Below are 71,542 nucleotides of genomic sequence, written 5' to 3' on the forward strand. Positions count from 1 at the left end.
TAAAAACTCTACTATAAAGCACCTCTTACAGCCAAAGACATAGCTACTATCTCTAGCCTCTAAAGTTTAGCAGCTAATTCAAAACTAGAAAATAGAGAGAATCTTTCTAGATTGGCAAAAACCGTGGTCTCCTCCTCTTTCCGCATCCTTTTCTATCTTAAAAGGTAGTAAGGAAGAAGCTATATAAGAATATCTAAGACTAGTAGAAAATCTATAAGAATCCCTAGAGTGGGACTTAGTAGATATATACTATACAGATGGCTCTAAAGACAATTAATTAAATATAGCTGCTATATGTAAAATAGGGGAGAGAAATAGGATTAAATATGCAATAAACTGGAATCTAGGACCCTATATGGAAATTATAAACGTAGAGCTTTATATAGTCTATAGGGCCCTAAAATACCTAAAATAATAAAGACTAAAAGAGAAACAAGTCTATATCTTTATAGATAGCCAAGCAGCTATTAAGAGATTACAGCTTAAATCTCTTATAGGGGGATAAGAACTAGTCTTTGAAATTACGCAAAGCTATTCCTATCTAGCTAGTAAGGGGATCTCTATTAACTTTTACTGGGTTCCTAGCTATCTAGGAATCTATAGGAACGAAATAGTAGATAAGCTAGCTAAAAAGGGCCTTTCTAAAAGAAAACTACAATCTTTTTATACCTCCCTAGCCTATATAGGGAGAGCAGCAAGAGAAAAGATACTAGAATAGTGGAAAAACAACTAGCAGCAGAATAAGAATAAGGGAAAACACTATACTAGAATCTGTAAAGGAAGCTATTCCTTTTCTCTTAAAACCCCTAAGGATAAATATCCTAAAAGGCTATTTTAAATCCTTCCCTAAAGTAATAGGGGGGGGATAAAGACGGTAGATGCTTTAGGGAATGTAAAGCACTATAAACCCCTAGGCACCTACTACTAGACTGCAACCTATATAAAGAAGAAAGAAGAGAAATGCAAAAGAAACTAGGCTCTTCTCTCTCTCTTTAAAGAAGCTATTTTGTATACAAAAAGGAAGAAAGGCGCTTTTCCTATTTCTAAGTAGGACAGGGATAGCCACTAGAAAGTAGCTAATAACAGCAGGATTTATAAAAGGAAGTAACTCCTAATAGGCTTCTAGTAAAGAGATATTAGTAAGTAAAAGGATAGGGATAGGCGTTAGGATTTCTTATTTCTTATAGTTTTCTACCGTTTTCTCATTACCTAGTAGTTGCTTATAACTTAGTATTTTACTAAGGAACTATAAACCCCTAGTTTAGGGGCTTATAAACTACTAGGATATAGTTACTAATATATATTAAGCTGCCCTAAGGGGTTTATATATATAGGACTATAGCGCCATAGCCTAGAGGCTGCATGCGTAGTATTATACGTAGTATAATATAACGGATATTAATAAAAATAAAAACTTCTTAGGGTGTTACTTATAGAAGCGCTATATAGCTTATTTATAACCCTTTAAGTCTTTTTCTAGCTGCTAGGTTATATCCTTATAATATTTCTATTTAATTTTATAAGTTAGACCTTAGGGGTCTTTATTATATATATTAAGGATTTTCTTAAACTCCTACCCACCTCCTATATTACCATTATTATCTCTCTCTACTACTCATCCTTGTATATTATAGCGCTCTATAGTATTAATATTTGCTTAGCTAGGGATCTTTTTAGCAGCTTAAAGGCGGACCTTAGATATATAGAAGGATTTATTTACTTAGATATGGTTTGGGAGGTCTACTATAACTGCCCCTTAGTATACTATAAGTATAGGGTACGGGCCGTCCTATTTGTTATCCTATTTCTTCCTAGGTCTATTTATCTTTATATTTTCTAAGCTAACTATAACTATATCGCCTTTATAGAATAACGCGCTCTTATCCCTATAGGTATTAGTATTATCTTTATAGTATTACTATAAAATCCGGGCTAGGGCCTTAAGCTATATTAATATCCGCTTAAAGCGGTTGGCTATAGAGTTTGCGTAAAAGAACTCCTTCTTTACTTATGCTAATAGTGTTAGTAGGCAGGGGCTAGTAGGCTTAATTCTAAGGCGAGGGTTAAAGCTATAGTTTATAAAAAATGGGGAGATACCTATACTCTTATTAATTTAGTTATTTATAGCAAACTTAGTAAGCGGTAGGTAGTTAACCTAGTTATTTTATATAAAGCTAAAAAAAGCACAGAGGTACTTATTTACGGTAGTGTTAATAATTTTAGTTTAGCTGTCTATTTCTAGGTACTAGGCTAAGCTTAGTCTTAGAGTTGTCTTAAGGCGTTTACTTAGTTGTTACTAGAAGTCGCTAATAAATTATATACCGTAATTGGAGATAATTATACTTAGTGCACTATAGAGCTTATATATATTATTAATAAAGCTATTAACTAGCTCCTTTATTAAGAGTCCTATTACTAAAATAAGGTATTATATTTTAGTTAGGCGGTCTATAATAATAAGGATATATTTATATGCCTTGCCGTAGTGTTAGTATACTAGCAGCGTTGTAATATAGTTAATTAAAAATATTGGTTTATGGGCGAGTGGGTAGTTCTAGTGGCTTTAAGAAACTAGGTGGGGCTAAATAGGTGGTCTTAGTGCGAAAGTATAGGGTATAGTCTTTAATAAAGGTAGCTATAAATTAGGAGATTCCTAGCTACTAGTATATTTAGTTTAAGGGGTTAAGGGTTTTAACCCGGCTAGGGTAACTAGCGGGGCCACTACTATAAGAGTAATAGATAACTTTTAGGTAGAGGTTTAGGGTATTAAGGATAAAGAGATATTAGTAGAAGTAGATCTGTTTATTAACGATACTATATTCTAACTTATCGCAATAAAGTAATTTCCTAATCTTCTTTAGCTACTAGTAAGCTTTCTAATTATATAGGGCCGCTACTATATCTCTTACGAGTTTGTTCTCCTAGTATCCTAACTAAATTAACTTATTTAGTGACTTTTCGGCTATTTTAGGGTCTAGGGCGGCTATAAACTCCGCGTTATTAAAGTTATGGAATTTATATAGTAATTCTTCTAAGATTATAGGGTTAACTTTTTAGGGCGGTATAATGACTTGGGCTCAGTAGTAGAGGTATTTATTATTAGCGTCCTTAGGCCTTATTTCTAGTAGCTAGCTTAGGGCGTTAGGGAGCGTGGCTTTGCTATTAGGTCTGTATATAATTATAAAGTTAAACTATAAAAGGAACTCTACCTACTAGACTTAGCGCTAATTTAGCTGCTTAGTAGTTATAAACGTCTATAGGTTCTTATAGTTAGTGATAATTTTAAACGGCTGCTTAGTCCCTTATAGCTTAGAATGCTATTTCTTTAGAGCCTTAATAATAGCTAAGAGTTCTTTATTATAGATCTTATAGTTATACTTTAGTATAGAGTGCTTTGCGGAGAAGAATGCGACCGGTTTTAATTTACCATTATTATTATTATATTAGAAAAGGACTCCGCCAAAAGCCTAATTTAATACGTCTATTTCTACTACTGTTTTCTTTATATAGTTATAGTATACTAGTACTAGTGCTGAGGTAAAGGCTCCCTTAAGGTCCTTAAACAATTTGGCTTATTTTAGTCCCTATAGCTATCCAATATCCTTCTTTAGAAGTTTTATTATAGGTATAGCAATAGTAGAGTAGCCTTAGATAAATCGTTAATAGAAGTTCGCGAAGCTAGGAAATTGTTATAGTTCTTTAATTAATATTGGGTCCTTCTATTTCTATAAGGCCTGTACCTTCTTAGGGTCCATAATTATGCTATTAGTTAAGATAATTAAGCTAAGGTATTTTATTTTAGTAGAGTAGAACTTAAACTTATTAATATTAATTTAAAGTCTAGTATTACTAAGTCTTTAGATGACTTAATTTATATACTTAATATACTTAGCGCGTGTTTTAGAAAAGACAAAGATATTATTAAGGTAGGCAGTGCAGTAGTTATTAAGGGCGTTATATAAAATATAATTAATATAGTTCTAGAACGTAGTAGGTGCGTTATTAAGGCTAAATAGTATAACTAGTATCTTATAGAGTCCAAACTGGGTAATAAATGCTATAAGCCACTTATAGCCTTTTATAATCCAGATCTGGTTAAATATAGCAATTATATTAAGTTTAGTAAAGTACTTAGCACTATAAAGTGCGTTAAGTGTCTCGCAGATTAGTAGTAGTGGGTAGCGATTCTTAATAGTAACTATATTTAGGCCTTAGTAGTTATAGCAGATTTATATACCGCCGCTAAGCTTAGTAGTAAGGAAAAGTAGTGCGGCAGCTAGTAAGGTTAATTCGCGTATAAAACCCTTATCTAGCATCTTATTAATCTATTTCTTTACATACCTAAGTTTAGTAGGTAAGAGTGGTCTATTTTTATAGTACGGGGCCTAGTTTCTAGGAATAATCTTAATTTTATAGTCCTATAGTTAGTAAGGGGGCAGCTTATCTATATTCTTAGGGAGGAAGTATTTAATATATTTATAAAACTCCTTTAGTAGGCGTTATAGAATATCTTTACGGGTTAATCCTGGTTTACCTTTTAGGAATTTTTTAATATTGGTATTAACTATCTTCCGGCGTAGAAGCTCGGGCTTAATTTTTAAATTTATTTTAAGAAAGTTATAGAAATAGGGGGGCAGTACTTTATAGGCTTCCTCTATTATATAGTCGCCTTCTACTAACTAGCGGAAAGACCTTTTTAATAGGTTTAGTACTTCTATTAGGCCTATAGGCAGCTCCTTAAATAGCTATTAGTGCTTTTCTTATTTAACTAGTTCTACTAGCTCCACTATATAGATTCTTATTACTATTATATCTTTTTATTTATAAAACTAGGTAAAATTAACAGTATAAGCGTATTTAATATTGTCCAGGTTAGGGCGTATCTAGTTCTTTAGTGCTACGGCTAGGCTAATATAGCTTAGTTAGCCTAAGGGGGCGGAAATAAGGCGGCGGCCCTATATAGTACGCGTAGGAGATAGGTGTAAGGTTGGGCGTTATAGTGGCGCGGTTTCTATTATTTAAGTCTTAGTAGTTTTATAACCAATCTTTACTATAACGCAAGCTATAGTATACGTATATAGTATATAGCTTAGTTCTAGGTATTAGGCTAGGCGGCTAGGGTTAAATAGTATCTAGGTTAGGGTTAGATTCTTAATAATAGCGGTGCGAAGCGGATCTTTTTCCTTAGTCTTAGTAGGGCTAGCTAGCCCGTTATTTTAGCCTTAAGTACTAGGGTAGTCTAGTCTTCTACTATCTTATTACTTTACAGCTATATAGGCTCCCCTTTATTAGGAACGTCTTTTACTATTAGGGCTTTATATATAGTCTTAGGCACTAGGCTTAATAGTGCCGAGTATTTGTGTGGGGCGTCCCTGCTACTATTAGTTATCCCCTACGAAAGGCAGTGCCTGAAGTAGTAGTCTGAGTTAAAGCGGATCTTAAGCTTCCTAAAGCTAGGGTGGGGCTTATACTTCTAAAGCTAAGGCATACCTAGGATAATTGGGGTAGTGGGTAAGAGTTTAGTAATAAAAAAGAGCATAGCTTTAGTATAGAGGCCAATTAATATTTAGGTAGTAAAGTAGTCTATAATAAGCGAAGTTAGGATACTATCTACGAGGCGTAGTGGCCTAGGTGCTAGTAGCTTCTTAGTTATAACATTATACTTTCTTATAATAGACTCTGCGTTAATAATTACTATTATAGTACTAGAGTCCACTAAGCTTACTATATTAATATAAACTTAAGGGTATAAGTTACGTAATAAGGAGAGTTAGGTTTAAATAAGAATTAATTTCTTATTACTATTTATTAATCTAAGATTAAGTAGCAGCTTACTAATAAAAAGGACTAATTAATCTAGTAATAGGGATCTAATCTTCTTGTCTTCCTCCTTATATAGTTTAGACCCTTAAACGCGACTTAGTTTAAGGGTTTACCTTTTAACGACTAGGGTACGGAGCTATTTTAGCGGGGTGGTCTAGTGTCCGTCTAGCTAGCGGTGTTAATTTTAGTCTTAGTTGGGGTATAGAAAGATAATACCTTACTAATAACGTGGCCGTATTTGTATTCGCTATCGCGAAGTTACTAATACTAGGCGTTATTAACGGGCTAGGCTCCTATATAGGGTATTATTTAGAGTAACTAAGCCGTAGGGTTAAAGGGGGGGGGTTATTCGCCGTGGCTACAATAGGCTCTACGGTTACCGCGTTTATAATAGACTCTATAGTCGCCACATCCATAGTTATTAGTTCGCGTTATTTAATAGGGTGGCATTAGAACTAGGTTTACTATCTTAGCGGGGTTATAGGCGTCCTTTTAGTGGCCAGGCAGGCTATAGGNAAGGTATAGTTTATTATTAACGCGGCGCTTATACTCCGTGTTTAAGATTTTATTAAGGTCTATAGGTTTTCTAATTACCGCCAGGGTTAGGATTCACATAAGGGCAGGGGCTTAAGTAGGTAGGCGGTGGTTAGCGTTCTTTTTAAGGTTGGCTTAGTATATATAGTTCGCGAGGTTCTTAGCAAATATATCTATTTACTTACTCTAACCTATATAGTTGCTATTATTAATTTTATAGGCAAGTCTAAGTACCAACTTTTCTATCTTTAGAAAGATAAACTTCCAGAGTAGATCTACCTTCTATTTATCTATCTTTTTAGCGCGGGCTATTAGCTTATTAAGCTCTCCCTTCTAAAATTAGTAATTACGCTCGCCCTAGGGGAAATAGTTAAGCTTATTCTTTGTGACCTAGGTTATATTAAAAACCTTATAATAGGCAATAAGGTCTTTAAGCATATTTTCCTTAGTAGGCCATTTCCACATAGATATATTATTTGGGTTCTCGTATATAAGCTTTAGGCCCTACTTAATAAACTTATAGGCCTTATCCTCTAGTATATCTAAAATATAAAGGATCTGGGACTAAACTATATTAAAGTAGCCCTAGTCGCGGTTAAAAACTCCCTTAATCTTAATATACCAGGTCTTAAAATTAGCTTATTATTCTAGTAGGGTGCCTTTTCCGCTAAATATTAGCAGGTCTTTAGACCTCCATTTTTTCTACTAGGTTACTACTATTATTATAAGGGTTAATTATTTTAGAACGGTAATAGTCTTTGCTTAGGAGTTAATAGTTCCTATCTAGAAACCAATAAGGACATTAAGGTTTTTATTAGCTTTCTTATTAGCGGTGTTTATGTTATATATATACTATAATCCTACTTTAATATTGTTAAGGAACTCGTTAGTATAGTTAATAAGGGTAAGGTAAGCTTTACTAGGCTTAAAGGTCTTTGGGTATAGTAGGGAGCAGTAGATTATCTACGCGATATTAGGGTATATCTATGTAAAGAGGTCTATAAAAACATCGCAGGGGTTTTAGGTTTTGGCTATTTCGGCGTCATTGGTATTGCCTATTTAGGCACTAGGTAGAAACTAAGGATTGTTCTAGGACTATACTAGGGACGTATTAGTTTTAGTAGAGGCGCGTATAAGTCGCGATTACTCTAGGGTATAGGGAATTAGTAATCGCTATAGGGCGTAATTAAAGATACTATAAACTATTACAGTGCTATAATAAAGTAGATTAAATAACTACGCTATAGTATAAAGAGGAGAAGAAGGTAGAAAGGGTGTATTGTATATAAGTAGTAGTGCCGGCCGCTAAGGCACTAGTAGTAGGCTAGCTAATAGTAAGAAATAGTACAAGACAGTATAAAATAGTATATGTTAAGTTAGTGCTGTAACACTTTAAATCTTCCCTAAAGTCTCTTTACGCCCTTATATATAATTCTAGTAATAGTTCTTTACTAGCCTAGGTAGGGAGAATATAAGGAAAAAAGGGTAAGAAATAAGGTAGCTATATAGGGGTATACTTAGTAAGGTATATATAGGCTATTAGGAATATAGCGGGGACCTAATAGCACTGTGTATTACGTATATAAGGAAGTATCGCTTAGGGAGGGTATCGCTTAGGGGGTATTACTTAAGGGGGAGTTTCTATAGAGTAGGTTCCTATTAGGAGCGTATTAAAATAGTAGGTCCTATTAAGAGTATATTAGGATAGTATAATATGGTCCTATTAGGATTATATTAAAATAGTAAGGTTTCTATTAAGAGCCTATTAGGATAGAAGGTTCCTATTAAAAGTCTATTAGGATTATATTAGGACAATTAGGATAATTAGGAAAATTAAAATCCTATTAAGAGGCCTCTAAGATCTTAATACCCCAATAAAATGCTAATAAGGGGTTTATTATAAGCCTTATATAAATAAGTATACTAAAGTATATATATAGTTTTATCTTTAATATTAACTACTATATATTAATTTAATAAGTAAAGGCTTAAGGACGATAAGGTAAACAAGATAGTAATATAAGTAAAGTAGGTGAACTGTTACGGAGTGAGTATAAGCGACGATAATATATAGCAAGGTAGATATTATTAAGCTATAACGTATTCCACCATCGAGCTGCCCAACCCATCGAACTGCCCATCTCAAAACTCACCAAAAATTAGAAAAATCGCACCTTAATATCTTGACAACCACTTAATAATAAATCCTAAAAATTTAGATTTAGGCTTTTATATATACTCTATAGCTTTTATTAAGTTTATATAGTAAATAGTTCGGTAGTTTTTGAGATATAGTAATTTGGCCTTAATTTGGCCCCCAAATTTTAATATCTTAAAAACTACCAACCCATTTACTATATAAACTTAATAAAAGCTATAGAGTATATATAAAAGCCCAAATCTAAATTTTTAGGATTTATTATTAAGTGGTTGTCAAGATATTAAGGTGCGATTTTTCTAATTTTTGGTGAGTTTTGAGATGGGCAGTTCGATGGGTTGGGCAGCTCGATGGTGGAATACGTTATACATAAACTGTGTAAGGAGGTTAAGACGTTGCGTAAGGAAGAAGGTAGGAAAACGGGAAGAAAGGGCATATATTGTTGACTTGGTTGCTTGGTTAATATATATATAGGGCAGAATAGGGTTTAGGTCGTGGTCCTAGTAGCACTTAGTAGAATTTAGTAGAACTTGGCAGAATATAGCAGAATGCCGTAGATTGCCGTTAAATTGCTATTAGATTGCCGTTAGATTGCCATTTTATAGTTAGTCTCTAATTGCTAAGTCGGTAGAAATAGGTAGATGTGTACAAGATATTATAAGGGTGTCCCGTAACAGTACCCCCCCTTTAAACTTAAGCTTCTGCGAGATAGGGCTATAGTAGTTCTAGGTAGAGTTTTTAAAAGTCTTCTACAGCTTATATAAGTCCTATAGAGTTAACGGGTTCCCATAAGGACTTAGTAAAGCCTCTCCATTTCGTAAGATACATATATTAGCGTTTCCGTTTATTATACTTAATATTATTAATTCTTTTAACAAAGTACTCGTTCTCACCATCTACTTTAACTAGTAGGGGAGGGTCTTATATTTGTCTAGGCAGGGCGTCTAATACGGGGGCAGCGGAATAAAGGACTGACGTGTGGAATATAGGGTAGATTTTAACCGTATTAGGGAGCTTTAATCGGTAGGAGGAAGAGGAGACGACCTTCTTAACCTTATATGGGCCAGCGTTCTTCTAATCAAGTTTCTTAGCAGGTCGTTTCGTATTTAGATTTCTTATATCTAGCTAGACAAAGTTACTAATTTAATAGGCCGGTGCTAGGGTTTATTTCTTATTCGCTGCGGCTTTATAGACAGATTAGGCCTATATTATTTCGTTAGTAAGGAACTATTATAGTTCCTCCATCTTTTCTATAAATTTGTTTGCTTTTATAACTTATAAGGCTTAATAAGCGGGGTAAGGAACGTTGCTAAAGGGTGCAAAACCCATTTATGGATGCTGGCCATAGTTAGCTAGGAATGGGGAGACCTTTATAGTTTCTAAAACGGAATTATTCGCCGTAAACTCGGCGAATACAAGCCAGTTAATCTAGTCATCTTATAAGTATAACGTGTATATCCGAATATACTACTCTATTATAGCATTTACACGTTCCGTTTAACCATCCATTTCTAGGTAATATACCGTAGACAACAGTGCTTTAATGCGGAGTTAGGTAGTTAGTTTTTCCCAAAATATAGAGATAAACTAGCTGCCTTTATTAAAGATAATTATTTTAGGGAGTCCGTGAAGTTTCTATACGTAATCTAGGAATAGCTAGGCAATGGTAGGTGTTAACATATTAGGGCAGGCGATTAAGTGTCTTATTTTAGACAGTTGGTTTATAACTATTATAATATTCGTATAGCCTTTACTTACGGGGAGATTAATAATAAAGTCGATTAAGATGTCCTTCCATCTTCGGTCTAGAGCAGGTAGTAGCTTTAGAAGGCCGTTATACGTCTTATGCAAAGCTTTAGCTCGTTAGCAAATATGGCAGCTAGAGACGTACCTTCGTGTTATATTATGTATATTCGGCTAATAGTATTCTCATTAAAGCAGTTCTAGGGTTTTTCCTCAGCCTAGGTGGCCGGCTACTAGTAAATTATATACGTGTTTAAGGAGCTTAAGCTTAAGCTTGTCGTAATTAGGGAGAACTAGACGGTTCTAGTAATATAGGCGGTTTCCGCGGGCTTCGCATTTACTTAGAGAAATCTTTCTAGAGCGTCTAATGCTATTTTATATTAGTTTAAGCGTCTCTTAGATAAACTCGTCATTTAGGTATTCGTCAACTATAATCTATTTAATTAATTAATCGGTTATTTTAAGGATATATACCGTAAGATCTTTAGTAGGAGGGTTAAATAGTTTAGGGTGAAGTAGGGTCTAATTTCGGTAAGAGCGCGCTTCTCCTAAGGCTAGCGCGTTGTCACGGGACGGGGCAGTGGCTACAAGACGTATGTATTCGAGGAGTCTACAAGACGTTGCGCGATCGATCGTAAGGGTCGAGGGCGTAAGGAGGTGATATACCTACGCGTAGCTGACATAAGCTGTACGCGAGGTGTACGCGAGAGCACGGGGCTCTCCTATGGAGGCCCCTGCGGTGGGGTTCCGTAACACGCGTCTTGCAAGCGTCGGGTTAGGGTATTAGGCTTCTAACCTTAGACGCCTAGGCGGTACGTAATTGAGAATTAAAAGCGAGACAGATATTCTAACTAGCGGGCCTAATAATGACTTAGCTATTTTGTAGTCGTGAAGTACTATAGGTTCTTATGGTCGCTAAGGACCTTAATTGGAAATTTAGCACCTTCTAGTTTGGGTTGCTATTGTTTAAAACATCTAATAATAGCTAATAATTCCTTATCGTAGATCTTATAGTTATATTCGGCTAGGCTTAGTTATTTTAAGAAGTATACTATAGGGTGCAATACTCTATCCTCGTTATATTAAGACAGGATACCTCTAGTAATGTAGTTAGATAAGTCAGCTTCTATAACACTTATTTAGTTTAGGTTAAAGTGTTAAAGCACGGGCGCAGTAGTAAATATAACCTTTAGATAGGCAAAGGCCTTCTTACATTCCTTATTAAAGATAAAAACTTTATCCTTTTAGGTTAGAGCTACGAGGGGTAAAACTAGGGCAAAGAAGTTATTAATAAACCGTTAGTAGAAATTAGCAAATCCTATAAAGGCTCTTACGTCCTTAACATTCTCGGGTTCTTACCAGTTTATAATTACTTTAACTTTCTTTAGGTCTATTTATATACCGTTTATAGAAATAAGGAGTCTAAGGTATAGGACTTCCGTTTTATAGAACTTGCATTTATCTACATTTAATTATAGACTAGCTCCATGCAGGGCTTATAGGATAAAGTTAACGTACTTCCAATATTCGGTTAAGTTATTACTATATATCAGGATATCGTTAATATAAGCAGTATAGAAGATATCTAGGTAGGGGCGCAGGGTGTTATTTATATAATATTAAAACGAGCTTAGAGCGTTTATAAGGCTAAAGGGTGTTACTAAATACTTAAATAGTCTATATCGGGTATGAAATGCAGTAAGCTATTTATCCCCTTTTATAATACGGAGACGGTTAAATGCAGAGATAATATTAAGCTTCGTATAGTAACAAGCCTTACTTAGTTAGTTTAGCGTCTCTTATATTAACGGGATCGGATATTAGTTCTTAACAGTAACAGCGTTAAAGGCTTAGTAGTCTATATAGAAGCGTAGACCGCCGCTAGGTTTCTTAATAAAGATTACTAGTATAGCTATAGGCGACAAGCTTGCTCTAATAAATCCTTTACTTAGGTTCTCGTCTAAATACTTTTATAGCACTTAGAGTTTATTTTAGGATATTCTGTATAAGGGTCTAAATCTAGGCTAAGTTCCTTCTTTAAGTATAATCTTATAGTTATATAGTTGGTGTTTTAGTAGCTTATTAGCTTCCTTTTATAAGAATACATCTAGGCAATAATAATACTCTATTGGTACCTTCGTAGTAGGGTTAGTATACTTCTTTAATGCTAAGGCCTTCTTAATATCGGCTATTATAACAGCGAAGATTATATACTCGGGTTTCCTAGCAAGTTGCGCTAGCGGGGTAGCTCTAATTATACGGATATCTAGGGTGCCAAGCTTACTTAGATTGTCCATAATTTCTTATTTGGGTTTAGGTTTAGTATTAGGTACGGAGTTAGTATTAGATTTGGGTTTAGGTTCTTTAAGAATCCTTTTTATAGTAGAATACTAGTCCTTCTAGTATTTTTGTGTATAGAGCTTAAGCTTTTGCTTGGCTTGGGGCGGTGTAGTACTTAGTAATAACTTATGGAATTTAGTGGAGTTTTCGGATCCTTAGTGGATGTTAGTGGAATTCTTACATTAGTGGAATTTAGTAGAATTCCTAGGTTGGTGGAATCTGGTAAATTCCTTGGGTATAGGGTAGATAGTTATAGAAATTTTAGACTAGTGGATTATAGTAGATTTTTTAGATTTTAGTTTTAGGTCTAAGTAGCGAGTTATAAGGCACTTCTGCTTATAACGGGAGGCGGTAAATAAAAGCTTAAGATTATCCTAATTAATAGTTACCTTATATAGCTTTATTTAGGGTTATCTAAGGATCGCTAAGTGACCTAGGGTGGTAACGAAAAGTTTAATTAATTCTTTGTAGTTTAGGTATCGGAGTCTTAGGAATACTACGTAGGTAATACGGCCTAAGACGGTGCGTTTGCTATTAAATCCAAATATATTAATATGCCGGTTAAGGGGGGTTAGGGTAAAACCATTATCTTATATAAAGATCTTGTTAATAAATCCTATGCTACTAACTCCTATATTAATTAGGATTTAAGCGTTAGCCTATTAACCATTCTACCAAAGACGGCAGTTGATGGTTATGCTATGGTCCTAAAAGTTAGAGTTTATAACGTTAAATGCGTTTAACGAAATCCTATAGTAGAGCTGTTTTAGAGAGCGACTTAGCTCTAGGACCTTCCTTTTAGAGGTAATTAGGGTAGGGTTCTTATAGGACGTCGGCTGTAGCTTCGTCCTTATAAATGGTGCTTACTAGATATAGGGCTGGAACTAAGTAGAAATTGGGGACGGTAACTAGAAGATCAATGCGGTAAACGGCTGCTAGTATTAGCCGTTTGTAATTTGTATTTAGGTATAGGGACAAAGTAGTAGTTAGAGAGGTAAGAGCTACTTCTATATTTAAAGTAGAGGCCTAGCTTAATATATCGTTCTTATTTAAAGGACCCTAGTAGGGCGTACCCTAAGGTCCTAGTGTTAATATCTATAGCGTCGGGGTGCTTAGGCTAAGACAATAACTTAGTAGACGTTTATAGGGTTGCCATATTGTATTATAGAGCGGGCTTCGGTGTTAGGCGTAGTATATTATTATATCGTTTATTAATAACGTTTGCGTAGGCATTAAGGGCTCCTAGTAGGTCTACGCCTATTAAGGAGGTTTTTAGTTTGGGGCTTAGGGATTTAATAAGGCTGTTAATTAGTACGGAGTTGTTCTAGCCTGTTTCTTTTACGTAACGGTTAAATTCGGAGAAGTATACTAGGAAACTTTTCGTTCCTTAAGTTATATAGTTTATCTTTCTTTAAGCAGTAGCTTAGCGGTTTAGGTTACTATATATAGCTTTAAGGAGTATAACTAGGCTTTACACTAAGTTTAGCTAAAGCGGTTTAATAAGGTTAGCTATATCTCCTCCTAGTTAACTTAGGGCGTAACAGAGTCGGTTGGCTTTAGTTAAGTAATAGTTAGCGTTACCAGTTAGCTTATTTTTAAGCTAGCTTAGAAATAATCGGAGCTCTTATCGTTTATTAGTAAATACTAGGGGGTCTAGTAGTTGTTCGGATTATTTTAGTATAGTAGTTGGCTTAGGGTAAGTGGCTACTATAGGTTCGGGGCTCGCATTCCGCGTATTTATCTCTAAAGATAGTGTTTAGTCTTAAGGTCCTAGTATAGGCATCTTAAGGGCGCGGACTTCTTCTTAGAGGTCCTTAATTAATTGCTAGTATTATACTTCTTATTCGGCTTATCGTTAATTTAAAGTGGCTTAGTTCTGTTTAAGGGCGTCTATAAAAGACTTCTATATCCCTACTAACTATTCTTAAAGTGCGGATATAATACCGGCGGCCGTTATAGGGGCTTCGGGTTCGTTCTGCATGTTAACGGTAGTATAGGTGGTTAACGTAACGTAGTGTCACGGAGTAAGTATAAGCGACGATAATATATAGCAAGGTAGATATTATTAAGCTATATATATAAACTATATAAGGAGGTTAAGACGTTACGTAAGAAAGAAGGTAGGAAAACGGGAAGAAAGGGCATATATTGTTAACTTAGTTGCTTAGTTAATATATATATAGGGCAGAATAGGGTTTAGGTTATAGTCCTAGCAAAACTTAGTAGAATTTGGTAGAACTTGGCAGAATATAGCAGAATGCCGTAGATTGCCGTTAGATTGCCATCAGATTGCCATTAGATTGCTATTTCGCGGTTAGTCTCTAATTGCTAAGTTGGTGGAAACAGGTGGACGTGTGCAAGGTATTACGAGGGTGTCCCGTAACATGAACTTAATATAATTAATAATCTCTATTTATAGGGGATTAAGTCTCTATATACCTATTATAGTATATATTAACTATTAAGGTACGTAGTATAAGGTGACTATATATTATTAATAAACGATATTATATAAAGATCTATATAGGAGGTAAGGCGGTATATATACACGTCACTTAGGGGTTAGGTCTATACTCGTGTTATAATAACACTAAGTTATAATAATATATTAGGTCAGTGCCGTAACAATATATCCCCCTTTAGAAGGCGAGCTCCTATAAGCTAAGTAACGGCAGTAAAAACACAGAAGTAAAAAAAATAGACTATATATATCCTTATCCTTCTAGTCCTTAAAGGTTCTTATTCTTCCAGTCCTTAAAGGTCCTCGTCCTTATAGTCCTCAGACCCTCCTACCTATATCCCTACTATATCGCTCTCTACTAGTGCTTGTCTTAAGTACTAAATAAAGCTGAAGGTAAAGGGGTAAAATAAAGGAGACGAGGAAAATATAACCGCAGGGCGTAATTTTGCGGATATTAACACTTAAAAGGCTTAGTTACGGAGATTAAGGTTAAGGTATAGACTTAAAAGGCTCGGAGTATAGAGATTGAGGTTAAAGTATAGACTTAAAAGGCTCGGTAGTTACGGAGATTAAGGTTAAAGCGTAGACTTAAAAGGCTTTAAGTATAGAGATTAAGGTTAAAACGTAGATTCTTATTACGGTAAACTTAAAGTAGTATCTATACGGATTTAAAGACGGAGATAGAGAAGAGATCGTAACCTATAGTCTTATACTGTAATTAAGACATAAGGAATATAGCCTGCAGCCGGCTTAGAAACTTAGACGTAAAGTAGTAGTATGGCTAGAAACGGACTCGGAGACGGAGAGATCTGTAACCTATAGTCTTATACTGTAATCAGGATACGAGGAATATAGCCCGTAGGGTGCACTCCCTGCAGCCGGCTTAGAAACTCAGGACATGAAGCAGTAGTATGGCTAGAAACAGACTCGGAGACGGAGATACGAGAAACATAGCCCGCAGGATGAACTCCTTGCAGCCGGCTTAGAAACTCGGGTGGATGGAGAGGAGATCGGTTCGAATGGATTTGATGTGCAGAGATTGTCGTAGAACGAGGGTAAGAATCCCGCCTGGGGTAGGGTCGTAGCTTTGGAACGGAGCTTTGGAACGGTGGAAACAAAGCCCTACCAGGGGCGTATAAGATGACACGACATACTGTTACAGTACGTGCCGACTGTCAAGGTACGTGGTACGAGGTGACTGTATATTATTGACAAACGATGTCGTGTGAGGATCTATGTAGGAGGTGAGGCGGTATATATACACGTCGCTCCGGGATTAGGTCTGTGCTCGTGTCATGACAACACTAAGTCATAACAACGTGTTAGGTCAGTGCCGTGACAATACCTAAAAGATCCTAATTATAGAATCTCTATATTCCGGTTTATATTCTAATATACTATCTAATACTATATAATATACCATTTAATACTATTTAATATACTATCTAATACTACTTAATACTATGTAATATACTTTCTAATACTATTTAATATACTTCCTAATATTATTTAATATACTTCCTAATATTATTTAATATACTTCCTAATACTATCTAATATATAGGATTCCAAAGTATTAAAATCCTTAAAAATCTTCTAAGGTATTCTTATATAAGCGAAATCTCGTGGTTTATCTTTAACACTATAGCTAAGGCTAGCTATTTAGCGCCTCTTTATCTAAGGGCTAGTAGAGCTTTATAACCTTATTTATCCATTATATAAGTATATCTATTATATTATCTATAAAGAATAAACTAAATATTGTTAAAAGATCGCTTATATTATGTAATATAGAAGATTTAGCTAACTATAGTCGTGTTAATCGTTAATCTTAAAGGGGGTTATAAAGGCTTGGTTAATAGAATAGAATCTATATTAGGAAAATATCCATAGGCTGAAATTTAAACTACCTGTTAAGTGAAATCAAATACTGCTAATTAGGTCAATTGGCTGCCAAATAGCTACAGTTAACGTCGTTTACATAGTTAACGTATTTAACGTTTTTAGTATATAGCTTACGCGTAACCAACTTAGCACCCAACTTAATGGATTTTTTAATTTTCTAAAATTTGCTTATTTTACTTAGGCCCTAATAAGCCCCCTAGTAACGCAAGAAAAAAATTATATAAAAAGTTTACTAGGGAAGTTATCCCTTCATGTGGTAAATGTGACTTTTCGTATTGGGCGCTTTGGGCGCTCCCACCTGGGTTAGCATGCTGCAGGCACCCTAGCTAGCGTGATTTTATTAGCAAGCCTCACCAAAACGCGTCAATATTGCGATGCCGATGAAATACTGCAGAAGGCCACTACGGCTACCACTAAAAACACCTATTTTTTTTTAAGGAAGTTGGCCAAAAAAGTCGTAATATATAACGTTATGCCTGTAGGTTTCTGCCCTTCCTTTACTAACCAGCTGCTAATTATATAGGAAAATTCTCTATTAGAGTCCTCCCCCAAACTACCACCACCTATCTGCTTTATACGCGTTTTTAATATTAATAAGGATAAGCTAATAAAGGACCAGCTTAAGGTTATAAGAGAGGACGTGCTATATATATTAAATGAGGTGTACTAAGTGTTATAAGTAGTTAAACGGTTTAATTAGCGGTTATTTAATATAAAGAATCGATTAAAGGTAGTAGAGGAGTGCTTAAAGGAGGCTAAGAAGGATACTGTAGTAAAGGCTTAATTAGCTTTGGAGTCTTAATATTAAGGGTATAAGAAAGTAGAGGACCTAAAATACTTACCTAGTTGTCGCCTACTGAATGAAAATTATTAAAGTACTAAAGATATAGAGGAAGCCTACAGGCCTTATATTTATATACTATTTACCTAATTTTAACTATAAGCTTCTTTGCCTCTTTCCATCTACACATCTAGCACTTTAGAAGGGTCTTATGGCCTTATTTCCTCGTAAAGCTTTTAATAGAACGGTAAGTTCGCATCTTACACCGTTAAATTGCAGGTAGTAGGGTTTTAGCAGTAACGTAGGTAGTTTTTTAATTCGTTCTATTTTTATAACTAGGCCCAATACTAGATTAATATTACCTAGATTTTAGTGAGCTTTAATGAAGAAGACGCTTAGTATCGTGCTTATTTAGGCCTATTTGCCAACTACCTATAATAATAAGGTTCCATGCCAATTGTATACGGAAACGGCGGTAGGTTTAGAGGAAGGGCTTCTTTAATATTTGGAAGATCCTCTTACTGATAATATAGGTGTTAATTATAGCCGCATTAAGCACCTAGAAGAATAAGGGTAGCTAGATGCGTATAGTAGTAATTTAGGTAGTATAATAGCTTTGAAGCTAATTATAAATATTAACGCCACCTATTTAGTTATTGTAGTTAATAGAGAGCCTTAGGAGCGTTAACTTCTTAATTAGATTATCGCCCTAAACGTTAGCTACTAGCTTCTTAAGGAAGGAATTATATGCCCGCGGCTAACGCCAATTAACTTTATTAACGTCCTTATTACTACATAAGTAAGCTATTATTAAAAACCGTACTAAATTCTTGTCCTACTATACGATTAAAAGCACTAAATTAACTGCTCTAACGACTACTCCCGTAATAAAATTAAACGGTAGCCTTTCCTTTTTTTTATTAGCCCTTTTATGCACCTTTAGATAGTCCTTTAAGTTTAATTAAGCTATACTAGCTACAGCAATTCCAAGTTATTAAAGCACCTAGAGCAACGAAATATTCGTAAAATAGTTATTTAAGAATAGGCAAAATTAACGAGCCTAAAGAGAAAGCTGTTAGGTAAGGTAGAAGACGCACTTAGAGGTCTTTAAGAGGATAATATCTTAATGATTTATTTAAGAAGGAAGCCTAAAAAAGTAGCTAGGTAAGGTAAACATAAAGCTATAGCAATACCCATATTAGCAAAGGCTTAATATCTTAAAGCCCTTAGATACTGGCTTACTAGGCAATTTAATTATAGCTATAGATCGTCTAGTAAACCTTACTATTATTTTATTAAAGCTAACTATAGATTTAGGTATAACGTACTTCCTAAACGCCTCGCTTAAAGGAGTCGTTAATAGCTTAATTTTCTCAAAAACCTAACGTTTAACACCCTCTGGTGGAGGTGGTAAGGTATAAAAAAAGCGCTTAAGTTACTCTTATCTCTTTTAGCCTATAAATAAGCTAATTAAATGTCTAGGATATTCAGGATCTATAGCCCAAAGGTCTCGCACCTAGGTAACTTTAAAGACGCCTATATAGATAATAAGTCCTACCTAAATTATCAATTTACTAGTAGAGGTCTCCTTCTATATCTATAATCGTTTACCCGTATATTATCCTAATTAGTAATATCCGCTAGCATTTTAAGAGGCTGTATATAGGTTTATATTAATCGCGAGCTTCTTAAATATACTAATATTAAAGAATAGTAAGAATACTTAAATTGGCAGGTCCTATCTAGATCTACACCCACTAGACTCTATATAAATTTAATCCGCCAGTATATAATAAGTAGCACGCTTATTATCCTTATTTTAATTAGGAAGGTTATTAGATTTAACGTCCGCGTTAACACTACTAATAGGCTTACTAGTACGCCAAGCGGCAAATATTAACTTATTTAGAAGGTTAATAACTTTAAGGTCTAGTTTAGGGATAGCGGCTATAGGCTCCTATAAAGTAGGAATAGTAGAAAGGCCTATTCTTATAACTTCTTCAGCTAATAGCTCTAGTAGCTCAGTCTCATCTACCTTATCTGCCTTATCCTCAGCAGTCTCGCCGCGGGCCTTAAAAACGGCTCCTAATTCGTCCTTAATATCCTCTCTCTAGCTGCTTAGCCAAGCCTCCTTAATATCCTTAATCAGCACTACTGCCTGCTGCGTAGCTGTAACGGAACCTTGTAGCTAAAACTATGGTGGGTCCTATTATTAGGCTAGGTGTGTAGGAAATATAAAGAATAATAGTCGACAAGTAATAATAATTGGTGGAGTGGTTGCCTAATAGATTAACTCCAATTGTATTCTAAGAATTACTATAAGGAAGGAACTATCTAGGTAGGGACTAAGGGTCCTTAAATACACAACCGTACTCCTATAAAATCCTTCTTGTACGTAATGTACGTCTTATACGTAAGGTACGTGAGTTCCTCTCGTTCCTCTCGTTTAATACGTAGCACATTATATGACCTTGGTTACCATTCCTCGTCATATGGTTCTATCGGCTCCATCCTGGACCGTGCTTGAATCAACCAACTAGCTTCTTCCGACTCTTCCCCAAGTAGTCGTAACATCGTACTTAAAGCGTCCGTAACAGTAGCTACTGAAGCCACTGAAGCCTCTAGAGGCTGTATAATTACTGCCGACACGCTATCGTGTGTATACTGCGTCGCTTAAAAGGTCTGCGAATAGGACTCCTAGGCTTAAGGTGCTTTTGGAGGCTTTAGAGGCTTCGGAGCTAAAGATGCACGACGTTTTTTGGGCGGCATAAGGACAATATTTTACTAATAATTTAATGATTAAATAGACGGCAACAATATTGAAGCTTTTTGACCAACTACACTAAATATTATAGGCTTCCTGACCACGTCGCTGCTGTTCACCGCAATATCCAAGCGTCAAATGAGGCGCCAGCACCCTTGTCGTACTGACTCAAGACTTCAACACCAAGCTCTATACGGTATAGAGCCTCTAGATTGGCTTATGAGGCGTGCATATACGAAAAGTCCTTGAAATGGTTGCCACACAAAGGGATATTATATAATACTAACGTAGGTCACTGGGTTATGACGGTCCACCTAGTTATGATGGAAATCTGACCGCCTGTCTAATTAGGAAAAGCGGTTTCCTATTTCGGTATTCTGCCGGAAAATATCGCCTCAGAGGCCTCAGATGAGGACTTTAATCCGCCAACTCGCGGTTATCCAAGCAATCAGCTGCCCAATACACCGGAAAAAGTCGATATAGACACTCCCCTATATATTTAAGGCTTTATTCGGGTTTAATAATAAAATAATGCTTTGCGATGGTTTTTACTAGCGATTTGCTTGCATTCGGCAGTATTTTGGTGTTCTGTCATAACTAAATGCGGTTAGATTTCCGTCATAACTGGGTGGACCGTCATAACCCGGTGACCTACGTTATACAATATAGGACTTAAAAACTTTAATATTTTATAAGTAAAAAGGTAAATTAACGAAATTGCCAATTGCGCCAATGACCGACCATTGAGGCCATTGATAGGGGACAATATTTTGCCGATGTATTAGTAGCTAGGTAATTAGAATTCCAAGTCGAGGAGTAGAAGAAGATAGAGAAAAGGACACGGCTATATACATAGCGCCAAGTCTCTAGCCGAACCCCTGACTAGGCTCCCTGTCCAGGCTACGCGTAATAGTGCCGTAATAGGGTTAAAGCTAAGTAGAACCAAAAGCGGGACTGTGGCGACTGCGACTACAGACTTGAATATCTGACCGACGCTGACAATTTGGGTGATAACCATCCACATTTCAGGCCGACTACATAAGGAAGGTTTGTTAGGCGGGGTTGTAAGAAAAGTGAAGATGGGTTTGAGATGGGAATTATGATTTTACTTGCGGGGAGATTATGGTCTCCTATCAAGGGAGCATTTTGTGGACGATAGCCCGTCGAGAGGCTTGAATATTTTATAGAAACGCATAAACGATATTGCACGCTGAATTTCGGGCTCTCCATCTAGTCTGTTCCCTTACCACTGGTGGTAATGCAGAACCGTTAAGCATCGTAATGTGACCCTCAGTTCTGATAACGGAGTGAAGATAAATCTTGGTTGCCAATAGTACAGCAAATGAAAGTTGCCCTACGCCTTCTGAATGCATGAAAATAGCCAAGCCCGAACTCCGGAATCCATTGATGCTTAGGTAGCTCCTACCGCACGAGTTAGTTTGGGCAGATGTTTATGCTAATACGTAAACTTACAGTTCCCCTTCAAATGCTGAGCATCATTCTCTCGATTATCCTCCCGTGCGTCCTGAAGCATGGTGTCTATGCCTCGGGCCTTTAGCACTTTCTGGTTGCGGTTAGATTCCAGAAGACATGTGTTGCTCAAGTGGCTTACTCCTAAGCACTGTTTGTATTGCTTGAAGAGAGGCTCGCATTCATCCGTTGTGGCATTTCCACGTAGAAACTCTGATATATAGTTAGGATCGGAAATATAGGAGGCATTAGGAGCAGCTTGCTTTCGCTATACCACTTCAAGAAACAGCCGTCATAACGCCTAAGCTAAGGTTAGAGCATAGATGCGACAACAAGACGTTAATCCATACTCCTTAACCTCATTACATTCCGACGCAAGGGAGGCAGACATGACAGTGGCACTGTGATCATTGCCGACCAAAGTAGGACATTCTGAAGACTGCGAAGAGGTAAAGGCTGCTAACTTAAGCTTTAAAGTTTCCACAGAAATTAATTACTTTATCGATAAGAAAATTACTTGCCCAAAGTTGAACACCATTCCTGCATCTTTTGTCTCGACACCAACCACAATACTGACCTTCCTACCGCGTCGCATACTCAAAATTAATGGCTGGAGGTTGCCCATGATGGATCTCCACACCGACTTCAAGGCTCTCCAAGACACCGTCTCGTCAGCGCTTGTCTCCGTGACGCGCACTGCGACAGGGATCAGCGCCGAGGACCTTGGATTCCAGCGTTCACTCGACCTCACCTTTGCAGACACCTTAGACAAGCAGAAGACGCGGCTTCTTGTTCTTGCGGAGCATCTTCTTGCGAACGCGGCTTCAGGCTCGGAGGTTGTAGGTCCAAAGTTACACGATGCAGATGCCGTCGAGAGCAGTTGGAGAGGGGTAGTTGATGTCGTCGACAGCTTGCTTGAAAAGGCAGATACTAGTCTAGACGAATATACTGGTGTGGTCAAAAGGCTAAGCCCTTCATATGAGCAGGTGAGACTGCGAAACGTTTGTATTTTTGTATAAGACTTATAATTTTCAGGCCACCACGAAACTGTTACCTTCCAAGCTACCCGACGAATTCCGGCCGAAGGATTTGCCAAAGCCACAAGGATTGTTCGAAAACGTGCCCCAGAATAACGAGACTGGAGCATTCAAGCCATTGATCACCTCTAAACCACACGCGATGATCCCTTTGGAGGAGAGCCTGTCTGAGGTTACGGATTCGAATGGGAAACAACTGTATGTCGGCCTTCCCTTAATTTCGTCTACAAACCTCAAGACTATGGAGCTTCACTAAAATATAGAATAGGATACACAATCCTTACCGAACTGAAATTGAGCTCTATAAGTACCCGTCCTCCGTATACATAAGAGCCGAGCCAGTACCATACACTCCTTTCGAAATAACGACAGCAACATTTGTAGACACACCTGAGGCTCTAACTTCTATGTTAGCCGAGCTTAAGACTGAAAAGGAAATAGCCATTGACCTTGAACACCATGACAACCGATCATACATTGGTCTCGTATCATTAATGCAGATTAGCACGAGGAAAAAAGATTGGATAGTGGACACACTAAAGCCTTGGCGTCGAAGACTGGAGTGTCTCAATGAAGTCTTCGCGGATCCTAATATTTTAAAGGTAAACCGCAAAATCTATAGGTATTCGCGATTTTACTGATAGAGCGATAGGTCCTCCACGGCGCCTTTATGGATATTATTTGGCTGCAAAGGGATCTTGGTCTCTATATCGTTGGTCTCTTCGATACCTATCAAGCAGCTAGAGCTCTGGGCTATCCGAGCGGTGCTCTAGCTTTCTTGCTGCAAAAGTTTGTCAACTTCCAAGCTGAAAAGAAATATCAGATGGCCGACTGGCGAAGACGGTATGATGCATAACTGTTTTAACCTAGTATGTGTGCTAATCTAAAAGCAGCCCATTAACACCAAAGATGTTTGAATACGCCAGATCAGATACTCATTTCTTATTGTACATTTACGACAACATCCGCAACGAACTCATTGATCAATCCGATTTCTCCGATCCCGATAAAGACCTCATTCTCCGAGTTCTTGAAAAGTCCAAAGAAACCGCTCTTCAACGATACGAGCACCCGGCCTATGACGTCGAGTTTGGCTCAGGCACTGGGGGTTGGTACAAGCTGCTCAGCCGCACACCTGCTGTATTCTCTAAAGAGCAATTCTCAGTATACCGTGCCGTGCATCGATGGCGCGATAATGTCGCTCGGCAGGAAGACGAGAGTACGATCTATGTTATAGCGAACCACGCCGTCTTCAGCATAGCGAGAGCGATGCCTGTGGACAAAGCGGCTCTATTAGGCGTTGCTCAATCAATATCTCCTATACTTCGCCTACGTGCTGATGAGCTGGTTGCTATTATAAAGGCAGCCAGGAAGGCAGGAGAGAAGGGCCCCGAAATGAGCGAAGTCGTGGACAAGATTCAGGCAATCCGTCCGAAGCCGTTTTTCCAGTCCCAAAGCTCAGCGCTCAATTCCACCCCTGCTACTCTGCCGGCGCCTGCTGTGGCAACGCTTGCAGATCTCCCTCTCCGCGCTCACTCCTCCCAATTCTGGGGCCCAGCTTTTGCCAGCAGTGTTTGGGAGCAACGGCGCACTGCATCGACGGCAAACATACGGCTCGCACTCCCGCTACCACCGCTTACAGCCGAGGTTTTCGCGTATCCAGCTGATGGCACATCAAATGATGTGAAAACATTCATGGACCCAGGTGCGAGAGGTGAGCACGCGTTCGTTAGTGCTAAGGGGAGAGTTAAAGAGGAGGAAGACGATGGCGTATTTATCATCAAGCAGTTAGGAGGCGGGAGGAAGCGGAAGGTGGACGAGATGGCTAGAAGTGCACTAGAAAACCTACCTACGGCCAAGCCAATAGATGAAAACGTTGAAGCGGATGAGGTTCCGTTGCTAGATGATAAGACACACCGCAAAGCCGAGAAGAAGGCTGCTAAACGGCTCAAGAAACAGCAGAAAGCTCTCCTTAACGGATCGGCGACTGAAAATGGAAACGGCGAAGCTAGCTTTGCAGGGCAAGAAGTGGAGCCGTTTGACTATTCAACCGCGCCGTCAGTGCTGCATGCGCAACGTGATGAATGGAAGAGGGGGAAGAAAGAGAAGAAAGAAAAAAGATTTAACCCCTATGCGAAGGCTATGGATGCTCCAAAGGGTTTAGGAAGATCACAACGTGAGAGCGTGGGGAGGAGCAAGACGTTTGGCAAGTAGAACATTTAGACGGTGCAGTGCAAAGTAATGAGAGTGGGGGCTTTTCTGTATGGCTAGTGCATATCCGGCGTCGTGGGTTTATGAGGGTACTCGGCGCACTGGGTGGAGCTTGACTGTAGGAAGCTCAGTTATGGGTCCTAGATATGCTTGAGCGCTGATCAGGTGGCCTTGAGTTTGAAGAGACATGAAAGGCATTACCAACTTTCTATCAACTTGCTCTGACTTATGCTAATAGTGCATTCCAAACAGAACACAATATGAGAATGTCCATCACGTCTCAAATGTGTGATTGTATAATAGAGAGTCGAAGGCTTTTGCGATTACTACCACCATGCTTTGTCTTTCACTGCCCCACCAACTCCGAACCTGGATATTGATGTTAACAAGTTCCTACAACCATGCCAAGCCAGCCAAGCTTTGAAAGCAACGCAACCCAGCCGTCTATAACCTCGACTTTATTATGGCATATATGCGCCGCCCGCAAGGACAAGATTCATCCTTGTAAAGGCAACTTTGTAAACCGGACTCTTCTTAGTCGGGAAGGCGCTTATCTGGTCCGCTGACACTCCAACTTCTTTCCCTTTCGCCCCGCCTTTTCCTGCCGCTCCTCCTTTTCCACCACCATCGATCTTCGTGCCCGCACCACCTTCCGCAACCACTTTCCCTGTGGATTCGGTCGTTTCTTGCAGGCAATCCCACACCCGAACTGTACCGTCTGCGCCACCGGAAATGAGGACGGTGCTCTCGAGGCTCCAGGACAGGCTCCATATGCCGCCCTTGCCATGGCCGCGCATCCGCTTCTTGCGGCGCCCCTTGTCGAGATCCCAGAGGAAGATCGCACCTGCATCATCAGCGGATGCAAGGGTTTTGCCATCGGGGGAGCATGCGATCGCTGTGACATTGCCGGAATGGCCTGTAAATAGGCGTAAGGCGTTCCCGGAGCTAATGTGCCACATGCGCACTGTTTTATCACAGGAGCCAGTAAAGACATACAGATTGTTTGGGTGGAAGCAAACGCAGTCGACATCGTTGTCATGGCCAACGTACATTTTGAGTGGTTCAATATGGTCGGTGGACCAAAGACGAGCGGTGCGGTCGTTGGAGCTAGTGAGGAAGTAATGTCCATGAGGACCCCAGGTCACATCCCATATTGGATTATCGTGACTACGGTATGCGACGAGACATGACCAAGTTTCGAGCGACCATAAGCGAACTGTTTTGTCTGCGGAGCAGGAGAGAAGATATTGGGGCGCGGTTGAAGGACCGATAGAGTTTGGAGTTGCGATGGATGGCGAGAAGGAGACAGCATAGACCGGCCCAGAGTGACCGATCAGACGGCGCGAGGATGAGGGCGGGGATAGGTCGAGAGGGTTTGGTGGGAGGGCGGAAGGCAGCGCTTTACCGTCAAGTGACCAGACCCGGATATAGGATTCGGCCATTCCGGCAGCCACGAGGAGATTATCACCTGAGAAGTCAATGCAGTTGATACTATGAAGCCATGTCAGTCGTTATTTTAAGGTTTAAAGCGTAGTCTATAAAGGTAAGCTGAACCCACCTGTCGAAGGTGTTATGAAATGTGAACATGGTTACGCTCACACCAGGTCCAACGCCACCAGTTCTTCCGCTGATTCTGAAACGATCGCGATGCTCGATGACCTTTTGCACCTCCATAGCGACGTCACGAGCGAGAGATGGGGGAAGAGGAATAGCATCGCGACTCGGCACGTCATCGGTAGGTTCTCTTTTGATGTGTTGGTCGTACTCCTCAAGAAGTGAATTTTGTCCCGGCTTTGGAGGATTTTTGGCATCTTCTTCCTGAAGCTGGGCTCGCACATCATCTTGTAGCTCCGGTTCCGGTGGAAGCGGACCAAGGGATAGTTTGGCCAGCACGAGTGGAGCGTTGCGATCAGTGTTTGCTGAACCTGGGTTATGACCTGGAATTCCTTCATCCTCAGCAGGAAGATCTTCGTCGACACTAGTTCTCGCAAGAATGGCGGCAATGCTCCGTTCATTACCAGCCGCTGCTCGGTCTACAGTGAAGATATGCATATAATTCGTTAGTGTCGCGATTATGACAGCGCCTCCCTCCCGGTCTTTCGATTCAAGAAATTGTATGAGGTTATTGAAGGCCATGACACTGAGCGTGAGCCGGTATTTGTTATTACGGTATACATGCGCAACATGACTATCCTCCAGATGCTGTGGAAGCCGGATTGGCGTGAGGGCGCGAATGTCGTCTTCGTGCTCGCGAACGAACTGATCCTTGTAGGTCAGGAAAAAGTGTTCGCATTCTCTCGTATAGTACTCCGCGGCGAGGTCCAGAAATGAGTAGACGAAGACAGGCCAAAGTAATCTGCGAAGCTCCGGCTGTACAAATGGTCAGATCAAATGCTAGTGTTAAGTCTGACAGACTTGCCTTATACAGATCAAGATTATCCTCAATCCATGTCCGCAGCAAATCTAGATCACTAGTCAGTTTATCTCAAGTACAGGAATAAAACCCACCGCGATGACGTGACTAACCGAACGCTCTAGCATATTTAGCCCCTCCACTCTCCTCTGCTCGTGTGATTATAGGCCGGCCTTCAGCGTCTTGGTGTGCTGATTCCTTGCGGAGCATCGCTTCTGTCCGATTATAGCCCTTTTTACCTAGATATTCTAAAACCTGTAATCGCGTGTGAGCGTCCATTACAAGGCACATCACAAAAAAGAATAAAGTGATTGTTTTTTTAAGTCGGGTAAGGCTCAATGGTTCGATCCGTACTATCTTAGTTGTTGAAATTGATCCAGAGTTGTACTGCGGTCGTGTAATTTGATTAGGCGATGAGGAGTTTGGTAAATAGTGTGAATTCGCAGAAGGCTTTGGCAAGATATGCCTATTGTTTAACGAATGCACGTCCCGCAAAGATATTTTCGAGGAACGAGATGAGGCTCGCGAGTTTCTCGCTTTATCTTGTGGTGAATATGTTCCTCTCTCTAATTCAACAATTTACTCATAAATGTGGTGGTGGTGTCCGGGTTGATGAAGTTGGGTATTTTGGATATTGTGATTTTGCCATCTTGGGTACCATAATAGCGCCTCGTGCTAGTATTAAGACAGTTCGAGCAGATGAACACGTGCTCTCTGGAAGGATGATATACCCCGCTGCAGGGTACACTGCTCTGCCAGCACGGACCACAAAACGGCCGATATTTATCTCTCTCAGGGCGATATTGTGGCGCTGGTCCGTAGTTGCATTCTAGATGCAAATTCCGGCAGTATGTGCAAGGTGGCTCAGGGTGGCCGTGTTCGAACTTAATGAAGGCGCAAGGATGCTCCAAATCTTTCCTCATCGACTCCATATTCTTGCAAGGAGCATATAACCCCCCCGAATGTGCATTTAGAGGTGGATTTAAAGTCGACATGTTTGAAACGTCGGCTTCCGCTTGCGACGGGTTCGTGGAATTAGGTTCCAGCAGGCTTCCGGTGGCGGTCGGCGGATAATAAGTTGGGGAAAGGGCAAAGAGAAGACAAGAGTAGAAAAGACCTACAATTTGATTCAAATTTTGTTGTGACTGACTTCCTCCTGACGCTCCTGCCGGCGGAGGCACATTTGCCTGTTGCGACTGCATATGTTGCGGTGGAGGCATTCCTGCGCTCGGAGGCCCATTACTAACGCTCATGCTCCTCGCTCCTGGTCCACTAGGTCCAGGAGGTGGCCCAGACATTGTGAAAGAGTAGGTTATAGGGTGTTTGCCACTCGCTGTCTCTTTCACCTCGTCGCGATAGGTGAGTTGGTGGGGGTTTCCATGGACGTAGGTAGCCTCGAAGGGCGAAGGGAGCGTTCGTAAGGCTGAAGAAGGCTAGCAGAAAGTAAAGTGGCGAAAGGTAAAGGTATAGCGATTCTGTAGGCTACGCAGCTCTTGCTTTGTGTGGTGAAAGGCTACTATGAAGTTTGATGGAGTGCCGTTTAGCTCGCGGTCAAGCTTCTTGGAGAATTTCGCTAAGCCTGCCCTGCTGCAGACAGCCCATCCATTCAGCCTCGTTGGAACAATAACTTTGCCCTGTACGTCTCAATTAAACATCAATTACCTACAGACAGCAATTGACCTCTTCCACCCTAGACCATGGCCGCATCCAGCCCGCCTCCAGATGCTGAACAAGGGGCTCAGAAAACCCCTGCCGAACGCATCCAAGAGCTCAACACTATAAACGAGGTAGCTTCCTTTGCCCCGCCAACAAATCCTCTAACCGCTGTTTCCTCCGCAGCAAGTCCCACAAATACTCCATGCCGCAGGCCAAGCCGTCCAAGCACTCACCAATGCGCCCTTTCCCTCGCCCATGTCCTCGGCTGATGCGCTCTCTGCACACAAAGCTGCCTTCCAATCCTCCACCCACACCTTCTTTACCCTCGTAACAGCCATCGCAAACCAGCTGCATACCCAAGTCTACGCTCTTGAAACCGCTGGTATAATTCCTGCGAAGGAGCATCGTCCACAACGCGAACCTAACGCTGCCGACCTGGCCGAGATGGCTAAGTTTACGGGCGGAGGCGCCAGTGCCAACTCGCATGTAACGACAGATCCTGAAGCCGGCATAACAAATAGCGGGCTTGGGGAATTGGACGTAGGGTGGTTGAATGCGAGGGCTAGTGATGTTGGGAAAGGAATGGAGGCGGAAGTCTTGGGGCGAGTGAGGATGGTGCTTGAAGGAATGGATGGAACAGGAAAAGAACAAGAGAAGAGGGAGCATGTAGACGAAAGCATGCAGGACGCTTGGGGATGATAGGAATGCCTGTGACTTTAGATCCGATTGTCTTGGCATTTTGGCATTTGCGTACGTTGATTTTACGACATCGCCATGTGGTCATAGTTTGATATGCATAGCGAGGCGTTAGTTGTGAGCAGACTGGGGATTTCTGGGCGGCTCATGACTGATATACACTTGAATCTCAGAGTCATTTCATCTTTAAGCGAAACAGACGCCACTCTTCTCGCAGGACTTGGAAGGTCCTTAGATCCTAATTAAATTCCTCATATTCCTACCGAGATCCTAGTACAACAGATATCTAATCCAAGTTTTATAAATATATATTCCAAACCCTACTCTATTTCCAGACCAGCCAAATAAACAGTATTGATACAGTAGAGAGGTACAGTTCCGCGATAATCTAAGAGAGAGGCTGGACGCTGAGTAGAGCACGCCCCAACCTTCCTTTTGGCTTTGTCCTAGCTTACCTACTTATTTGCCATCTGACAACTCTTCGTTCATAACTCACTTCACTGGTTCCCATTACCAAACGTTTGTTTTACCGCTGCTCCTTTTGCAATTTCTACCTTTAAAGCCTGCCCCAATTCCGGCAATCCGATCTGTCTCTCCTTAGCCTGTTCCCCTTGGGCTTCCAGCTTCATCCCCTCCCTTTCCTCTATATCCTGATTCCTTCTCAACATTGCCTCCCTTAATCTCTTGAACCTTTCCAATCCCTTTGTCCTCTTCGTCTGGCGCTCTTTTTGCGCCTTGGATATGTACGGACCCGAATTATGTTTACGGATGACGGACGAGGAAGAGCCGTTATCTTTAGAGGACCTGGCGACTTCGGACTGCTGTGTCGGCCCAGTTCTGGCCTCGTCGGTCATGAACCGCATGTGCGCTTCAGCTTGGGCATGTCTATCGGCATCATTCTGCCATTTGGTGAGGTCGCCAATGGAACGTGCTGACTCTGGGCTATATTCGGCCTTGCCAAAACGCGTAGAATTACTTACCGCTCTCTCTTTGAGTAGCTTCTCCCGAAGCTTTGAAACGGTAGGAGAACTTTTGTTCTCTGGTACTTGATGGGCCATAATTTGGTTTCCAACTGTTCGATAGGCCCGATCAACATACATCAAAGCCATTTTCAAACGCTCGTTACGGTTGACGTGAGTAACTCGAGCAAGCGCTACAATATGGTCTCGTATCGTAACCGTTTTGGAGGGTAGTAGGACGCAGTGTAAAGTCGCTATCACTGCTTTGGTCGCTATTATTGGTGCGCTTGGAACATTTCCTGCAGGGAAACGGATATTTATGCCCGAAGCCTGTATCTTCTTAAATCCTTCTTTAGCATTACCCCGTGTGAAAGCGTCCGCAATAAATGAGCCTTTTTGGCTATTCGATAATACGTGGATTCGAAAATGACCCTTTTGCGCTAGAATGGCATTCAGGGTACGTGAAGGAGTACGGATGTTGAACGAAATTATTGGCTCAGGGTTAAGCGTGACGGTGTTGAAGGAAGATATTGTCATTGCTTGATGTGTCATTTGTTGCAATTCCATGCTCCAAGAACTTGCTGTTATGACAACAACTGGATGAGGCACATTCCGCATCAACTCACGCATTACTGATGGCGTCTGACTTGGTATCTTTACATTTCGGATGATTGGTCGGTCGATAGTGGATCTGTCAGTTGGCTCTGATATTGTTTCTTTTCCATTCCGCTTAGCTTCACCTCCGTCTTGGGCGGTATCCTTTGAGTTCCCTGAGCCTAGCTCATTCTCACTACTTCGAACAAGTACTGGAGAATGTAATTGAGTGATTGAGGGAACGAATGTCCTGCAGGCCAGCTGAGACTGATGAATGTGGAGCGGCAATCGACGACGGGTTAAAGGAGCATAGCTGCGGCGAGGTAGACTCTCTAATAAAGTATTAAGATGGTGTTTTCCACTATGATTAACACAAACAAAAGAGTGGGGTGCCTGTACGCATCATATCGTTCCACTTTGACAAAGCCGCGAAAGAAGCCCGCAGCCGCAGCCGCACGAGATGCCGTTATTGCTGCCAGAGAAAAGTTATTGAGTGGATGTTGCCATCGTGGGGATATTGGAAGAAGGTCAACCTAAAAGCCCACGGTGAATTGCTGTAATTGAGCGCCGTAATTGACTTTCGAATCATGTTTCGACTGGCAGTCCAAGACCGCCATCGAAGTCTTAAGGTCCGTGCACCAAAAAATCACCATAGCTATCGACGTTCACCATTTACGTCTCTCGCTCCACGAACGCTTCCTTAAATTCACTCAACGCAATAGTCATTCTGCGCTCTAATGGGATCTCCAATTCCCACACCAACAGCTCTCCGTGCCCTCCGCCGTGCCTCCCTCCACCCCCAGACTTCTCCTTCACATACACAAGCCCGGCACGCCTCCCTCCTACGGAGACCCAAACGCCCCTATACTTTTACACAACTCGTCACATTAAGCGACGGTAGCACCTTTCTGCATCGCACCACCTCTCCCGCTCCCGTATACAAATCCACAAAGGATCAACGGAACACGCCGCTATGGAACCCCTCGAGCCAGAAGCTTCTCAATGTAGAGGAGGACGAAGCCGGGAGGCTGAAGGCTTTCAGGGCTAAGTTTGGCAGGGGTTGGGATGCTGAGAGTGCCGAAGAGGTGGGCCATGATTTCTTTAGTGGATTGACGGCCGCCGCTGCGATTTCGGAGTAGTTGAAGAATGGACTGCTTTATGAAGCCTAACTGACTATTTATCCAACTAGGGAACCGAAGTTGAAGGCGGTTTGTCCAAGGGGAAGCATAAAGACAGCTTGATGGATCTAATAAGTGGTTATGGGAAGGAAACAGAGAGGGTGGAAGCGAAAGGGGTAAAAGAAGAGGCCGTAAAGAGTGGGAAAGGGAAGGGCGGTCAATAATAGGAAAGAGCCTACAGTGTGCTAAGGCTTAGGGGAATCATTGGACAGGAAACAAAAGTTGTGGGAAAAGGACAAGAATTTTGCTGCGGATTTTATGCCTGTATCATACTGTACTTTTGGGAGACGGCGTTCACATACGGAGGCAATGAACAAAGAGCAATTGATTGCCAGTGACCTCGACTTGGACATATCCTGTCATATATCCTACTTCTATGCGTGACACTGTACAGTAACGTAGTTTCACAGAACGCCAGAAACGATTGAGCCTCTCAAATGTTGCAAGTATTCCGTAACCTCTAGATTCGCGCATATCACCTATTTCTTATCCGACAAAAGCTGCCCCGTCGACATCGCCTGAAAATATTTCGGATGATCTGTCTCCGGAGGACGGAAAGGCCATTCTCTATATGCCTTGACAAGACTATCCAACATTTCTCTTGTCAGCATCCTCGCTCGGAAGTGGTCCATATTCAGCCTTCCACCCTTGGCCGGATCACGAAGCGCAGGAACCTTCTCGATTAATTGCGACGCTCCAGGTGCCACAGATCCAAGAGCTTGGGAGACCGTAAGACTGCCGTTTGCAAGAATGGGGATTAGAAAGTCTTGGAAATACTCTACATCTCGGAACGATTCACCCTCTGGTCGAGGCTCTGGTGTTATGTCGAGCAGCGAAGGTCTACCAGCTGGCCAGACTTCACCGTCATGGATTAATAACGGCTCAAAAGGCCTTTTGTCCCATTTGAGTCGAAGAATTGGAGATCGCAACGCAAGGCGATCGTCACACTCGGCGTCTAAGAGAACCTGTTCTGATCGGGTAAGTGCGCTCTTCTCTCTTTCGTACTCAGCGTTAAGTACATCGAGCTTTGCCTGTGCTTCTTGCTTCTTTACTTCGGATTTAGTGTTAAGAACGAAACATTCCATTCGATATATCTCCTCGGCTTTATCAACCAGGGCGTTACGCTTCTCTCGCTTGTGCTGGAGGTTTTTGGTTTGTGCGCGAAGATATGCCAGCCTCTTCCCATCAGGGCCGAGCATGGGCTTGCGCTGCTTAGTGGGACCTTTAGGTTTCGTTTTAAACTCTTCACGGGCCCCCTTGGCGATCTCGTCTTCCATTGCGACCCGCTCTCGCACCATCTCGGGCAAGAGGCCTTGCGTTGATATCCCCTGGCACTCCATTTCAATAAGAGAATCTAATGAACCTTGAACCCCCAAATCACCGTTCGCTGTGGATTTGCCAAAGAACTTATGTGCAAAAGCATGAAGGTTGTCTCGCCGATAGACGGGAACTTCGAGCCCAGCTTGTCGCATAGCCGCAAGTACCTGTGCTGAGCCTTCGAGCTCGGTTCTGAAATCTCGGCCGGCTCCCTGCCTTCCAGGAACTCTCGGGAGGCTTCTAGGGGAGGCTATTATGCTCGTGTTGCATATCTTCTGTAGCCCCATTGGAAATTTTTGCGGTTGTGCGATGGCCTTTGGAAGTAAGAAGTCTGAATCCTCGGCATTGACCCAAAGAAGCATTCTTACATGACCATACGCGTGGAACAACTCGTTGCTCCAGGCACTCTTGGTAAACCGGGAAATCACTTGACGGGCCATAGAACTGAATCCCAGACCAGGCATCACGGGGTCGTACGCAAATGACCCTGTGACGAGGAGCGCATTATTTAGCTGGTCCAGGCGAGGGTCTCCGGGATGTAATCTAGTTTGGTGTGGGAAATGGCCATCGCTGATAAGACGATCGTACGCACTGAAATCTCCGGTATCATCGATAATCAACTTGTACTTAGACCCCTGTTGGTTCAAAAGTTCTTCTAAGAATGGCTTGTAAAACTCAGGTTGAGACTCCAGTAGAATATGGCTGCGTGGTTGTAGGAAGTCATGAAGCTTGGAGGACCAGGTGCCTACGCCGGGGTTTATATCAAGGATGTCACAGCCTTTATGTCTCTGTAGCGAGGGGCCGATGTAGGAGAGGATGTCATCTGGAAGAGTGATAATTCTCAGTGCATAAGCTACTTTATTAATTGAATTTTGGAAGAGGAACGTACCGCAGAGCTGAGGACTTACAATCTGTGATCTAAATGGTGGTTTCCGAGCCGCTGTAAGTTGCATATGTTCGATGAACCGCCTGCTTAAAATCTCTGTGATTGGGAATTGTTCATTGGTTCTCATCTTAACACGAAGATCCTTGAGCTTGTCTGCTGAAGTGGCAGGCAACTTAGTGGCTTTGGCCACGCATCGATACTGTATCATGGGCCATACTAGAGCTTTCGGGGCCTTGGGCCGCAATTTTGCTGTTAAAATATGGCTAAAACTTTTCATTATGGTATATAATACATTAAAAACTAGCAATTTCGTAACAGCGTGGCCATTGCGAGGAAAATGGTCGATGTGATTAGGTGTTCACGGCCAGCTTCGGGGAGCTTCTCGATACTTGCAATTTTCTTGCACGGACCAACCCAAAATCCTAGGAACGAAAGCTCTGTGCTCTCTACCAATCACAGTCGCACGAATTAGGAAAGGAGGCAAGTTTAGAACTCCTAAGGCTATACGGAGGAGGTACCTCACCACGCTAAAGGTTCGCTAAGTCTCGCCGAATTTAGCCCACCACTAAAAATGTTTATCTTATCTGTTACAACTCTCACCTCTATAACTACTGACTAGGCTGGCGGAAAATATATATATGATGCTCTATGAGGAAGAATCTAAGGGGCTGGATGGCCCGAGAAGACATCTACAAGGTGTTGTTACGTGACCTATCACGTGCACGTCGCCGAGCTTTATCTCAGTTGACCCAGACTCTCGGAGAGGAATTCGGCCCGGGCCTCCCCACCTACGAACTTATGTGTACTTATGAGCCAATCAGCGGCTGCCACCGCCTCCCTTGGGCGGGGGTGAGGCCCCACAGGGGCCCACATTTAGCACCCTTGCAACTTATAGGTACTTATAGGCCAATTAGTATTAGGTGGCACGCTGTAGGCTTGCGTTAACTATTGCAGATAATTATAGAGCCCTGAGGCGGATTCCTTTTTAAGGGTCTAAGGGATTATAGGCGCGATTTATAAAGGTAGGCTAGCTGCCTAGTATACAACAATTGTATCGCCTTTAACGCGGTATATTACTCCCTAATATACTACCGCCTAACTTACTAATACTTCTATTTAAAAGCCCTTCTCCTACCCTATAGAACCTATTTATAATAGAGCCTAGCTATGTCTTAAGTGTATATTAAAGCAACTAAAATACCCTTAGCCGTCCCCCTTCTATATCTAGCCTCTTAAAATAGTTATTAAAAAAACATTATTAAACTATCTAAGCCCTCCTCTAATAACAGTAATAACGATTTAGGTAATAACTAAACAGGTAGTAATAAAAACAAAGCGTATAAGTCTTTATTAAGGCATTATAAGAGGTAGGGAAACCGCGCGCGGATATTATAAGCCGTAGTTAATATATTAAAAGAAAAAGGTTAAAGCTTTGCTTAGTTCTTATCTGCTTAGATTAAGGCAGATAATATAGGGGAGAAGGGAATTATAATTAAGCACTATTAGTATAGTTATATTTAATAGCGGTGTTAGGTTTTATTAGATGTAGTTATAAAAGACCTATAGCTAAGTAGTATCCTATATACGCGAATAAAATTATATATAGTGGAGCTAGATCACCTTATTTATAAACTATATTTTACTATATTTAATAAAACGTTAATAATTAAGGACTTAGACTTTAATATTATTATAAAGTAAGTATAAGCGGCAATAATATATAGCAAGGTAGATATTATTAAGCTATATATATATAATTATTATTATTATTATTTATTGCTTAACGTCCAATTTAGATCCCTATTAGGCCTACGCGGACTACTCCTTATATATATATAGGGAGAAAACTCTATTTAAGAAAACCCCGTAATCTATCTCCCCGCCTTTTAGGACTCGCCTATAAGGCGCCTATAAGGCGCCTACAAGTCACCTATAGTGCTTTATTACCTTACTTTTTAACCTTCTTAGGAACTACTACTGCCGTAACAAGCCTACGGACGCGCTAGTATTGTAAACTTTACTCTACCACTATAGAGTTATTAGGGGGCGCCTATTACTCGCTCCCCCCCCCGCCTTCTATTACTATTTCCTTTATAACCTAAAACTGGTTTAGTACATTTTAGCTAATAAGCTACTAGGTAACCGCCTTAAGGCCTTTTTATATTAAGAGTAGTATATTATAGTTCTTTATGCTAGCTACTAAGAGCATTACTTCTTAGTTAGTACGTAAGGGGCATAACAGTATTACGTGTTTTGGTGTCTGTCTTAGCTAGCTATATTCGCATTTTAGGCTACCTACTAAAACACCTATCTAGTAGAGCCAGTCTTTTAGTCCTATTATTCCTGTTTTTAAGAGTATTACTATTATATTTTCTGCTTTTATTAGGCCTTCTTAGAGCCCTAAAGTATTTACCCCCTATAGCGTTAACTATACTACGGCTTAGGTTCCTCTTACCTTAGTTAGCCTCTATACCTTTAACTTCTATATACCTCTCTAGCATTAGTCTAGCTAGTATTATATTACGGTAGATAGTTTCCTAGTATTCTTTTATGCTCTACTTTAGCTTCTTTTTTTTCTTACTATTATCTTTACTGGCCTCTTATGCGTTTCCCTTCCTCCTTTATATAGGCCTAGGCCCTAAAGCAATACTATTCTTCTTCTATTTTCTTTACCTATTTCTCTAATATATCTTCCCTACTTTAGGGTTATTAGTTTATTCTCCTATAGGGCGCCCTAGGGTCCCTCTATAGTTTATTTANGCATGTCTTAATATACTTTATAATATTAAAGTTATATTTATTTTACGCCCTTTATATTGCAGCGGCTTTAATATATAGTTATAGGGGGGGAATATTAGCTTCCTTTTTAAGCAGTGCTATAACCGTTCGCTTATATCCGCCTATTATACTTTAAAGGCAGGCTATTTAGACCTTTTAGAGTGATTTAAGGAGTAATTTAGGGGGGCCTTTCTTAGATTCTCTAATGGCCTAAATACTGGACCTATATATTATAGTTAGCCGGATAACTGCTGTATATAGTAGGCGTAACCTCTAAAAGCATAGACCCTATATAGAATTAACGATCTTAAATAATGCGATATACTATACTTAGCCCTTATAGGCTATTTATACCGCATATACGCTCTACTAGAGCTTACTATCTACCTATACTCCTAATACCCTTAGGCCCTAAACTGGTTAACCCCTAAAGCCTTAGATATAAATTATATGCTAAAGATCTATAAATTAGTTGCGTTTTCTTATAAAGTAGATTAGCTAGTATTTCTCTGGTAAGAATTAGACTCTATATTATCTTGCCTATTTTATATAGGTATTATAAGCTTTCTCTAGAGTTTTACAATTCTCTACGGCTATTAGCCCGTATATAATTAGGTTTGTGTTATTAATAAAGCCTATTCCCTAGGTCGCCCCTTTCTTAAAGAAGTTAAGTAGGTTGCTTATAAAGAAAAGGAAGAGTATAGGCGAGAGGGGTAATCCTTATAGTATTCCTATTACAACTATAATAGGGGGGCTTTAGTATCTGCTAAAAACTAGTAATGTGTCTTTCTAACCTATAAACCCTTAAATAAATTATATAATTTATTCTAAAAAGCCTTTTACCCTAAGGATATATAGGAGACGCTTATAGGGTATGTTATTATAGGCGCCGCTAATATCTAGGCTAAGCATTAATACTATAAAGTCCCTTCATATCGCTTATGCGGATTTAATAGTGGTAGTAAGTAGCATAAGTGCTAATAGTGTTAAGCGGTTCTTTCTTGCCCCTATTTAGCTTTATAGTAGTAGGTTATATTTCTTAGCTATATTTACTATATAGTCTGCTATTACCTTTTCTAAGATCTTACTAAGGGTGTTTTCTAAGGCAATAGGGCAGTAGCTTCCTGGGATTAAGTAATCTACTTTACCTTCTTTCTATAAAATAACCGTTATTATAAATCTTTTAAGTCGCGGGTAGTAGCCTACGGTAAAGTATACCCTGGCTATATCTATAAGCTAAGGTGCTATAAGTGGTCTATAGGTTTTTAAGGCCTTATTTAGAATCCTATCTAGTCCTAGTACTATATTATTTAAAAGGCAGCTAATAGTTTTAGCCATTTCCTCTATTATTATATCGCTGTTAACCCTTAGGCGAGTTACTAGTGTTTTACCTATAATATCGCTAAGGTCTACTAGAGCTAGTTAGGGGAAAAACCTTTCTATAAGGATCTTTACCTTCTTATTATTGTTATTAGTAGCCTGCTCTTTATAAGGGTAGTAAATATAAATCTTCTACTAGGCGCCCTGCCTTTTTCTTTATATATTTTACTATAGCTTAAAGGCCCTTATTATAGGGGAGGTGTAACGGTACTAGTGCGCGTTACCTGCCACATTTAACCAATCAGGATTTTCCATGCCCGGTATAGAAAATCGCTATTGGCTCGCTTACCACTAGCGCCTTGGCGGCCCTCGCGATATATCTACCAACTGCCCCTAAACGATTCTCCTTCTTCTTCTTCTCCTTAGCTTAGTATCTTTACTAGATAGCAATCCACAAGCTTTAGTTCAGAGGCATTTGTGCGAGCCGTTATATTATACTAAGCTCTCCTTACACTACCTGGGAAGGCCTTAATAATATCCCACCCCTAAAAAAGAGAAGATCTTCGTCTGTAATAACGCGTTAACGCGCTATACTTAGACATTAAAATAACTCTATATTGCCTGCGAAGGCCTTAATAATACCCTACTTTGCGAGCTAGATAGGACTAGACCTATACCCCCCAGAATTAAAACCAAATTGTATAATTCTAATAAACCCTAGGAAGCTAATAATGGCACCTAAAGCGAGCTTATCTAAAAGAGCTACCCTAACCCAAGAAGAACACGAGATTTAATTAGGATCTAAAATTAAAGATAATAATAACATTATAGACGTATATAAGCAGATTCGTACCCTAACGGCTAATTAAGAAGCCGATTATTTCTAAGCTTAAAGTATATAGGAGACCCTATAAGAGATCCTAAACAGCCTTACAGCTCTTTAAAGTAGCTTAGCTCCCCCTTTTAAAAGTCCTAGTTAACCTATCTACTTAACTAAAGATAATATACTAGGGAGTACGGAAACAATAACGAAGTAATTAAAGTCCGTTAAGCTCTCTAACCCCTAACTACTGTCTAATGGGATAAACCCTACCTTTAAGAATTGGAGGATTTAAATATAAGGAAAGCTCCGCGTTAACTATAACTATTTCCTTTTCAAAGAAGCTAAAATGCTTTACCTCTTTAGTTAAACTATGGGGGACGCCTAAAAGCACCTCTAAGCTAAGTTCGAGGACGAATTACCTATTTGGTTTATATCTGTTAACGAGATACTACAGCACCTAGCGACTATCTACGTAAACCTAAATAAAGTACGCGACGCTAGGTATGACTATAATCGCCTAATAATAAGACCGAACTAATTCTTTACTAAGTTCTAGACCTAATTTCTACACCTAGTAGGCGAAGGCTAGGTCCCCCTTAAAAACTACTAATTAGACCTATATAATAAACTAACGGTTTAATTATAAGAGAAGATCGCGGTAGCCCTAAACAACCTACTAACCTACTAAAGACTTACAGCCCGATATCTGTTATTAGATTTAGAACTACGGCAAATTAATACCCGCACCAATTAGCAGAAGAAATCCCATAGTAATTAAAAACCGACAATTATACCTGCTAGGGCTAGTACTAGAAAACTAGTGGAAAGTACCCCTATACCTAAGGTAGGTACAACTGCCCTTTAGCGGGCCTCTCCCGATTAACTATGTGCTACGCCCCTAACTAATACCCACTATAACACCCTAATTGACCCTACTACAGCCACGTGCTTTAACTGCGGAAAAGATAGATACCCTACCTTATCTTGCCCGGAGCTGAAAGATATAGGCGATATTAAGGAGATGGAGGAAGGAGAAACGTCCGACAAGTCGGGAAAAAAAGAACCCTAGGGAAAGACTTCCCCCTAGGGTACCCTATTAATCTTAAAGAGATTAATCTAAGTTAGTTAATAGGTGGAAAATACTTTACAGTTCTATATATAGTATCTTAAAATGTATATAGAGTTAATATAACCACCCTTATTAACACTAGAGTAAATGGTTTTGCCTTTATAAATACTACCTATATAACTAACGTTGCTAGGTTCCTAAATATAAAAGCCACCCAGCTAGAGAAGCCTGTTTAAGTAAAAGGCTATAACAGCTAAGCTGGTAAGCCGGTTACCTACATATTAAAGTTATATATTTCTCTTAATGGACGACGCCTATATGGTATACCCTTCTGCATCCTAGACCTAGGTTCCTATAATATAATCCTTAGTTAGAAGTAGATGTCCTATTTTAATATCTAGCTAAACGTACAATAAAAGTAGCTTATTTAGCCAAAGGAGAGACCGAAATTACCCTCCTTTATTAAAGAGATCCAAACTAACCGTAGGACATTAGCCGTAGAGGCGGATCCTACCTATAAGTAGGATATTAGGGACCGGGACCTAGCCTTTGTATAGGAAGACGCTCGCCGCGAAGCTGGTAAGAACCCTATGCTAATAAAGATACTCTCCCGTAGTGCTATAGTTAAAGAGGACTCTATATATAGAAGTGGAACGGATAGTAATATAAAAGTCGCCTAAGTTGCGGAGATCTAACCTATATAGAAGAGGACCTACTAATAGGATACGAGAGATAGCCTTTAGAAGATGCAGTAGGAGCTAAAGGGAGGAATGAGAAGGTCGATACCCTAGAAGCCTCGGAAATTATATACACCCCTACTATTACGTAACCCCCCTACGTTAGATATTGCGACTATTAGTGCTATAGGGTTCTACTTTAATATATACTAGAAGGATAATGAGGTTTTTATAACTAGCTTATACGAAATTAACTGGATTATTAACGAGAAGGAAGAAGGGCTAGCTAAGGAAAGTGATGAGGAGCTAGTTAAGCGCCTTCTTTTTACCTACCTCTTAAGCTACAGAGACGCGTTCTCAAAAGTAGCTTTAGATATGCTACCCCCCTACTAAACGTATAATTATAAGATTTAATTAGAAGCCAATAACTCGCTAGGATATAGCCCCCTCTACTAATAATTAATGGATAAGCTAAAGGTAACAAAGCAGTACTTAATTAATAACCTTAATAAAGGGTTTATCGAGCCTAGCTAAGCCCCTTTTACTTCCCCTATCCTATTTATAAAAAAGCCTAACNGAGGCCTTTGTTTTTGTATTAACTATTAAAAGCTAAACGCTATTACTTAAAAGGATTGGTATCCTATTCCTTTAATTAACGAGACCCTTATACGTCTAAGCTAGGTAAAGATCTTTACCAAACTTAATATCCGCTAAGCTTTCTACTAAATTAGAATAGACCCTATATCTAAAGATTTAATAACGTTCCGTACCTATTATAGGTTCTATAAATATAAAGTCCTTCCTTTTAGATTAATAAATGGGCTGGCTATATACCAAAGGTATATAAATAATGTCCTTTTTGACTACCTTAACGAGTTCTATATGGTATACCTAGATAACATCCTTATATACTTAGACGACGAACTTAAGTATAAAGTTTATATTAAGAAGGTCCTAGAGAGATTACGGAACGCGGGCTTATAAGTTAATATTAAGAAATGTAAATTTAGGGTAAAACGCATAAAGTACCTTGGGTTTATTGTGAGTACGGATAGGATTAAAGTTAACCCTAAGAAGGTTGAAGTAATCCGCAGCTGAAAGCCCCCTTATACTATAAAGGGGATCCAGTCCTTTCTTAGCTTTTATAATTTCTATTACCAGTTTATCCGTAACTATAGAGTTATAGTAAAGCCTCTTATACGACTTACCCGGAAAGATACGCCTTTTATATTTAATAATAACTGCATAGAGGCCTTTGGAGAGTTAAAGAATCAGCTTATCTCTTCTTTAATCTTATGTTATTATAACCTAGATCTTAAATTAATGCTAAAAATAGACGCTTCTAACGGAGTTATAGCGGGAGTCCTATTATAGTTATATCCGGACGGCGAATAGTACCCTATTACTTTCTTCTTAAAGATAATGGACCTAGCTAAGTGTAACTATAAAGTACACGATAAAGAAATATTGGCTATTATTTAATTATTGTCCTAATAGCGCGCGGAGCTTAAAGGCACGAACTCTTGGATTAAGGTCTATACTAATTATAAAGCCTTAGAGTATTTTATAATAATAAAGCAGCTTACTAGCTAATAGGCTTAATAGGCTAAAATACTCTCTTAATTCTTCTTTATAATTATATACCGCTTAGGTATATAAAACTCTAAGGCTAATACTTTAACCTAGAGAGAATAGGACGTAGGCCCCCAGGACGAGCTAAAGGCGCAANATNNGACACGCGCCCTCCTCNGTCCTAAANAGNTCNACCTANNNATNCTTAAGGAACTNAGCTCTAAAGAGAATAAGCTAGTACCTATAGAAGGAGAGTTCTTAGACGAGCNAATNGGATTAATTAACCGNATCTTAACCNNAAACCGNANNGTTAAATCCCTAAAGGCCCTCCGCAACTAGGCCTTAAAAGGTAACCCTAATTTAGAAATAGAAGAAGGACTGCTCTTATACTAAGAACGGCTTATAGTTCCGGATATTAATAACCTACGAACAGAGCTAATCCGTAAGGCCCACTGTTAAGTCTTAACGGCGTACCCTGGTCAGGATAAGACCTACCAACTACTAGCGCCCCATTACTATTGGCGAGGACTTCTATCTAATATAAAATAATTTATTAGAAATTGCCACGCCTATAAACGCGCGGATGCCCCTAGGGATTAAACTCCTAGGTAGTTATGTCTATTGCTAGTTCCAGAACGCCTTTAGCAATATATTATAATGGACTTTAAGTCGTTTCTAAAGGACGCCCACGGCGGCCTTTGTAGTAATTAACCGACTATATAAGCAATCCATCTCCCTCCCTTACTTTAAGACTATAACTGCAAAGGATATAGCTCGCCTTTACGTCGATAATATCTATCGATTCTACGGCGCTTCTAAATTAATTGTCTCTAACTATGGTCCTTAGTTTATATTAGACTTCTAAAATAAATTCTGCTGTATCCTTAGGATTAAGATTAAGCTCTTTACCGCATTCTACCCTTAAACTAACGGCTAAACTAAGATTATAAACCAGTACCTTAACTAGTGACTACGTCCCTTTATAAACTACTATTAGGACAACTAGTTGGAATTACTGCCTATAATAGACTACGCGCAGCTTACGCTCCCCTATAATAGCATAGGGATATCGCTATTTAAACTACTTAACGGGTACGCACTATAAACGTCCTTTAATTGGGATAGGCCTACTAAACCCGCTACGGCTTGCGAACGCCTTAGCTATAAAGAGGTCTAGGCATTTGCTAAGAGAATATACGGGGCCTAGAAGACTGCTTAAATAATTATAAAAAAGGCGTAAGAGAAGAAAGAGGCCGATGTAAATTAGTATCGTCGCGAAGTAGACTTCTAAGTAGGAGATAAGGTATAGGTGTTAATAAAGAACTAGAAAACCTAGAGGCTAAGCCGCAAGTTAGACCACCAAATGGCTAGTCTATATAAGATTTTAGAGAAGGTAGGACACTCCTTTAGGGTTAAACTACCGGATTTAATAAAGATCTACCCTATTTTCTCCCTAAACCGATTATAAAAGGCTGTAAACGACCCACTACCTGGATAGTATAACGACCCTCCGCCGCTAATTTAGATTGCAAAGGATAAGAAATAGAAAGTTGAAGAGATCCTAGCAGTTAAGAAGGTCCGTAGTGTCTTAAAATACCATATAAGCTAGGTTGGCCACGACGAGGACCCAGAATAGTATCCTGTATCTGATTTTAAGTACTCCCCCTATAAACTATAAGACTTCTACTTAGCCTACCTAGACCTCCCCGGACCACCAAGCAAGTTAGATAGCTGGATTAAATGCTAGGAAGAAGGGTTAGATAATTATAATAATCTAGACGACAATAAGGAACTTAGACAACGCCTAAGGGCAGGCTTTTTTTAAGAGGGGGGGGTAATGTGACGGTGCTGGTGCGCGTTACCTGCCACATTTAACCAATCAGGATTTTCCATACCCGGTATAGAAAATCGCTATTGGCTCGCTTACCACTAGCGCCTTGGCGGCCCTCGCGATATATCTACTAACTGCCCCTAAACGATTCTCCTTCTTCTTCTTCTCCTTAGCTTAGTATCTTTACTAGATAGTAATCTATAAGCTTTGGTTTAGAGGCATTTATGCGAGCCGTTATAGGAGGCTTGGGTTAAAAATATACTTATTTATAAACCGTCTCTAGTTATTCCTTACTTCTTTCTTTAGGGTATTCTTTAACTAATTTCTTATATCTTGCAATAGGAATACTATAAGGATTACTCCTCTCGCCTATACTCTTCCTTTTCTTTATAAGCAACCTGCTTAACTCTTTTAAGGAAGGGGCGACCTAGGGGATAGGCTTTATTGACGATATAAACCTAATTATATACGGGCTAACAGCCGTAAAGAATTGCAGAACACTAGAGAAAGCTTATAACACCTATATAGAATGGGCAAGACGATATAAAGTCCAATTCTTACTAGAGAAATACTAGCTAATCTACTTTATAAGAAAACGCAACTAATTTGCAGATCTTTAGTATATAATTTATATCTAAGGCTTTAGGGGCTAACTAGTTTAGGGCCTAAGGGTATTAGGAGTATAGGTAGATAGTAAGCTCCAGTGGAGCGTATATGCGGCGTAAGCGGCCCGTAAGGGCTAAGTATAGTATATCGTACTATCTAGGATCGTTAATTCTATATAGGGTCTATACTTCTAGAGGTCACGCCTACTATATATAGCAGTTGTCCGGCCAACCATGACGTATAGGTCTAGTATTTAGGCCATTAGAGAATCTAAGAAAGGCCCCCCTAAATCGCTCCTTAAACCACTCTAAAAGGTCTAAACAGCCTACCTTTAGAGTATAATAGACGGATATAAGCAAACGGCCACAGCACTGCTTAAAAAGGAAGCCAATATTTCCCCCCTATAACTATATATTAAAGCCACTATAATGTAAAGGGCGTAAAATAAACGCAACTCTAATGTTATAAAGTATATTAAGACACGCCTAAATAAACTATGGAGGGACCCTAGGGCGCCCTATAGGAGAATAAACTAATAACCCTAAAGTAGGGAAGATATATTAGAGAAACAGGTAAAGAAAGCAGAAGAAAAATGGTGCTATTTTAGGGCCTAGGCCTATATAGAGGAAAAAGGGAGACATGCAAGAGGCCAGTAAAGATAACAGTAAGAGAGAGAAAGGAGCTAAAGTAAAGCATAAAAGAACGCTAGGAAACTATTTACTATAATATAATACTGGCTAGACCAACGCTAAAGAGGTATATGGGAGTTAAAGGTACAGAGGCTGACTAAGGCAAGAGGAACTTAAGCCGTAGCATGGTTAACGCTAAAGGGGTTAAATACTCTAGGGCTCTAAGAAGGCCTAACAAAGGCAGAAAATATAATAGTAATATTCTTAAGAACAGGAATAATAGGACTAAAAGACTAGCTCTACTAGGTGGGTGTCCTAGTAGATAGCCTAAGATACGAATATAGCTGGCTAAGACAGATACCAAAACATATAATACTGTTATGCCCTTTACGCACTAACTAAGAAATAATACTCTTAGTAGCTAGTATAGAGAACTATAATACACTACTCTCGATATAAAAAGGCCTTAAGGCGGTTACCTAGTGGCTTATTAGCTAAAATATACTAAACTAGTTCTGGGTTATAAAGGAAATAGTAATAGAGGGTAGGGGGGCGAGTAACGGGCGCCCCCTAATAACTCTACAGTGGTAGAGTAAAGTTTGCGATACTAGCGCGTCTGTAAACTTATTACGGCAGCAGTAGTTTTTAAGAAGGTTAAAAAGTAAGGTAGTAGAGCACTATAGGTAACTTATAGGCGCCTTATAGGTGCCTTATAGGCGAGTCCTAAAAGGCGGGGAGATGGATTACGGGGTTTTCTTAAATAGAGTTTTCTCCCTATATGTATATAAGGAGTAGTCCGCGTAGGCCCAATAGGGATCCGAATTGGACGTTAAGTAATAAATAATATAATTTCTTATGTCTTTATGTTGTTTCTCGTCTTTAGGGTTATAGCTACTTATATATTTCCTTCTTACTTATTATTAGCTAGTAATAAAAACTACGTATTATGCGGACTATACGTGTTATATATAGGGGCCCGGTTTTAAAACTAGGCAGTGCTCTTTTAGCCTATTTTTAATTACTACCTAAATCCTTTCTAGTCTTTAGTTAATTTCCTTAGGGGTGACTAATAAGCCTTGCTTATTTAAAATTAGGTGGATTTCTTCAAGGTTTTAGAGTTGTTATTTAACTATATTAAGGAAACTATTTATCTTAAGCTTCCTTATTACATATCTTTTACTACTTAGTTACGCCTTAATATCTAAATCTAGCTATATCTGGGTGGGGATATAGTCTAAGGCGAGTGCCTATTCTTCTTTAGGGTTATACCTTTTAAGTTTTTAGTATAGGCCTTTATCTATAAATATAAGGTTAATTATACTTCTAGAGGTTCCTTATTACCATATAGTTACTCCTAGGGGGGTAGCTAACTTAAGGCCCTAAGTATCTATAGCTCTTAGTAGGTACTCTACCTATTAATTAGCAGCAATATAGATACCCCCCTACTACAGGTAGTAGAGGTTTATATCTCCTAGTAGGATAAACTCTATATCTTTAGTTTCTAGCAAGCTTATTACTAATATAATATTCTCTATTTATAAGACCCCTTTAACCCTAGGGTTATATATATTAATAATTTATACTAGTCCCCTATATATCTAGATTATTATAACTATAATATCTAGGTTAACTGCCTGCTATAATTATAAGGATAGGCTAATAGCCTTACTAATTATAAAGCATATATATATGGCTGCTTTTGGTTTATATAGGAGCTAAAATCCTTAGGGGCAGTATATTAATTGTGTGTAGGTATTATAGTACGGCTCTTATATAGTAAGGATATAGTATTTTTCTAGATTTAGACTATCTAGTAAAGGCCTTATAAAACGGTGGTTTATATTACCGCAGTTATACTATATAATGGATAGGTGGCGGACCCCTAGCAAGGGTCTTTCGCCTTTTCTTTATTCCTTGCTTCTTCTATTTCTACTTTCTTTAAAATATTTAAAACTTCTATCTCTTATATCTATACCCTAGTTACTACTTATTTTATATAAAGCCTTTTATTCCTATATTTTGTATTTCTACTAGCGCTTTTATATTTAAATCTATTATTATTTCCGGTTCCTCCTCTATTTTTACTAGCTAGCTATATACCCTTAGTAGGTCGGCTATAAATAATATATTTACCGCGTTAAATCTAATTCTTAATTATCCTAGTCTTAAGCTTACTATAGCTATCTATAGGGGTCTTCCTATAGGGCGTTCTCTCCCTTATATCCCCTATAACCCTTATATCCCTATATAGTTTAGTAATATTACACGGCGCCGCTTTTAGCCCGTTAAGGCTTAGGATAGCTAGCCTAGCCCCCTAGTACTAAAGGTAGGAAACGCTAGGAAGGTACCTATGTCCCCCTAGCTTATCGCCTATTATTTCTATTTATATAACCTAGCGTATAGTTATTCCCGTAGCTATTAAGCCTTTACCTTCCACCTTCTATATTTAATATAGTCTTCTCTCTTCTACGCCTTATATATACTTTAGTAGCAGTTTATATATTTTATTTAGTCTTAATTTAAGTAGTGTCTTATATTATAGGGGGCCTGTATAGTGGCCGCAGCACACCTATACTGCGTATATGGATTAGGTGTGTCCCTATTATATATAGCAGTAGTATTATTTTAGGCGTAGTCTATAGTTATAGAGCCTTATATTATATATAAGGCTATTTATAATTATTTATTTTTAGATAAGGAGTTTTTGCATTCTTAGTATATATATACTAATAATAAGGGAGCTATACGTTTAACTAGTGTCTCCCTAGCAAGTCTTTGGCGACCCTTATATCCTCTTATTATTCTTATTATTTACTTAGTTTACATTTTCCTATTAAAGCTATTAGATTTAGGTAATCTTAAGGCCTAGTATAAGGCGTTTTATATATTTTACTATCTCTTATATAGTTACTATATTGTCCGCCTAGCGTCCCTTTTCTACTCTAAGGCTTATAAAAACCGCTAGGACTTTAATTAGGTAGTCTTTATAGAGCACTTTTATACTAATATATTCTCCTAGCCTATTCCTTACCCTTATGGCTCGTTTCTTTACCTATTAGTCCTTTAGGGTAACTCTAATATTTCCGCTTTTAAGGTATTAGACTATAACTGCGTTATAAACCTCTTTATAAATCTCTATAAGAACTTCTATTTCTAATTATCCCCTAAACCCCTCTACTTTTTCTATATTTAGTTATATTATAATTATATACCCGGTTATTATCTTAAGGGGGGTAGGTTCCCTATACTGTGGAAGCACAACTACGGCGGCCTAGGTACGGTTCGCTAGTAAGGGGGTTTTTTATTTATTTTTAATTTTGCTTAGCTATTAGAGGATTTAATTAAGGGTTTACTAAAGGGGCGCCTAAGGTTTTCTAGACTGGCGGAGCCATTTTACTAGCTATATTAGTTTGTTATAGCTAATAGTTACTTCCCCGCAATTCTAGATACTAAACGCGTCTAATAGGCTTTCTATTTTGTTAGATACCTTCTTAATAGAGGTGTTTCTGCTTTATAGTGTGGTATTCGCCCGTCTTTATTGTAAAGGGCCGTTATTAGGCGTAGATCTAGCGGTTGCGCGCAAGTGCGAGCTACCGTCGGTCGATGTGTGCCTCCCCTGCGATGTATACATCTTAGGGGGATTCTCTAGGTGTTTTTCAGGGTTCTTTTTGGTTGGTTTTAGTCTTTTTAGGCCGGGTATAGCAAGAGCTCCTTTCTAAGGGTAAATAATTAAGGAGGCTGTTACGGACGCTTTTAAGCTATATATATAAACTATATAAAAAGGTTAAGACATTATATAAGGGAAAAAGGTAATAAGATAAGAAGAAAGGGTATATATTATTAACTTAGTTACTTAGTTAATACGTATATAGAGTATTACGGCTTATATAAATGCCTCTAAACTAAAGCTTATAAAATGCTATATTACGAAGATACTAAGCTAAGAAGAAGAGGAGAGGTATATATAGGAGGTAGAGGCGTAACATATACGCGTTATAATGCTAAGTCCTTAGCCGAACCCCTAACTAGGCTCCCTATCTAGGTTACGCGTTACGGTGCCGTAATATTACCCCCCCTTTAAAAGAAAGCCTGCCCTTAGGCTTTATTGGAAACGAAGTAAAACTAAAGAAAAAAAGATATAAGTGCGTTTGGACTAAGTATATAAGGCAATTATAGGTTACGTAGAAGCGCTAGAGTAGAAATGGTAGCCGCTAAAACTCTTAGTAAGGATCTGGCTAATTAGAGAACTTTAACCGGTAGTTAAAGTTCCTAGACATCTAAAGGCCTTACATAACGCGTAAATTTAGGTAGCCGTATATTATAGTAGGCTTTATTCCTTAGGCCTTAGGGCGTTCTTATCTCTATACTCTTTTAATAACTTATTATTTTTATTATACTAATATTCTATTTACTTGTCTAAGTACTTTAGGGGTCTAGGTAAGTTAGGGTATTAATTATAAAACTCCTTAAGCTTTTAGGGGTAGCCTATAAAGTTCTAAATAAGGTACTAGGTTAGGTCTAGGTTATAGCCCTTTTATTAAATATAGTATTTTAGCGCTCCTTACACTAGCTTATATACTAGTATTTCTTTAACTTCCTATTTATTATTACTAATAACTTAAATTAGTAGGGGAGGCTTGTTCTTCTACCTGGGTAATAGGTTACTTATAGCTTTCTATAACTTATCTAGCGAGAAAATAAGGTAAACTCTAATTAAATCCGGGAGATTTACCTTATATAAGTTGCCTACCTTTTTTAGGACCTTATATAGTCTTGCTATCTAGTAGTTTAGCTTACGGCTAGGCCGCTTAGTCCTCTAATTCTTTGTTATAACTTAGACCCTATTACTAGGAGCAAAGTTAGGTTCCTAGCGGTATTTGTTCGCCTACTATTTTATTAACCTTTAGGCTTTTTCTAAGTTCTTATAGGCTACCGCCTAGGCCTCTTTTAAGCGTTTAGTATACTACTAGGCCTTACTATAGAATAGTTTCTTATATACAGTTTAGGGTTCTTCCGGTCTTTTTTAGTTAAAGCTTATATAGGGTAAGTAGCCTATTTTTAGCTAAATAGGGGCAAACCCTATAAAGTTATAGGGTAGGGTCACTTAGGTATAGTTTATTAGGAGGAGTAGTTTAGACTAGTTATTCTAGAAGTAGTTAATAAAGGGCCAGAGTCTCTAGTCTAAATACTAATTTATAATCTCTATCTAACTATCTATCTAAAGGTAATACGCTATAGAGAGCTTTAGCTTAATACCTAGGATTTAGGTAAACTCGTTCTAAAAGGCTAATATAAACTACGGCTTATAATTAGATATAATAGTATCTAGCAGTCCGTAAATTTGGTAGACGTAGTAAATATATAGCTGGGCCGCCTCTTTAACATTAATATTCTTATAGCAGGGGATTAAAAATAGGCGCTTACTAAAGCGGTTAACTAGGATTATAACTATATTATATCCGTTATAGTTTATAGGTAGTTTATAAAAGTTTATAGAGATATATTATTAGGGGCGCTCTAGTATTAGGAGCGGTTTTAGTAGTCCTAGGGTCTTATCTTATGGGATTATAGCTCTTTAGTAGTCGTCGTAGTTCCGTATATATTAATTAATATTTATAGCCATTTTAGGCCAGTAGTAGCGGCCGCTAATAATTTTATAGGTTTTATTTTTACCGGGGTATACTATAAAGACTTAGTAATAGGCTTCGCGAATTAATTTAGTCCATAAATTGTTAACGTTAGGGACTATAAGCCGCTCTTAATATAGGAGCAATCCTTCCTCTATTTTAAAATTAGGGTCTCCTCTTATAGCTTAATCGCAGAGGGCCTTTAGGGCGTTAGCCGTGTGGTTTACAGTTAAGAGGCAGTTAATTAGCCCTATTAGTTTGTCTAAGGACTCCTCTATTAGTGCTAGCTTATTTTACTAGAAGTTTAGCTCCTTAAGGATCTATAGGTTAAGCTATTTAGGATAAAGGAGCGCGTACGTCCGGTATTAGGTCTTTAGCTCGTCCTAAGGTCCTATATCTTATTCTCTTTAAGTTAGGGTATTAGCCTTAGAGTTTTACTTATTAGAACGATATATAATTATAAAGAATAATTTTAAGAATACTTTAGCCTACTAGGCTTACTATTTAGTAAGCTGCTTTATAGTTATAAAGTACTTTAGGGCTTTATGATCTATATATATCTTAATCCGGGAGTTTATACCTTTAAGCTCCGCATACTATTAGGATAGCGATTAAATAATAGCTAGTATTTTTTGGTTATATATTTTATAGTTATACTTAACCGGGTTTATTATTTTTAAAAAGAAGGTAATAGGGTACTATTCGCCATCCTAATATAGCTGTAATAGGATTCCCGCTATAACTCCGTTAGAAGTATCCATTTTTAATATTAATTTAAGGTCTAGGTTATAGTGATAAAGGATTAAAAAAGAAATAAGCCGCTTTTTTAACTCTTTAAAGGCTTTTATACAGTCACTATTAAAGGTAAAGGGCGTATCTTTCCGGGTAAGTTATATAAGAGGCTTAGCCACAACTCTATAGTTATAGATAAACTAGTAGTAGAAGTTATAAAAACTAAAAAAGGACTAGATCTCTTTTATGGTATAAGGGGGTTTCTAGTTATAGATTGTTTTAACCTTCTTAAAATTAACTTTAATTCCTTTTATAGTAATAATAAACCTAAGGTACTTTGTACATTTTACTCTAAATTTATATTTCTTAATATTAACTTATAAGCCTACGTTCTGTAGTCTCTTTAGGACCTTCTTTATATAAACTTTATACTTAAGTTTGTTATTTAAGTATATAAGGATGTTATCTAGGTATACTATACAGAATTTATTAAGGTGGTTAAAAAGGACATTGTTTATATACCTTTAGTATATAGCTAGCCCATTTATTAGTCTAAAAGGAAGGACTTTATATTTATAGAACACATAATAGGTACAGAATATTATTAAATCTTTAGATGCAGGGTTTATTCTAATTTAGTAGAAAGCTTAGCGGATATTAAGTTTAGTAAAGATCTTTACCTAGCTTAGACGTGTAAGGGTCTCGTTAATTAAAGGAATAAGATACTAATCATTTTAAGTAATAGCGTTTAGCTTTTAATAGTCGATATAGAAATAAAGGCCTTTATTAGGCTTTTTTATAAATAGAATAGGGGAAGTAAAAGGGGCTTGGCTTAGCTCGATAAAACCTTTATTAAGGTTCTTAATTAAGTACTACTTTATTACTTTTAGCTTATCCATTAATTATTTATATAAAAGGCTATATCCTAGTAAGTTATTAGCTTTTAATTAAATCTTATAATTATATGTCTGGTAAGGAGGTAACTTATTTAAAGCCGCTTTTAAGAATATATTCTTATATCCCGTATAAATAGTAGGAAGGAGGTGTTTAACTAGTTCCTTATTAGTTTCCTTAGCTAGCTTTTCTTCCCTCTTATTAATAATCCGGTTAATTTTATATAAGCTAGTTATAAAGACCTTATTATCCCTCCTATATATATTAAAGTAGAATACTATAGCGCTAATTACTGTAATATCTACTATAGGGGGGTTGCGTAATAATGGGGGTGTATAGGACCTTAGGGGCTTCTAGGGTAAAGGCGTTATTATTACTCCTTTTAGCTCCTATTATATCTTTTAAAGTTTATTTCTTATGTCCTATTAGTATATTCTCTTCCATATTAGTTAAATTTATATAATTTAGATATTATCTATATCGCCATTTATCCCACTACCATATATAGAGTTTTTATCAACTATAGCGCTCTAGGGGAGTATCTTTATTAGTATAAAAGAGTTCCTTCCGGCCTTATAATGGGCGTCTTCTTAGGTAAAGGCTAGGTTGCGGTCCCTAATATCTTACTAATAGATAAGGTTAGCCCTCGCGGCTAGTGTCTTACGGTTAGTTTAGATTTCCCTAATAAAGGAAGGTAATTTTAGTCTATCCTCTAGCTAGATAAATTATCTTTATTATATATTTAGCTAAATATTAAAATAGGATATCTATTTTTGGCTAAGGATTATATTATAGGACCCTAGGTCTAGAATACAAAAGGGGATACTATACTAGCGTTATCCATTAAGAGCGATATATAACTTTTTATTTTTATTTTTTATCCGTTGTATTATACTACGTACAATACTGCGTATGCAGCCTTTTGGCTATGGCGCTATAGTTCTATATACATAAATCCTTTTCTTAGGCAGCTTAATATATACTAGTAGCTATGTCCTAGTAGTTTATAAACCCCTAAATTAGGAGTTTATAGTTTCCTAATAAAATACTAAGATACTACAACTAATAGGGAATAAGAAAATGGTAAGAAAAACTGTAAGAAATCCTAACCCCTATCCCTGTCCTTTTGCTCTCTACTACCTTTTACCTAAAAGCCTAGTAGGAGTTACCTCCTTCTAGACTCCTATTAATTTTATTCTTCCATAGAATCTTCTATACTAGTACTATGTACTAGTTTAGCTGCTCTAAGATTCTCGCAGTCTTTACTATTAGCAAAGTGTTTTTCTTTACAATTAATGCAAAGAGGGGTGGTATGCTTGNAAGGCCTGCCGCTTATTAAGCAGGTAGGACAGCAGTGGTCTTTAGATAGATGTGCAGCCGCATAATATCTATAGGCCCTATTAGAGCATCTGTCTCCTATATGGCCAAATTTTTGGCAGCTATTNCACTGCGTAGTAGGAGAGACTTCGAGGTATTTTACTACCTTAGTAGCTGTACCTGCAATTAATATCTCTTTTTACTTAAGGATTTCTTATCTTTTTTCTTTGTTCTCTATAGTAAAAACTATAGAGCCAAATCTGGTCTGTGGATCGTGTCTTTTTACACTAGATAATATCCATTTAGGTAGTCCTTGTATCCTTATAGGATTAAAAGTCTCAATTTCTTCTTTTAGAAGCTTAGAGCCTCCTTCTCCTAAGAAAGGTAGGGTAGGAACNCCATGGGCTATAATTTAAACCCATAGTTCTAGTTTTTGTTCTCTTTAAAAGGTAAAGCAGTTATGCCAGATTTCCTTATATTTGACTAGGAAATCTGCATTATACTCTTCCGTAGTCGTAAGGAGAATATTTTGTTTTCCTTTAGTTCTAGCTATAGATGCTAAAACCGGTTTTTCTACTTGCAGTTTTGATGNAAATAGTTAATTNACTTTNTTTCGTATAGAGAAGGTATNTANAGGTTNNTCCTTTTGGTCTGTAATTANGACTAGCTTTCTTTCTTATAGCTGCTTTTTCTTACTTCTAGTAGAAGTAGAAGGAGTAGGAAATGGTAGTAACGAGGAGGGTAGAGAGGATGAAGTAAGGAGGTCCTTTTTTAGCCTCTCTGCGTAGGTTTCTTTAGTAGGGGCTACCTCCTTACGGAGAGCTCTTACTTCTTCAACTAATCCTTTTAGGACATCTTTTATCTTTTCTTTTCCTTTTATAAAGGGATTTTCTCCTACTAGGACACTACGTGTATAGTCCTCTAGCTATTTAACTTGTTCCTTTTTATCTTCTTCTTCTTCTTCTTCTTCTAGCCCTTTATAGGCCTGGGTTAGGCTATCTAGGGCCTTTTATAGGTGTTGTTCTGGAGAAAGGGAAGAGAAAGATATACTAGGTATACCAGCCGTAAAAGTCATTAGTTTGGTTGTCTTTTTTGCAGGTTTTTGGTTTTCTTTTTCAGTAAAAGACTGAGGATGTCCTCTTTTTTCTCCTGTCCCAAATAGGCTAGGAGAAGGAGAAGGGCTAGAAAAAGTGAATGTAGATATGGACTTATTATCACTTATTTCTATAGGAGGTTTCTTTTTAGGCCTACCGGGCCTTGGCATTGTGTCTCTTATAGGGGGGTTCCCCTAGTTTTTACTAACCTTATACCCTTTCTCCTTACTAATCCTACTAGAAGATTTCTGGGGAGATTAGGCTAAGAGGTAGTAGGGAAACTAGCCCCTATTTTGTAGTTTTGGCATTGGTGGTATTGGTAGTAGTAGTAGTAGTTTTAGTGTTCCTGTCCGTGCCTCGCTTATAAGCTAGGGCCACCCTTAGAGAAATTTTTCTGTTAGGAGAAAGGGGGTAAAACGACAAATAAATCCACCTCTAGCTCGCTAGGCAGTAGGAATTAGGTCTTGAAAGTTAGAAAATCGATTGTTTTTGATGGTAAGATGGGTATGCGTAAGTTTTGGAGTGTGGCGCTACCTTTTGGTAAGGTTGCATGTATAGTGCAATACGATTTTGCAATTCGGAAGACGGCGTAACTTAATATATAACTTTAGGATATAGGTAACCGGCTTACCGGTCTAACCGTTATATTCTCTTATTTAGACAAACTTCTCTAGTCTAGTGGCTTTTATATTTAGAAACTTAGCAACGTTATTTATATAGGCAGTATTTATAAAGGTAAAACCATTTACTCTAGTATTAATAAGGGCGGTTATATTAACACTATATTTATTTTAAAATACTATATATAGAACTATAAAGTGTTTTCCACTTATTAACTAACTTAGATTAATTTCTTTAAGATTAATAAGGTACCTTAGGGGGGAGTCTTTCCCTAGGGTTCTTCTTTTCCCAACTTATTAGATATCTCTCCTTCTTCTATCTCCTTAATATCGCCTATATTCTTTAGCTCTAGGCAAAATAAGTCGAAGTAATTATCCTTATTATAGTTATAACATATAACCGTAGCAGGGTTAATTAGGGTATTGCGGCGATTGCTAGTTAAGGGCGTAGTACGTAGCGGGTTAAGCAAGGCTTATAGATATATAGTAGGGACCGCTTTTAAAGTAGGGACCGCTATAACTTATCTTCCTACTCCAGCTCCTATAAGTGTAGTTAATAGGTTCTAGGGTCGCTTCTACTAATTAGGGTAGGCGTTAATTTGCTTTAGTTCTAAATTTAATAATAGGCAATAAGCCGTAAGTCTTTTATAGTTTGGCAGATTATTTAAGGTTACTATAATCTTCTCTTACAGCATAATTATTAGTTTATTATATAGGTCTAATCGGTAATTTTTAAGGGGGACTTAGCCTTCTCCTATAAGGTATAGGAATTAAGTTTAGAATTTAGTAAAGGGTTGGTTTGGTTTTATTATTAGGCGATTATAGTTATACTAGGCATCCTATACTTTGTTTAGGTTAACGTAAATAGTAGCTAGGTGCCGTATTATCTTATTAATAGATATAAATTAGATAGGGGAATTGTCCTTAAACTTAGCTTAAAGGTGCCGTTAGGCGTCCCTAGTAGTTTAACTAAAGAGGTAGAGCATTTTAGCTTCTTTAGAAAGGAAATAGTTATAGTTAATACAGAGCTTTCCTTATACTTAAATCCTCCAATTTTTAAAAGTAGGGTCTATCCCATTAGATAGTGGTAGGGGGTTAAAGAGCTTAACGGACTTTAATTGCTTTATTATTATATCCGTACTTCCTAGTATATTACACTTAGTAGAGTAAATAGGTTAGCTAGGGCTTTAAGAAGGGAAAGCCGGGCTATTTTATAGGGCTATAAAGCTTTCTAGAATCTCTTATAGAGTTTCTTATATATTTCTTACCTCTAAATAATTAGCTTCCTAGTTAGTTATAAGGGCGCGAATCTGCTCGCGTATATCTATAACGTTATTATTATTTTTAATTTCTAATCCTAATTAGATCTTAGGTTCCTCTTAGGTAGAAATAGCTCTCTTAAATAAGCTAGCTTTAGGTGCCATTATTAGCTTTTTAGGGTTTGTTAGTATTATATACTTCGGTTTTAATTCTAGGGGTATAGGTTTAGTCCTATCTAGCTTATAAGGTAGGTTATTATTTAGGCCTTCCTAGGTAATATAGAGTTGTTTTAGTATCTAAGTATAATACGTTAACGCGTCATTATAGACGAAGTTTCTTTTAGGGTAGGATATTATTAAGGCCTTCCTAGGCAATGTAGGGTAAGCTTAATATAATGTTATAACTTATACAAATGCCTCTAAACTAAAGCTTATAAAATGCTGTATTACGAAAATACTAAGCTAAAGAGAAGAGGAGAGGTATATATAGGAGGTAGAGGCGTAATATATACGCGTTATAACGCCAAGTCCTTAGCCAAACCCCTAACTAGGCTCCCTGTCCAGGTTACGCGTTATAGTGCCATAATATTACCTCCCCCTTTAAAAGAAAGCCTACCCTTAGGCTTTATTAAAAACAAAGTAAAACTAAAGAAAAGGAGATATAAGTACGTTTAGACTAAGTATATAAGGCGACCGTAGGTTATATAGAAGCGCTAGAGTGGAAAGGGTAGCCGCTAAAACTCTTGGCAGGGATCTAGCTAATTAGAAAACTTTAACCGGTAGTTAAAGTTTCTGGATATTTAAAGGCCTTACGTGACGCGTAAATCTAGGTGGCTGTATATTATAGTAGGCTTCGTTCCTTAGGCCTTGGGGCGTTCTTATCTCTATGCTCTTTTAGTAACTTATTATCTTTATTATACTAATATTCCATTTACTTATCTAGGTACTTTAGGGGTCTAGGTAAGTTAGGGTATTAATTATAAAACTCCTTAAGCTTTTAGGGGCAGCTTATAAAGTTCTAAGCGGGGTACTAGATTAGGTCTAGGTTATAGCCCTTCTATTAGATATAGTATTTTAGCGCTCCTCGCACTAGCTTATATATTAGTATTTCCTTAACTTCTTATTTATTATCGCTACCAACTTAAATTGGTAGGGGAGGCTTATTCTTCTACCTAGGTAATAGGTTATTTACAGCTTTCTATAACTTATCCAGCGAGAAAATAGGGTAAACTCTAATTAAATCTGGGAGCTTTACCTTATATAAGTTGCCTACCTTTTTTAGGACCTTATACGGTCCTGCTATCTAGTAGTCTAGCTTACGGCTAGGCCGCTTAGTTCTTTAATTCTTTATTATAACCTAGACCCTATTACTAGGGGTAAAGTTAGGTTCCCGGCGGTATTTGTTCGCCTACTATTCTATTAACCTTTGGGCTTTTTTTAAGTTCTTATAGGCTACTATCTAGGCCTCTTCTAAGCGTTTGGTGTACTGCTAGGCCTTACTATAAAATAGTTTCTTATGTATAGTCTGGGGTTCTTCTAGTCTTTTCCGGTTAAAGCTTATATAGGGTAAGTAGCCTATTTTTAGCTAAATAGGGGCAAACCCTATGGAGTTATAGGGTAAGGTTACTTGGGTATAGTCTATTAGGGGGAGTAGTTTAGACCAGTTATTTCAAAAGTAGTTAATAAAGGGCCGGAGTCTCTGGTCTAAATACTAATTTATACTCTCTATCTAACTGTTTATTTAAGGGTAATATACTATAAAGAGCTTTAGCTTAATACCTAGGATTTAGGTAAACTTATTCTAGAAGGCTAATATAAACTGCGGCCTATAATTAGATATAATAGTGTTTAGCGGTCTGTAAATTTAATAGACGTAGTAGATATATAGCTGGGCCGCCTCTTTAGCATTAATATTCTTATAGCAAGGGATTAAAAATAGGCGCTTACTAAAGCGGTTAACTAGGATTATAACTATATTATATCTATTACGGTCTATAGGTAGTTTATAAAAGTCTATAAAGATATATTACTAGGGGCGCTCTAGTATTAGAAGCGGTTTTAGTAGTCTTAGGGTCTTATCTTATAGGATTATAGCTCTTTAGCAGTCGTCGCAGTTCTATATATATTAATTAATATCTATAGCTATTCTAGGCTAGTAGTAGCGGCTACTAATAATTTTATGGGTCTTATTCTTACCGGGGTATACCGTAAAGACTTAGCAATAGGCTTTACGAATTAGTTTAGTCCGTAGATTATTAACGTTAGGGATTATAAGCTGTTCTTAATATAGGAGCAATCCTTCCTCTATTTTAAAATTGGGGTATTTTCTCGCAGCTTAATTGCAGAGGGCCTTTAGGGTATTAGCCGTGCGATTTACAGCTAGGAGGCGGTTAATTAGCCCTATTAGTTTATCTAAGGACTCCTCTATTAGCGCTAGCTTGTTTTACTAGGAGTTTAGCTCCTTAAGGATCCGTAGGTTAAGCTATTTGGGATAAAGGAGCGCGCGTGTTCGATATTAGGTCTTTAGCTTATTCTAAGGTCCTATATCTTATTCTCTTTAAGTTAGGGTATTAGCCTTAGAGTTTTACTTGCTAGAATAATATATAATCGTAAAGAAAAATTAGGAGAGTACTTTAGCCTACTAGGCTTACTATTTAGTAAGCTACTTTATAGTTATAAAGTACTCTAGGGCCTTATAATCTATATATATCTTAATCCGGGAGTTTATACCTTTAAGCTTTACGCGCTATTAGAATAGCAATTAAATAATAGCTAGCATTTCTTTGTTATGTATTTTATAGTTACACTTAGCCGGGTTTATTATTTTTAAAAAGAAGGTAATAGGGTACTATTCGCCGTCCTAATATAGCTGTAATAGAATTCCCGCTATAACTTTATTAGAAGCGTCCGTTTCTAATATTAATTTAAGGTCTAGGTTATAGTAATGAAAAATTAGAGAAGAGATAAGCCGCTCTTTTAACTCTTTAAAGGCGGCAAGCCTTGCCAGCATATCACCCCTCTTTGCATTAATTGTAAAGAAAAACACTTTGCTAATAGTAAAGACTGTAAGACTCTTAAAGCAGCTAAACTAGTACGCGAATAAGATTCTATAGAAGAATAAAACAGATAGGATTTTAGAAGGAGGTAACTCCTACTAGGCTTTTAAAAAGATATTAGAGAGTAAAAGGACAGAAATAAATTGCAAAAGGACAGTGACAGGGGTTAGGATTTCTTATAGTTTTTCTTACCATTTTCTTATTCCCTAGTAGTTATAGTATCTTAGTATTTTACTAGGAAACTATAAACTCCTAATTTAGGGGTTTATAAACTACTAGGACATAGTTACTAGTACATATTAAGCTGCCTAGAAAGGATTTATGTATATAGAACTATAGCGCCATAGCCCAAGGCTGCATGCGCAGTATTATACGTAGTATAATACAATGGATAAATTTTTTTTAAAAAAAACTCTTTAAAGGCTTCTATATAGTTACTATTAAAGGTAAAGGGCGTATCTTTCTGGGTAAATTATATAAGAGGCTTGGCTATAACTCTATAGTTACGGATAAACTAGTAGTAGAAGTTATAAAAACCAAGAAAGGACTAGATCCCCTTTATAGTATAAGGGGGTTTCTAGTTATAGATTACTTTAACCTTTTTAGGATTAACTTTAATTCCTTTTATAGTAATAATAAACCTAAAGTACTTTATACGTTTTATTCCGAATATATATTTTTTAATATTAACTTATAAGCCTATATTCCGTAGTCTCTCTAAGACCTTTTTTATATAAACTTTATACTTAAGTTCGTTATCTAAGTATATAAAAATGTTATCCAGGTATACTATGCAGAATTCATTAAGGTAGTTAAAAAGAACATTATTTATATACCTTTGGTATATAGCTAGCCCATTTATTAGTCTAAAAGGAAGGACTTTATATTTATAGAACCCGTAACGGGTACGAAATGTTATTAAATCTTTAGATATAGGGTTTATCCTAATTTAGTAGAAAGCTTGGCGAATATTAAGTTTAGTAAAGATCTTTACCTAGCTTAAACGTGTAAGGGTTTTGTTAATTAAAGAAATGGGATACTAATTCTTTTAAGTAATAGCGTTTAGCTTTTAATAGTTAATATAAAAACAAAGGCCTTTATTAGGCTTTTTTATAAATAAGATAGGGGAAGTAAAAGGGGCTTAGCTTAGCTTAATAAACCCTTTATTAAGGTTCTTAATTAAGTACTACTTTATTACTTTTAGCTTGTCCGTTAATTATTAGTATAGAGGGCTATATCCTAGCAAGTTATTGGCTTTTAATTAAATCTTATAATTGTATATCCGGTAAGGAGGTAACTCGTCTAAAGCCGCTTTTAAGAATGTATTCTTATATCCCGTATAAATAGTAGGGAGGAGGCGTTTAATTAGTTCCTTATTAGTTTCCTTAGCTGGCTTTTCTTCCCTCTTATTAATAATCCGGTTAATTTTGTATAAGCTAGTTATAAAGACCTTATTATCCCTCATATATATATTAAAGTAGAATACTATAACGCTAATTACTGTAATATCTACTATAGGGGGGTTGCGTAATAATGGGGGTGTATAGGACCTTAGGGGCTTCTGGGGTAAAGGTGTTGTTATTACTCCTTTTAGCTCCTATTGCATCCCCCAGAGGTTATCTCTTATATCCTATTAGTATGTTCTCTTCTATATTAGTTAAATCTATATAATTTAGATATTATTTATATTACTATCTATCCCACTACTATATAAAGAGTTTTTGTTAACCGTAGCGCTCTAGGGAAGTATCTTTATTAGTATAAAAGAGTTCCTTCTAGCCTTCCGATAGGTATTTTCTTAGGTAAAGGCTAGGTCGCGGTCCCTAATATCCTACTAATAGGTAGGGTTAGCCCTTGCGGCTAGTGTCTTATAGTTAGTTTAGATTTCCCTAATAAAGGAAGGTAATTATAGTTTATCCTCTAGCTAGACAAATTGTCTTTATTGTATATTTAGCCAAATATTAAAATAAGATATCTATTTTTAGCTAAGGATTATATTATAGGACCCTAGGTCTAGGATGCAAAAGGGAATACTATACTAGTATTGTTCGTTAAAAGTAATATATAACTTTAGGATATAGATAACCGGCTTACCGGCCTAACTATTATATTCTTTTACTTAAATAGGCTTCTCTAGTCTGGTGGCTTTTATATTTAAAAACTTAGCAACGTTATTTATATAGGTAGTATTTATAAAGGTAAAACTATTTGCTCTAGTGTTAATAAGGGCGCTTATATTAACACTATATCTATTTTAAGATACTATATATAGAACCGTAAAGTGTTTTCCACCTATTAACTAACTTAGATTAATCTCTTTTAGATTAATTGAGTACCCTAGGGGGGAGTCTTTCCCTAGGGTTCTTCTTTTCCCGACTTATTAGATATCTCTTCTTCCTCTATTTCCTTAATATTACCTATATCCTTTAGCTCTAGGTAAGATAAGATAAAGTAACTATTTTTATTGTAGTTATAATATATAACCATAGTAGGGTTAATTAGGGTATTGCGGTAATTACTAGTTAAGGGCGTAGTGTGGTGGGGTAAAATGGGCCACTACTTAGTGCCTTGGCATTTTCCTGTATATATCGAGCCTTCGGCTTCTCTCCTTCTCTTAATCACGACCTACCGAGAATACATTCTTTCCTTTCTTCTTACTGACTGCTTTCCTACTGATTGATTACGACCGATAACCGACTAACTGACCGACTGACAGACAGACAGACAGATAGACAGCATTGTGACTTCCTATCTGAGAGGGACCGCGTCCACCACCATAGTAGTACATAGTAGGTTAGGCAAGGCTTGCGAATATATAATAGTAACTGCTTTTAGGGCAGGGATCGCTGTAACTTATCTTCCTACTCTAGCTCCTATAGGTGTAGTTAACGGGTTTTAGGGTTGCTTCTACCAATTAGGGTAGGCGTTAATTCGCTTTAGTTTTAAATCTAATAATAGGCAATAAGCCGTAAGTCTTTTATAGTTCGGCAGGTTATTTAAGGTTACTATAATCTTCTCTTATAGCCTAATTATTAGTTTATTATATAGGTCTAATTGGTAATTTTTAAAGGGGACTTAGCCTTCTCCTATAAGGTATAGGAATTAAGTCTAAAATTTAGTAAAGGGTTAGTTTGGTTTTATTATTAGGCAATTATAGTTATACTAGGCATCCCGTACTTTATTTAGGTTAATATAAATAGTAGCTAGGTACCGTATTATCTTATTAATAGATATAAATTAGATAGGGGAATTGTCCTTAAACTTAGCTTAAAGGTGCCGTTAGGCGTCCCTAGTGGTTCGACTAAAGAGGTAAAGTATTTTAGCTTCTTTGGAAAGGAAATAGCTATAGTTAACACAGAGCTTTCCTTATACTTAAATCCTCTAATTTTTAAAAGTAGGGTCTATCCTATTAGATAGTAGTAGGGGGTTAAAGAGCTTAACGGACTTTAATTACTTTATTATTATATCCGTACTCCCTAGTATATTATACTTAGTAGAGTAAACAGGTTAGCTAGGGCTTTAAAAAGGGGAAGCTAGGCTATTTTATAGGGCCGTAAGGCTTTCTAGGATCTCTTATAAAGTCTCTTATATATTCTTTACCTCTAGATAATTAGCTTCCTAGTTAGCTATAAGGGCGCGAATCTACTTACGTATATCTATAATGTTATTATTATCTTCAATTTCTAATCCTAATTAGATCTTAGGTTCCTCTTAGGTAAAGGCAGCTCTCTTAAATAAGCTAGCTTTAGGTGCCATTATTAGCTTTTTAGAGTTCGTTAGTATTATACGCTTTAGTTTTAATTCTAGGGGTATAGGTTTAGTCCTATTTAGCTTATAAGGTAGGTTATTATTTAGGCCTTCCCAGGTAATATAGAGTTGTTTTAGTGTCTAAGTATAATGTATTAACGCGTTATTGCAGACGAAGTTTCTTTTAGGGTAGGATATTATTAAGGCCTTCCTAAGCAATATAGGGTGAGCTTAGTATAATGTTACGGCTTATATAAATGCCTCTAAACCAAAGCTTATAGAATGCTATATTACGAAGATACTAAGCTAAAAAGAAGAGGGGAGGTATATATAGGAGGTAGAGGCGTAATATATACGCGCTATAACGCTAAGTCCTTAGCCAAACCCCTAACTAGGCTCCCTGTCTAGGTTATGCATTACGGTACTATAATATTAAGGACGTATAAGCCTTCCTTAATTTCGCTAACTTCTATTAGAAATTTATATATAACTTCTTAGGCGTAGTAGCACTACTTATAGCAATAATGCGAATAAAGGGCCTTTCTATAAAAGGAAGAAAAACGCACCTACGCTTTACCTAGACGCCTAAATGCGAGAAGGCGTTCTAAGACCTTAAAAATGCCTTTACTAAAGCACCTGTCCTAGCTTACTTTATACTAGGATAATAACTCTACCTTAAAACCAACTTCTTAGACTATGGTAACGTAGGCGTCCTCTTCTAGATAGGTAATAACGGTCTTCTTTACCTAGTCGCATTCTACTTATCTAAGCTTATATTATAAGAGTATAACTATAAAATCTATAATAAAGAACTCCTTACAATTATAGAAGCGTTTAAAGAAATTTAATTAAAACTCTCCTTAGCAGAGCCTAACTAGCCAACTAAAGTCCTTACAGACTATCGTAACCTTAAGTACTTTATAACCACGAAGTAGCTAAACTAACGCTAAGTATATTAAAACGAGTTCCTCTCTAGTTTTAACTTTAAAATTGTATATAGATTAGGAGTATAAGGTACTAAACCTAATAGCCTAATATACCGCTCGTAAGACCTTCCTTAGTCTAAAAATAACCCCTATAATTAGTTCCAATAATAGACAATCCTAAAAGCACAAAATTTAGCCCTAGGTATACTACCTATAATAAAGCTAACTATACCCTAGCTTTATACCATAGAACTAAAGTTACCTTCTAAAATTAATAAGCTTATTACTATGGTATATAACGCCTTTATTAACCTATTACTGTATTAACTTATTACTATAAAAACTGCTAGCGCCTATACGCTACCTACTAACCTCTAAAGTTTAGGCTAGATTAATATAGCAGCCTTAAAAGTAAAAGAGAATAGGCTCTATTATAAAGGCCGCCTATTTATCCCTAACTTAGAAAATCTATAACGGCAACTAATCTAAATAGCCTACAACCTTTAATTAAGCGGCTACCTAGGCAGAGGAGAAACCTATAAGCTTCTTAGCCGATACTACTTCTAGCTAAAAAATAATAGACTTAGTTAAATACTTTATAGGCGCCTGCTATAGTTATAAGCGCGCTAAGGCCTTTAATATAAAGTACTAAGGACTATTACACCCTCTATTAGTACCTATACGATAATAGGCAGATATCGCTATAGATTTTATTATTAACCTACCACCCTATAAACGACACGGCCGTACCTATAAGAATATCCTTATAATAATATGCTAACTTATAAAAGAGCGCCACTATATCCTAACTAAAGGCGTAGCTATTAGCAACGTTACTAACGCCTTCCTTTATAAAGTTTACCGACTATATAGGTTACCTAATTTAATTACGTCCGATTAAGGCATATAATTTAACTCTAATATATAGAGATAAATCTGCTAACGCCTTAGTATCTTTGTTAAGATATCTATATTCTTCTATTATAAAACTACTAAGTAACCGGAAAACGCTAATACTAGTATAAAAGCGTGCCTACGACAGGTAGTTACCTATAGTTAAGATAACTGGGTAGATTACTTCCTACTAGGTAAATTTATAGTAAATAACTACGTCTTAACCACTATAGGACTTACCCCGTTCTTCGTAAATAAGGGTTATTACCCCCAATTTAGCATAGAGCTACTAAAACCTATTAATAAGAAACTACTATATAGAAAACGCCTTAAGATACTACTTACTAACTAGTATATAGACCATATAAAAAATCTACTTAACTACTATAAGGGAGAAATGGCCTAGGCTTAAGTAAAGTAGGCCTACTTCGCCAATTATTATAGAACGCCACCACCGGAGATGCGTGTTAGCGACTAGGTATAGCTAAATATATATAATACCTCCATATAGAGGCTTATAAAGTTACTTAATTATAAGAACCTTAGCCCCTATTTAATTAAATAAGTTATTAATAGGGGAGCCGTATATAAGCTAGAACTCCTACTTACCCTAGCTACCCGCGGGATATAGCCCGTATTTCACCCATAGCTACTACACCTCTATTAGCCTAACCCCTTACTAGGGCAGATATAGCCTAAACCCCTATTAGTACTAATCTAAGATAAGAACAAAGATAAGAACTATAAGAAGTGGACCATTAAATAAATTATTAACTCTAAATACTTTAGTAAAGGTAGAGGATAACGGCTCTACTACAGAGCTATATATATAGGATTTAATATAAATTAGCCAGAATAGCAACTATAGGAAGACTTTAAAAATTTAAAGGATTTAATCAGCGATTTTTACTACGCGAACCTATAGAAACTAGGCCTAAGCAGAGACTTTATACTTAATCCTCTATAGGAGCCTTTATAGAGTTAAACCATTATATATTACTACGTAAGGGTAAATTACCATTAGATTGCCGTTAGATTGCGGTAAAGTGCAATTACGTAACTAGAATATTGTTAAGATGTCTAGGAACTTTAACCGGCGGTTAAAGTTATCTAATTAGTTGGATTTTTAGATGCTAAGCCCTATTATATAACGTTGTTTTAAGCCTTTAATAATACCCCCCTTTTTCTTCTTTTTTATACCTTAAGTGCCCCTTTTATATATATATAGTAACCACAGCGTCGCCAGAGCTCCGCCTTTATAAGAGGGGGAGTAGTGTTACGGAACCCTACCGCAAGGGCCTCTATAGGAGAGCCCCATGCTTTTGTATACACCTCGCGTATAGCTTATATCAGCTACGCGTAGGTATATTACCTCCCTACGCCCTTAGCCCTTACAATCGACCGCGTAATGTCTTGTAAACTCCTTAAATATATACGCTTTATAGCCACTACCCCTGTCCTGTGACACCGTAAATAGAGAATGTTTTAGATATAGAAAAAAGGGTTATATTTAAAGGGATTGCTAAATTTACCCTTTTAAAAAGGCCCGCCGTAGCTCCTCTTAGTCCTTAAGTTGTACTTATTCTATAAATTATACTTAGTTACCATAAAGCATCTCACCTTTAGTTAATTTGGAAAACGAATTATCCTAGGGCTAAGTCGCGCCTTAGGATAAGAAGTGGAAGAGTATAAGTATTTAGGCTTTTCTAGCGCTAATATATAATATAACTCCCTTAATATACTTAGTGAAATTTAAATACTTAGAAAATAGAAGGAAGTATAAATCCTTATAGATAGCGGAGCTACTAGTATAGGCTTTATTAATATAAACTACGCGAAAACTTAATACTTAAATTTAAAGAAACTTAATAAGCCCTAAGGCCTATAAGGCTTTAATAGTAAGCCTTAAATATATAGCGAACTAATACACTACACTCTTATAAAGATGCGGATAAGTAAATACCTTAAATATATTTCCCTATTTATAATACCCTTAAAGTATTATAAAATAATATAACCCTTTAATTAGCTAGGTTAAAGAAACACTAAAATTTTATATAACCTACTACTGAAGTTATTACTTAAAACACTATTTGCCCTATAAATATATATATAACTATTTAAATTTAATATAATATAAATTGCCCTTACTATAAACCTTAAACCAATATAATAAAGTTATAACTACTAATTGTGGTAAAGAATGCGAAGATAATATATTAAAACCCCTTAAAAATTATATAGTATAAGCCGCACCCTTTTATTTATTAGTAAGAAAACGAGACTATAAGATCTTTACTATAATACTAAAAGATATTAAGAAGGCGTTGGAACTAAAGCAATATATTAACCCCCAACCTTTTATACCTAAAAAATATTATAATTTAATTAATACGTTTAAGAAACAATTTATAAACTAACTACCCCTATATTAAAATAAGCATAATTTTAAGATAGAACTTAAACCTAGTATAACGCTAAAGTTCGGCCTATTATACGGCATATTATAAGAAGAGCTGCTTATAATATAATAATAATAATTCATTGCTTAACGTCCGATTTAGATCCCTATTGGGCCTACGCGGACTACTCCTTATATATATATGGGGAGAAAACTCTATTTAAGAAAACCCCGTAATCTATCTCTCCGCCTTTTAGAACTCGCCTATAAGGCGCTTATAAGGCGCCTACAAGTTACCTATAGTACTCCTACTACCTTACTTTTTAACCTTTTTAGGAACCACTGCTGCCGTAATAAGCCTATGGACGCTAGTATTATAAACTTTACTCTACTACTATAGAGTTATTAAGGGGCGCCCGTTGCTCGTCCTCTTACCCTTTATTACTATTTCCCTTATAACCCGGAACTAGTTTAGTATATTTTAGCTAATAAGCTACTAGGTAACCGCCTTAAGGCCTTTTTATATTAAGAGTAGTATATTATAGTTCTCTATGCTAGCTACTAAGAGTATTACTTCTTAGTTAGTGCGTAAGGGGCATAACAGTATTATATGTTTTGGTGTCTATTTTAACTAGCTATATTTACATCTTGGGCTACCTACTAAGATACCTATCTAGTAGAGCCAGTCTTTTAGTCCTATTATTCCTATTTTTAAGAGTGTTGCTATTATATTTTCTGCCTTTATTAGACCTTCTCGGAGCCCTAAAGTGTTTACCCCCTATAGTATTAACTATACTACGGCTTAGGTTCCTCTTGCCTTAGTTAGCCTCTATACATTTAACTCCTATACACCTCTCTAGCATTAGTTTAACCAGTATTATATTACAGTAGATAGTTTCCTAGCATTCTTTTATACTCTACTTTAGCTCCTTTCTCTCTCTTACTATTATCTTTACTAACCTCTTACGCGTTTCCCTTCCTCCTCTATATAGGCCTAGGTCCTAAAGCAGTACTATTTTTCTTTTACTTTCTTTACCTATTTCTCTAATATATCTTCCCTACTTTAGGGTTATTAGTTTATTCTCCTATAGGGCGCCTTAAGGTCCCTCTATAGTTTATTTAGGCGTATCTTAATATACTTTATAATATTAGAGTTGCGTTTATTTTATGCCCTTTATATTACAGCGGCTTTAATATATAGTTATAGGGGGGGAATATTGGCTTCCTTCTTAAATAGTGCTGTGGCCGTTCGCTTATATCTACCTATTATGCTTTAAAGGCAGGCTATTTAAACCTTTTGGGGTAGTTTAAGGAGCGACTTAGGGGGGCCTTTCTTAGATTCTCTAATGGCCTAAATACTGGACCTATACGTTATAGTTGGCCGGATAACTGCTATATATAGTAGGCGTAACCTCTAGAAGCATANACCCTATATANAATTAACNATNCTAGATAANNNNATANACTATACTTNGCCNTTANNGGCCGCTTACGCCGNATATANGCTCNACNAGAGCTTACTATCTACCTATACTCCTAATACCCTTAGGCCCTAAACTGGTTAACCCCTAAAGCCTTAGATGTAAATTATATGCTAGAGATCTATAGATTAGTTACATTTTCTTATAAAATAGATTAGCTAGTATTTCTCTAATAAGAATTAAACTCTATATTATCTTGCCTATTCTATATAGGTATTATAAGCTTTCTCTAGTATTCTACAATTCTCTGCGGCTGTTAGCCTGTATATAATTAGGTTTGTATTATTAATAAAGCCTATTCCCTAGGTCGCTCCTTCCTTAAAGGAGTTAAGTAGGTTGCTTATAAAGAAAAGGAAGAGTATAGGCGAGAGGGGTAATCCTTATAGTATTCCTATTGCAACTATAATAAGGGGGCTTTAGTATCTGTTAAAGACCAGTAATAATTCTTTCTAACCTATAAACCCTTAAATAAATTATATAATCTATTTTAGGAAGCCTTTTGCCCTAAGGATATATAGGAGACACTTATAGGGTACGTTATTATAGGCGCTACTAATATCTAGGCTAAGTATTAATACTATAAAGTCCCTTCGCATCGCCCATACAGATTTAATGGTGGTAGTAAGTAGCGTAAGTGCTAATAGTGTTAAGCGGTTCTTTCTTGCCCCTATTTAGCTTTATAGTAGTAGGGCGTATTCCTTAGCCGTATCTACTATATAGTCCGCTATTACCCTTTCTAAGATCTTGCTAAGGGTGTTTTTTAAGGCAATAGGGCGGTAGCTTTCTGGGATTAAGTAATCTGCTTTACCTTTTTTTTAATAGAATAACCGTTATTATAGATCTTCTAAGTTATAGGTAGTAGCCTATAGTAAAGTATACTTTAGCTATATCTATAAGCTAGGGTACTATAAGTAGTCTATAGGTCTTTAAGGTCTTATTTAAAATCCCATCTAGTTCTAGTGCTATATTATTTAAAAGGCGGCTAATAATTCTAGCCATTTCCTCTATTATTATATCGCTGTTAACCTATAGGTAAGTTACTAGTGTTTTACCCGTAATATTACTAAGGTCTACTAGGGCTAGTTAGGGGAAAAACTTTTTTATAATGATCTTTACCTTCTTATCGTTATTATTAGTGGCCTATAATTCCCCTACTCTTTATAAAGGGAGTAGGTATTGGTCTTCTACTAATTGCCCTACCTTTTTCTTTGCCTATTTTACTATAGCCTATAGGCCCTTATTATAGGGGAGGCTCGGGTTAAA

General features: G+C 37.7%; 7 protein-coding genes across 7 annotated transcripts; 2 read left to right on the plus strand and 5 right to left on the minus strand.

Moving 5' to 3' along the window:
• Nucleotides 1-21,585: 21,585 nt before the first annotated feature.
• Nucleotides 21,586-22,675, minus strand: K441DRAFT_702833 (uncharacterized protein). The gene is made up of 5 exons (XM_067653429.1): nt 22,330-22,675; nt 22,243-22,280; nt 22,122-22,192; nt 21,983-22,073; nt 21,586-21,931 (listed from the first exon to the last, which is right to left on the minus strand). Coding segments are annotated over exons 1-5 (243 nt in total). The 5' UTR covers nt 22,371-22,675; the 3' UTR covers nt 21,586-21,929.
• Nucleotides 22,676-25,688: 3,013 nt separating this feature from the next.
• K441DRAFT_673650 (WD40 repeat-like protein) lies at nt 25,689-27,768 on the minus strand (the record flags this gene model as incomplete). The annotated part of the gene is made up of 4 exons (XM_067650669.1): nt 25,689-26,718; nt 26,786-27,597; nt 27,643-27,690; nt 27,754-27,768. The coding sequence occupies 4 exons, from the start codon at nt 27,766-27,768 to the stop codon at nt 25,689-25,691; spliced, it is 1,905 nt and encodes a 634-aa protein (XP_067508829.1).
• Nucleotides 27,769-27,842: 74 nt separating this feature from the next.
• On the minus strand, nt 27,843-28,793 carry K441DRAFT_652787 (uncharacterized protein; the record flags this gene model as incomplete). Its single annotated transcript, XM_067647422.1, has 1 exon — nt 27,843-28,793. A coding segment is annotated over exon 1 (424 nt), but the record flags the coding sequence as incomplete, so codon positions are not given.
• A 487-nt stretch (nt 28,794-29,280) lies between these two features.
• K441DRAFT_652788 (uncharacterized protein) lies at nt 29,281-30,212 on the plus strand. Its single transcript, XM_067647423.1, has 2 exons — nt 29,281-29,427; nt 29,480-30,212. The coding sequence occupies exons 1-2, from the start codon at nt 29,338-29,340 to the stop codon at nt 29,993-29,995; spliced, it is 606 nt and encodes a 201-aa protein (XP_067508831.1). The 5' UTR covers nt 29,281-29,337; the 3' UTR covers nt 29,996-30,212.
• A 31-nt stretch (nt 30,213-30,243) lies between these two features.
• Nucleotides 30,244-32,040, minus strand: K441DRAFT_652790 (uncharacterized protein). Its single transcript, XM_067647424.1, has 2 exons — nt 31,945-32,040; nt 30,244-31,877 (listed from the first exon to the last, which is right to left on the minus strand). The coding sequence occupies exons 1-2, from the start codon at nt 31,949-31,951 to the stop codon at nt 30,490-30,492; spliced, it is 1,395 nt and encodes a 464-aa protein (XP_067508832.1). The 5' UTR covers nt 31,952-32,040; the 3' UTR covers nt 30,244-30,489.
• Nucleotides 32,041-32,214: 174 nt separating this feature from the next.
• Nucleotides 32,215-33,148, plus strand: K441DRAFT_602494 (mitochondrial 54S ribosomal protein bL31m). The gene is made up of 2 exons (XM_067645270.1): nt 32,215-32,630; nt 32,735-33,148. The coding sequence occupies exons 1-2, from the start codon at nt 32,283-32,285 to the stop codon at nt 32,885-32,887; spliced, it is 501 nt and encodes a 166-aa protein (XP_067508833.1). The 5' UTR covers nt 32,215-32,282; the 3' UTR covers nt 32,888-33,148.
• Nucleotides 33,149-33,202: 54 nt separating this feature from the next.
• Nucleotides 33,203-35,053, minus strand: K441DRAFT_702838 (S-adenosyl-L-methionine-dependent methyltransferase; the record flags this gene model as incomplete). Its single annotated transcript, XM_067653430.1, has 2 exons — nt 33,203-34,863; nt 34,930-35,053. 2 exons carry the CDS (start codon nt 35,051-35,053, stop codon nt 33,203-33,205), a joined length of 1,785 nt encoding a protein of 594 aa, XP_067508834.1.
• Between the last annotated feature and the right edge of the window lie 36,489 nt (nt 35,054-71,542).

Source organism: Cenococcum geophilum (genome assembly GCF_001692895.1).
Source record: "Cenococcum geophilum 1.58 unplaced genomic scaffold K441scaffold_4, whole genome shotgun sequence".
Taxonomy (NCBI): domain Eukaryota; kingdom Fungi; phylum Ascomycota; class Dothideomycetes; order Gloniales; family Gloniaceae; genus Cenococcum; species Cenococcum geophilum.

What these genes read in the sequence shown, in the direction of transcription:
- K441DRAFT_602494 (XM_067645270.1), top strand. Translation starts at nt 32,283, where the DNA reads ATGGGATCTCCAATTCCCACACCAACAGCTCTCCGTGCCCTCCGCCGT. An exon ending in ATGCTGAGAGTGCCGAAGAG is followed by an intron (nt 32,631 to 32,734) that starts GTGGGCCATGAT and finishes TTATCCAACTAG; the next exon opens with GGAACCGAAGTTGAAGGCGG.
- K441DRAFT_702833 (XM_067653429.1), bottom strand. Translation starts at nt 22,370, where the DNA reads ATGTCTGCCTCCCTTGCGTCGGAATGTAATGAGGTTAAGGA. An exon ending in GAATGTAATGAGGTTAAGGA is followed by an intron (nt 22,281 to 22,329) that starts GTATGGATTAAC and finishes ACCTTAGCTTAG; the next exon opens with GCGTTATGACGGCTGTTTCT. An exon ending in AATACAAACAGTGCTTAGGA is followed by an intron (nt 22,074 to 22,121) that starts GTAAGCCACTTG and finishes AACCGCAACCAG; the next exon opens with AAAGTGCTAAAGGCCCGAGG.
- K441DRAFT_652788 (XM_067647423.1), top strand. Translation starts at nt 29,338, where the DNA reads ATGGCCGCATCCAGCCCGCCTCCAGATGCTGAACAAGGGGCTCAGAAA. An exon ending in AGCTCAACACTATAAACGAG is followed by an intron (nt 29,428 to 29,479) that starts GTAGCTTCCTTT and finishes TTTCCTCCGCAG; the next exon opens with CAAGTCCCACAAATACTCCA.